Source organism: Grampus griseus (assembly GCF_964374135.1).
Source record: "Grampus griseus genome assembly, chromosome: 19".
NCBI classification, from domain to species: Eukaryota; Metazoa; Chordata; class Mammalia; order Artiodactyla; family Delphinidae; genus Grampus; species Grampus griseus.
The window spans coordinates 6,381,006-6,441,953 of NC_139013.1; the positions used below are offsets into that span (position 1 = coordinate 6,381,006).

The 60,948-nt window shown below is 57.5% G+C and overlaps 3 protein-coding genes across 12 annotated transcripts; all 3 read left to right on the plus strand.

Moving 5' to 3' along the window:
- Positions 1-26,318: 26,318 nt before the first annotated feature.
- LRRC4B (leucine rich repeat containing 4B) lies at positions 26,319-47,329 on the plus strand (the record flags this gene model as incomplete). The annotated part of the gene is made up of 2 exons (XM_082676809.1): positions 26,319-26,615; positions 45,488-47,329. The coding sequence occupies 2 exons, from the start codon at positions 26,319-26,321 to the stop codon at positions 47,327-47,329; spliced, it is 2,139 nt and encodes a 712-aa protein (XP_082532935.1).
- Positions 47,330-50,963: 3,634 nt separating this feature from the next.
- Positions 50,964-53,289, plus strand: ASPDH (aspartate dehydrogenase domain containing). The gene is made up of 7 exons (XM_082676826.1): positions 50,964-51,094; positions 51,455-51,599; positions 51,858-51,942; positions 52,035-52,184; positions 52,267-52,487; positions 52,557-52,711; positions 53,125-53,289. The coding sequence occupies exons 1-7, from the start codon at positions 51,040-51,042 to the stop codon at positions 53,166-53,168; spliced, it is 855 nt and encodes a 284-aa protein (XP_082532952.1). The 5' UTR covers positions 50,964-51,039; the 3' UTR covers positions 53,169-53,289.
- A 358-nt stretch (positions 53,290-53,647) lies between these two features.
- JOSD2 (Josephin domain containing 2) lies at positions 53,648-57,674 on the plus strand. 10 transcript variants are annotated; one of them, XM_082676835.1, is made up of 5 exons: positions 53,648-53,784; positions 54,394-54,599; positions 56,038-56,163; positions 57,096-57,290; positions 57,393-57,674. In XM_082676835.1, the coding sequence occupies exons 1-5, from the start codon at positions 53,743-53,745 to the stop codon at positions 57,490-57,492; spliced, it is 669 nt and encodes a 222-aa protein (XP_082532961.1). In that variant the 5' UTR covers positions 53,648-53,742; the 3' UTR covers positions 57,493-57,674. The 10 variants fall into 10 exon arrangements, with proteins under 10 accessions (XP_082532961.1, XP_082532962.1, XP_082532957.1 ...); XM_082676836.1 differs by having other exon boundaries at positions 53,654-53,784; positions 54,394-54,553; XM_082676832.1 differs by having other exon boundaries at positions 53,656-53,826; positions 54,391-54,599.
- Positions 57,675-60,948: the final 3,274 nt, after the last annotated feature.

The window sequence follows — 60,948 nt, forward strand, 5'->3', positions numbered from 1 at the left end:
GACTCTCAACCACTGCGCCACCAGGGAAGTCCCACATATCCTCTATTAATTTTTAACATTTACGTTTTTGAATATGGCTTCTACAAATGATGCAATGATATACATCTTTGCGTGAATGTTTTTGTCTACGTCTCTGATTATTTCTTTAATATAAGTCCCTAGGAGTTGAATTACTAGGTGATTAACAAAACTTTGCAGCAAAAGCCAAAGTGATTTTTCACATTAACTGTTTTGTTTCATTCCTTTTGATAAAACCCAAGGGCATAGCCTTAAAACAACGTAGTGATTCTTTTCTTGCCGTCAAACGAGCAACAAATGTTTTAAGGTTCTGCTGAATGCTGGTGAGAGTGCAGCGAAACAGACATTCATGCCCATACACGGTATCAGAATGTAAGTTGCCACCACCCTTTTTGGAAAGCAATTTGGCAGTAGATGTCGGTGCAGGAAAAAATGTTCACGCTCTTACAGCCTGGGAATCCACCTGCAAGTCAAACAGAGACTCACATACAAAGAGGTTCATCATGATGTTATTTATAATGGTATTTTTTTAATGAAATTACCAGGGTACCCAGCTAGACGGGAACGGTTAACTCTGCTACATCCACTCGATAGAATATTACACAGCCATTTAAAATGACATTTTGAAGAATACATATTAGCATGGAAATGTAGGTGAGGTAATGTTCAGTGAACAAAAGCAGAATGTTCACATTCTATATGCAGTATGACTATAACTATGCTTTTAAAGACTAAGTGGAGGGGCTTCCCTGGTGGCGCAGTGGTTAAGAAGCCGCCTGCCAAGGCAGGGGACACGGGATGGATCCCTAGTCTGGGAAGATCCCACATGCCATGGAGCAGCTAAGCCCGAGAGCCACAACTACTGAGCCTGCGCTCTAGAGCCCGCGAGCCACAACTACTGAAGCCCGTGCGCCTAGAGCCCATGCTCCGCAATAAGAGAAGCCACCGCAATGAGAAGCCCGCGCACCGCAACGAACAGCAGCCCCCACTCACCACAACTAGAGGAAGCCCGCGCAGCAACAAAGACCCAGTGCAGCCAAAAATAAATAAATAAAATTTTTAAAAAATTTAAAAAAAGACTAAGTGGAAATGCACCAAACTGTTAAGGAGTGACTGGATTTAGGAGGTGAGAGTATGGACTTTTTTTCCTACTTCCCTCTGTTTTCCACCTGTGTTCTCATGCTCGTTGTGGCAGACAGAATAAAGATGCCCACGTCCTAATCCCTGGATGCATGTGGCAAAATGGACTTTGCAGATATGATGAAGGATCTTGAAAAGGAGAGGATATCCTGGATTATCAGTGGAGCCCAATGTGATCACAAGGGTCCCCATAAGAGGAAGCCGCAGGGTCAGAGAAGACAACGCGACAGCAGAAGCAGAGCTTGGGGCGTGGCCACAAGCCAAGGAATGCAGGTGCCTCTAGAACCTGGCAAGGGCTATGAAACAGACTCTCCCTTGGAGCCTCCAGAAGGGGCACACCTTGGCTCCAGCCCAGTGAGACTGATTTGGAACTTCTGGTCTCCAGAACTGTAAGAATAATTCTGTATCCTTTTTTTTTTTTTTTTTGCGGTACGCGGGCCAATCACTGCTGCGGCCTCTCCCATTGCGGAGCACAGGCTCCGGACACGCAGGCTCAGCGGCCATGGCTCACGGGCCCAGCCACTCCGCGGCATGTGGGATCTTCCCGGACTGGGGCACGAACCCGTGTCCCCTGCATCGGCAGGCGGACTCCCAACCACTGAGCCACCAGGGAAGCCCAAACCAGTATCTTTTAAGCCAGTAAGTTTGTGGTAGTTAGAGCAGCAACAGAAAATTAACACAATCATGAATTACTTTACTTTAAAAAGTAAACCTTTAAAAATATGTGTAATATACACAGAGAAAAACACTCAAATGATACGTGTCCAGCTCAGTAAGTTTCTGTAAGGTGCACTCGTCTGTGTACTCACAGCCAGATCAAGAAAGAGCACATCCCAGGCCCCCAGAAGTCCTCTCATGAGCCCATCCAGGCACCACCCTCCCTCAAATGGCACTCGCTCTCCTAACCTCAAACCCCATAGATTATTTTTGCCTCCTTGGTGGTTGGCTTCTTTTTTCGTTCGGTGTAATGTCTGTGAGACCCACGCATGCTGTTGCGTGTGGTCGTGGGTCATTTATTCTCCTCGCTGTGCGGGATGCCCTTCTGTGAATAGACCACCGTTTACTCAGCCATTCTATCGTCAACGTGCATCTAGATGGTTTTCAGGTTTTCAGCTGGTCTAAGCAGTGTCTCTGTGAAAGTCCTTATCCGTGTCTTCGGGTGAACACATGCATGTGTTTCTGGTGGATACAGACTAGGAGGCAGAGGGTGTGCAGACGTTCAGCTCTGGAGGATTCTGCCAACCTGTTTTCCAGAGTGGTTACACCAATCTGTGCTCCCTCCACTGGTGTGAAAGAGTTTGCCGCTTTTTCTGTTGGTTTCTCTGACCTTTTCTTATTGATTAGAAGGAAATTTTTTTTAGCATATTCTGCATAAGAATCTCTCCCCGTCTGTGGCTTGCCTTCTCATCTTCTTAATGGTGTCTTCTGATGAATAGAAGTTCTCCCCTATGCTTTCTTTTAAAAGCTGTATTGTTTTACCTCTTAGGTTTAGATATGTAACCCATGTAGAATTTATTTCTGTAAATTATAGGAGGTGAAGGCCAATGAATTCTTTCTATATATTTTTCCTAATTGAAGTATAGTTGATTTACAATGCTGTATTAGTTTCAGGTGTACAGCACAGTGATTCCGTTATATCTATCTATCTATCTATATTCTTTTTCAGATTCTTTTCCCTTATAGGTCAATACAAAATATTGAGTATGGTTCCCTGTGCTATACAGTAGGTCCTTGTTGGTTATCTATTTTATATCAATGAATTATTTTGAGGAACAATTTACACACAGTGAAAGGCACAGATATTAAGGTTACAATTCAGTGAGTTTTGACAAATCTATACACACGTAACCAACACCTCATTCAAGACAACAGAACATTTCCATCAATCCAGAAAGGTCCCTCGTTCCCCCTTCCAACTAATCCCCAACCCCAGAGGCAACTACTGCTTTGATTTCTATTACTTAAGGTTAATTTTGCCTTTTCTTGAACTTTGTACGAATAGAATCATATACTATGTACCCTTTTGCGTCTCTTTTTTTGGCTCCACCTAACGTCTATGATATTCATCCATGTTGTTGACTCTATCAATAGTTTATTCCCTTTATTCCTAAAGAGTATTCTAGCTTATGAATACACTACAATCGGTTTATCTGTTCCATTGGCGATAAAAGTTGGGCTTACTTCCGGTGAGCCATGGCCGCTGAGCCTGCGCGTCCGGAGCCTGTGCTCCGCAACGGGAGAGGCCACAGCAGTGAGAGGCCCACGTACCGCAAAAAAAATAAATAAATAAAATAACTTGGACAAGGAAGACCTCTTTGAGGAGATGATATGGAGGGAGCCAACCACGTGACTGTCTGGGAGGGGAGAAGAGTGTCCCAGGCAGAGCAGCTGGTAGGAAGGCCCTGAGATGGGAAGGTGCTCACTGCAGAGGAAGAAGCTGGAGTGCAGTGAGTGAAGGGGACCGCGGCAGGAGATGTCGCAGAGGCATCAGAGCCCAGACCACACAGGGCGCTAGAGGCCTCAGTAAGGAGTCCAGATTTAACTCAAAGCAGGGTGGAAAGTCTTCAGAGTATCAAACTGAGGGATACTATGATCTAATTTACATTTTAACAAGATCACTCTGGCCGCTGTATGGAGAATGGATGGCAGTGAGGCAGGAGTGTCAGCAGGCCAGTGAAGAGGCCTCCAGCCCAACGCGGGAGGGAGGGCGGTGGCTTTTGCTGCCACGGTGGCAGAAGAGATGGAAAGAAGGGACTATTTGCACGCAGGCTCTTTAGCGGTAGAGCCACAGGACGACTCAGTGCAAGGTGGTGCAATCTGCTAAGATAACGGAGCCTGGAAGCAAAACAGGTGGGCGTGGGACGGGCGTGCAGAGCCCTGTTCTGGACCTGCTGCATTTGAGAAATGGAGATGTCAGTGGTCCTTTGCGTGCGCGCAGGGAGAGTCAGGGCTGGTGACCCACACCGAGGAGTCATCAGCTGACTGTGGGTTTAAAGCCATCAACTGGGTGAGATCACTCAGAGAGAGAGCAAAGGGCACAAAGAGGGGCTGGCCTGCGCTGCTCTCCTCCCACATCCAGAGACCAGCAGAGGAGTCTGGTGGGGGAGGAGGAAATGGAGGGTTTGGAGTCACTAAAGCCAAGAGAAGAAGCGGTTTCAAAGAGGTACTGTGTCAAGTGCCGCTAAGTGAATGAGAAGGATGTGGGTGAAGAAGCAGCCCCTGGATTTGCAACATGGAGGTCGTTGGTGACCTTGACAAGGGCGGCTTAGTGTAGTGGGGGGCAGAAGCCCAGCCGTGTTGGAAGAGAGAATAGAACGGTAAGAAGTGGAGATAGTGAGTCTTTCCAGCTGTCTCAGAAGTTTTGCTGAAAAGAACAAACAATGAGGTGCAAGGAGATGTGTTCTCAAAGGAGGGAACTTCGGGGTGACTTTTTTTAAGATGAGAGTTACTAGGGCAATCTTTTTTTTTTTTTTTTTTTGAACTTCTGGCCGCACCTCCGGGCTTGTGGATCTTAATTCCCTGCACAGGGATCGAACCCACGGCCCCTGCAGGAGTCCTAACCACTGGACCTGCAGGGAAATCCTTTTTTTTTAGGGCAATCTTAAATGCTGATGCAGAGAGGCAGACAGTCTTTATGCAGGAAGGGGAAGGGGTTCATTGCCAGTGACAACTTTCCCTATTGTTACTTCTGTCAGTGGAATGCCCCTCTCCCAATTTTTTAATGAAAAAGAAATGTCAAATATACAGAAAATTGGGCTGCCCTGGTGGCACAGTGGTTGAGAATCTGCCTGCTAATGCAGAGGACACGGGTTCGAGCCCTGGTCTGGGAGGATCCCACATGCCTCGGAGCAACTAGGCCCGTGAGCCACAACTACTGAGCCTGCGCATCTGGAGCCTGTGCTCCGCAACAGGAGAGGCCGCGACAGTGAGAGGCCCGCGCACCGCGATGAAGAGTGGCCCCCGCTTGCCGCAACTAGAGAAAGCCCTCGCACAGAAACAGAGACCCAACACAGCCAAAAATAAATATAAATAAATAAAAATTAAAAAAATAAGAACCTGCTTATTAAAAAAAATAAATAAAATTCAAAAATATATATATATACAGAAAATTGAAAAACATTTTTGAATTAGCATTCATATACCCACCATTTAGATTCCATAATGGTTAACATTTCAAATGCTGAACTATTTGAAAGTAAGTTGCAGGTGTAAGTACTTCAGCCTGAATCTCCTAAGAATAAGAATACTCTCCTACATAACCACAATATCACATCGTTATCACACCAGAGAAAATTAACATTCATTCCTTAAGGTTTTCAAGATCGATGCCAAATTCACGTTTTCCCAGTTGCCCATAGACTGTCTTTCAAACCACGATCCATTGCAAGGTCTACGCAATTGCATTTGGTGGTTGTATCTCTTTAATCCCTTTTAATCTAGAGCAACTGCTCTACCCTTTTTTCCTCCCTCACGATACTGACTTTTTAAAGACACCAGGCCAATAACCCTGTCTAATGCTGCACATTCTGGATTTGTCTGATCGTTTCTTCATGGTGTCTTTTGACGTGTTCCTCTATCCTATTTTCTGTAAGATGGAAATTAAGTTTACTGCCTCAATAATTTTTTCATGGTGTTCCGAAGGCCCCAAAGGAATACCTAACTGTCCCATTTATTAAGTAGTTAGGTCCATGCAACTGAAGAAGTATTCATGTCCTAATGAGTTAGCACCAGTTGAAAAAGTAATGCACATAAATTGAAAGGGAAATATTTTATTTCATTCTAATTGCTCACTAATGGGATGGGTGCCCCTGTTGGGCACTGCACGACCTCTCAAACTTCAGAATCGGGGCTTCCCTGGTGGCGCAGTGGTTGGGAGTCCGCCTGCCGATGCATGGGACGCGGGTTCGTGCCCCAGTCCGGGAAGATCCCACATGCCGCGGAGCGGCTGGGCCCGTGAGCCATGGCCGCTGAGCCTGCGCGTCCGGAGCCTGTGCTCCGCGACGGGAGAGGCCACAGCAGTGAGAGGCCCGCGTACCGCAAAAAAAAAAAAAAACTTCAGAAACGGATTAGACACAACCACCTTCATTTCCAATTCCACAAAGATTTTCAGGGCAATGCTGGCTTTTAATCACAGAACTGCCAAAAACCCAGCTTCACAGAGATAAGTCATCTCAAAAAACGTAGCACAAATCTAATGTCGAAACTGTGAACTACTTCACACACACTCACACACACACACACACACACACACACACACACACACGTTACCAGCATGGCAGGCATTCTTTTTGGTGCTCCAGTTGTCCCAACTGCCGCCAATGGGAGCCCCTTCAAGCTGGCTACTGTGTCCTTTTGACCTGACCCCATTAGTATTTTGAACACTTTCTTGCCTTTTTGGCACAAAAGATGTCCCATGCTTACTTTGTAATTGCCCTACCCCCAAACCTGGAAGCAGCCACTTTTCCAAGAAGTCTGGTTCGTCTTAGGGGGAACGATATCTAGAAACCAAGACAGGGTGGTACCTGGTTTATTTCAGCCAAACTTTCAACCACTGATGGATATACATGGTTTGAGATTGTCCTGTCTGGTAAAGAACTAGAGTGTCATGCTCTGTGTCACTGACTGGTGCAGTTATCTGTTGCTGTACAGTAAATCACACCCAATACGTAGTGACTTAAAGCAGCAAAATCATTATGTTATCTCTTGAGGTCTCTGTGAGTCAGGAATGTGGGGAAGAGTCAGCTGGCAGCTCTGGCTCTAGAGTGGATACAGTGAGACTGTGGCCAGAGCTATAACAGAAGGGGAGCTGACGCAGCCGTGGGCTGGCCAGGAATTCTTCCCTCTTCAGGTAGCGTCAGGGCTTCTCTGTGTGGCCTCTCCCTGTGGGATACTTTGAGCTTCCTCCCAGCATGGTGGCCTCAGGGCCGTCAGTGCGCCTTTTAAGCCACCAAAGGCTCAAGAGCCACTTTCCAGCAAGTAAAGCAGAAGCCGCGTCTCTTTTATGACCTGGCCTTGGAAGTCAATGGCATCACTTCTGCCACACTCCATTGGTTGAAAAGGTCACAAAAGCCCTCCCAGTTTTTTTTTTTTTTTTTTGCGGTACGCGGGCCTCTCACTGCTGTGGCCTCTCCCGTCGCGGAGCACAGGCTCCGGACGCGCAGGCGCAGCGGCCATGGCTCACGGGCCCAGCCGCTCCGCGGCATGTGGGATCTTCCCGGACCGGGGCACGAACCCGTGTCCCCTGCATCGGCAGGCGGACTCTCAACCACTGCGCCACCAGGGAAGCCCCATTTGTTTTTCTGAAATAGTAAACGTACCTTCTGAGTCTCCATTACTATGGGGGGTAGGGTCCCCAGATCACTGCCATCCCTTCTTAGGTAATAAGGATTCTGGCCCATCATAGGCCATCATAGGCCCCAATCAGTGTTGAAAATGTGGATGAAAAATGGGGATCAGAGCTTAGGATGCTCAGGACTGCTGCTTGGGTTAAGCTTTAGGGCAAAGTTTAGGGGACAGATGGTCACGTGGGGCTTGGTTTTGTGTTTGCGCTAATCCGGGTGTCTTCCTCCCCCTTTCTACTCTCCCTGTGTCTTGCCCTGCTTCTGCCACACCTGTCTCATTTCCTCTGTCAAACAGGCCAAGCCTGTTGCCTTCCCCGGGCCTCTGCTGTCCATACTTCTTCTGCCTGGGGGCTCTTCCCTGCACACCCAGGCAGCTGCCTCCTTCTCTCATTTAGATCTCCGCTCAAAAGCCACTTGCTGTGGGAGGTCTCCGCATCCCCTCCAGCCTGCCTCCCTGCCCGCCCCTGTCTGCGTTGTGCTCTTTTGTTTCTCTGAAATAGGTTCAGACCAGACCAGGAAGCCTCAGGACTTGGTAACATGTGGAAATTCTTCTCTGCTTCCCTGCTCTGGCCTCTCCGCAGCAAGCCTCTGGAAACTAAGGGGTTAACGCTGGGCACTGCAGGGGCCTCCAGGATCCTGCTCTGCCCGGGCCCAGCAGCGCTCACATCCCTGAAAGTCCAGCTGAGGCTGGTTGTAAGGAATCAGTTCATGAAGCACTGGGCATGGCATCCGAGTCTGATCGAAGCAAGCACGTATGACAAGCTGGCCGCTATTACTATTACCGTTTTACCAGCACTGCCACGGACCTTGGGCCTGCGCTATGCTGTGCTCTGGGGTGCACGTATTCACACCTCCAATCTCCTAAACCAGATTTCTGTAGCGCCAAGGTGGGGACCCAGCGCTCCACAACCCACCTGTTGCTCCCAGGCCCTGGTCGCTCTCTTCTTCCTCAGTTTCCCCTCTCCGTAGTTCTTATGTCTCTGCATGAACCAGCCCCCACCCACAGCTGCTTCTTAGGCACCCAAATGTGACCCACTTTCCCTCCCCGCCTCCCAGCCCCTCTTTCCCCAGACTGGCTTCCACTTCGCCCCATTTCTGCCCGTGGGGATGAAGGGGACACACTTGCCCCTCCCAGGGCTCTCAGAAGAAGGGCAGATTGGCACTTTAGCTTTTCTCTCTCCTCCATATGCAAAGTTAGTAGCTGGACTTTTTGGGAGGAACAAAGAAGAGGCGAGATTCCTGCCTGGGAGGAAATTCAGTGCACTGGAAATGGGCTGCCTCTTTTCAGCCCCCTTCTGAGTTTCTTTGCCCCCGAATTCCCCATGCCCCCCCATCCCTGGCGGCTGAGCCTTTAGCGGTAGCAGACAGGGGAGGTGATGGGGCAGAGGGAGAGCAAGGTGACCTCTCCGAGACCCCTGCACCCAAGGTGCAATGTGGGCTTCACAGCTCTCTATGTATCTCCAGCACCTGGAGGAGGTGAGAGAACTCCGTGGGGGGAGGCTGTAGACCCCGTCCTCTGCCCTCTCCCACCCGCCTCCACCTGACAGGGCCGGGCCAGGGGCTCCTCGCCAGGGCCCAGCCTCTTCTCTAGCTCCTTCAAGACACCCCATCCAGAGCCTGGACTCTGCATTTGAATTCTGCTCTGGTTCCCCTGAGAGCTCAGCATCCTTATCTGGGAAATGGGTGCAAGGATCCTTCTGTCCGGCTGCTGAAAGGCGGGGCGGGGGTGGTGGTGATGAAGTGGGCACACAGTGAGGGTTCAAGACATTCCCTCCGTGCTCTCCCTCAGGCTCCTGCAGCCCACCTGTGCTCCACAGCTCTAGCTCCCAGGCTCCTTTCTCCCCTGGCCTGGATCTCCCCTCTCCCCCCACCCCCCTCTTGGTCTCCCTCCCTTCAGTCCTCTCATCTCTGTCCAGCTTTGTTTCTCCCCATCAGGCCAGCGCCTCCGCCCTGCTTCCTCCCTCTCCCCACATTCCCCCAAAGCCTCCCCGCCTTTCCTCCCGCCCTCTCCTACCTCTCCCCTCCCTCCTCCCTTCCCCCACTTCCCCGCTCCTGGGCCTTCTCCAGCCCCCTAAACATCTCTCTCCTTCCAGACCCTCTTTCCTGTCCTCTGCCTACTGCCTCCCTCTCCCCAGCTCGGCTTCCCCTCCATCCACCAGCTCTGGCCCTGCCTTCCCCTTCCCTCCGCATTCACCCCGCAAATATTTACCAAAGGTGTACTAGGAGTTTCTCCCCCCCGGCCTCCCATCCTGTCCGGGACGAGCTCGCCTCCCTCTCCCCTTCTTTCCACCCTTCCCCGCTCCTCCCTCGGTGCCTCCCTCTCCTGCTTCCCGCTCGGCCCTCCCTCCCGCTCTTTCCTTCCCTCTCTTCTCTTTCTCTCACTTTCTTCCCCTTCTTTCTCCCACCGCTTCACCCCTCCCCCACCCTCCCCCTCTCGTCCCTCCCCCTTCCCCTCCCTTCCCCATCCTCTCCCTTTGCCTCCCTCCCCTTCTTCCTCTCCTTCTCTCCTCTCCCCCCTCCGTTCCCTCCCGGGCAGCCTCCCCCCTCCCGGCGCCCTCCCTCCCCTCCCTCCCGCTCCCCCTCCATCATCAGTATTCCGCTCCCGTCTCTGCCGCTCTCGGCGGCTCTCGGTCGCTGCCGCACCGTCCGAGGCGGGGGCCGGGGCCGGGGCCGGGGCCTGGGGGGGTGGGGTGGGGGGAGAGCGGCGCCGGCGGCCCGACGAGGGAGGAAGGAAGGAAGGAAGGCTGGAAGGAAGGAAGCGAGGAAAGAAAGAAGGAAAGAAAGGAAGGCAAGAAGGAAGGCGGGCCGGCGGACGAGGGCGCCGGGCCGGGCGGCAGGCGGGCGGGCGAGCGAGGAGGCAGCGCGGCCCCCGAGCCCCACCGCTGCCGCTGCGGAAGCCCCCTCCCCATCCAGGACCGGGGAGGGGGGAGAACGCGAGAGACCCGGGCCCGGACGCAGCCCCGCCCCCCGCGCCTCCCCGCAGCGGGCCTCGCACCCCAAATCCCTGTGCCTCATTGGGGGGGCCTCCCCCCGCGGGCCGGGCATGCTGCCCCCCGGAAGGAGCCCCTTTCCTCGCTGTGAGTAGCCGCCGAAGGGCCCGGGCGGGGGCGGGAGGAGGAACCGCGGGGGGGGGAGCATTCTCTAATTAGGGGACCGTGGTCTTAGGCCTCCTCGGGGCTGGGGGGCCGGCGGCAGAGGACAGTGGGCGGGGCCTGATGGAGAGCAGCAGGCGGTGGGGGAGGTAGTCGGGTGGGGGTCCTCCGGGCCAGGCTAGTTCTGTGTTGGGGGCGGGGGTCGCCGCTGCCTAGGGACGGGGTGGGGGGGGGGAATGTGCGTCCGGCGGTCGTTGTGTATCCAGCTGTAGGGCTGAGGATGTAGGCTTGCGGGGCGGGGGGGGGAGGGGAGGTGGCTCGCTGGGTGTAGGTCTGGGCCCCTCTTTCTGGGGCGGGAGTTCGGGTTCTTCCCCCCCCATTGCCCCTCCCACCTTCCACACCGCCGCTGCTTGGGGTGGGGGGGCACGCCAGTGATGGGGAGGGGGGGAGAGGCGGGCACGGGGTTTCCTTGGTGACCGCGCCTGGCAGGAGCGGTTGCCCTGGCAACCGGGGAGAACCGGGGAGTTTGGGAAGTGAGAATGGGAAAAACGGAGGGGGTGACTGGGGAACGAGACAACCCTCTCCCCAATCTTCAGCCCCTCTCCCTCTTGGGTCCCCCAACCCCCTACTGATGGGCAACCAAACCCCTTCCCCTCCCTCTTCCCAAGACCCCTTTCCTTGACCCCATTCTGCTTCGGGGCCTTCTATCCTTGGCACGTGTCTCTCTGGGACCACTACCTGCCTCCCACCGTCCTTAGCCCTCTCCTCTTGGGGACCTCCCCTCCCCCATTTGCTGCCCTCCCAAGCCTTCCCACCCTCATACCTACTCTTCTAGGACCTTCTAACTGCACCTCATCTTCCCCTCAGGATCCCCTCATCCCCCATCTCTCCCCCTCACCCCCAGACATCCCCCCTTGACCCCCTCTCCAGGAGATCGCAACTTTGGCCTCTTTTTCCTCTAGCCCCCAGTCGCCACCTTGATTCCTCTCAGGACCCCTTATCACTTCCCCTCTCTGCTTAGGACCTTCACCTGGGCAGGGGCCGGTGGAGCTTCTCCCTAGCACCCCAGCCTCTTTCGCTACATCCTGCTCTGTCCGGGACCCCCTTCTGTGACCTCTCTTCACTTAGAGCCCCCCATCCCTGTCTCCTCACCTCATGGGATCCCCCAATCCCAGACCCCCCAGTCCTAGGGGCCTCCTGTCTGGAACCTCTCCTTCTCTTTCCCTCGGCTGTTTCCAACTCCCCGTCAGTCCTGGGGAGCCCGTGACCCAGGCTCTGTCCAGGGTCCCGCCCACATTTCCAAGCCCCCACCTCCCTGGGCTCTTCCTTCTCTCCGGCCAGGGGCCCAGCCAGTCTCTCTCCTGGACTCTGGGTCCTGATGCCCATGGTGCCCCCTCACCCACCCGGCCCGTCCTGTCTCTCTGCCACTCCCATCCTCCTCCCCCTCTCTCCCCGCCCCCACCCCTGCCGCTCCTCCGGAGCTCCGGCCCCTTCTCCCCGCCCTGCTCCTCGCAGCCTCAGGCCTTGCTTTCTGGAAGAGACTTTCTCAGGGTGAGGAAATCCCCTGGGGAGAGCCCAGATGGGAAAGGGGAGGGGGGAAGGGAGCCACAGGGCTGCCCCTCAGCCCCCTCCCCACGCCCTCCCCAGCTGGAAGCTGCAGTCGAGCCTCCGCAGCGCACCATTGCTATGCACCTCACATCCCAAGTCCCGGCCGCGCAGCCGCCAGACAGGAACTCGGGCTCCAGCGGCAGCTGGGGATAGCCAGAGTCGCTTCCCTCCCGGTCCAGGCAGCAGGCAGCATCCTCTCCCCGCTAGAACCTCCCCCCACCCCGCAGTGGCCAGGATCAGCCCCTCCCTCTTCCTGTCTCCTTGCTGCTTCTAACGTGCACCTCCTTTCCCTCCCCACCTTCCTCCCGCTCTTCCCTGGGTCTCCTCTAATCCTGGCACTTGAGTGTTCAAACACACACTCAGAAAGGAGGGACAGAGAGCGAAGCAGCCAAGAGGTAAGAGGGAGACATTCAGACAAGGCAGGGGAGGGTGGGAGAGAGGGGGACCCCACTCCCAAACAGACACACAGTTAGGGCGCACCACCAGGGAGCCAGACCTGCACGGAGTTACTCAAGTTCCAAAAGAAAGGAAAGTAGGGGAGGGAGGGGAACACACACCATCCTCACACACAGAGCAAGGGACCGGGCAAGGCAGAGACACAGGGAGCCGCAGACTCTGGAGCGTACGGGGAGAGACCCAGGGCGCAGGTGGGAAGGAGCCCGAGGGCACTCCAGCACCCGAGAGGTGCGGGGGGCGACCAGAGGCACAGCGCCCAACTTGCCAGAGAGAGTCAGCCATCACTGGAGGGCAGGAGGTAGCGTGTGAGGAAGACACAGAGGCACGTGTAGGCAGAGGTGCACACGTGCGTGGGCGCACACGCACAAACACACACACACAGAGTCATTCACTCGCAGCCAGAGACCCAGATGTGGAATCAGAGAGACCCAGTTACAAACTTGGCTTCAGAACCCAGAGTCAGAGAGAAAGACCTGGACACACAGAGACACACGCAGTCCCTCATACACAGAGACACGGAGGGAGAGACAAAGGCAGCACCTCCTGGAGAGATACCCTGTCAGGGAGGCCCTCACTCCTGGTCACCCTGTGCCCTCACACTCACAGAGACTCAAAGAGGTGTCATGGGGACATCGAGAGGCACGGAGGAGGCCCCAGAGCTCTGGAGATGCAGCCCCGCGTGTTGCTGGTACATTCTCACATCCCAGCGCGAGGGGTCTCCGTGTGTGCTGGACGGGCCCCGGCAGCCGCCCTGCATCCCTCCCAGAGTCAGTCAGAGGGCTCCGGCAGGATTAAGACGTCAGGTATCAGAGGGCCTTTGACACGTCTCGGGAAAATGGAGCCAGGGCCCAGCACGCACGCAGGCACGGGCACCGAGGCCAGGTGGAGAGAGGCAGGTATCCAGGCGAGGTGCTGTGGGGCATGGCCAGAGTGGGGGGGCGGGAGGGGAAGCGCTGAGTCCTCAGCCGCTTCCAGCACCCCGGCTCCTCTCCTCTCCCCCGCCATGGCTCACCTGTCTCCTCCGATAGGACGGTGCACCCTCTCATTATCACACCCTCCGCATCCTTCTTCCCTTCCCCGACCTCTCCGGCTGGGCATCTGTCCTAAGGTGTCACCTGGACCTCGTGTCTCTATCTCTGCACCTCCATCTCCCACCTCTCTCCCCTCGGCTAACCCTTCACCCCGCCCCCCAGCCCAGTGCCTTCCGGTCTTCCCTCCTCTGTCTACCCTTGCTTTCTTTTCCACTTCTTTCCGGCCGCACTCGCTCCCTGCACTTTCTTCTCCGTTTCTCTGTTGTCGCTCTCCCTCACCTCCAGCCATCTGTTTCTAGCCGCCCCTCTGTCTTCCTTCCTCTTCCTTTTTCCCTGCACTCGCCCTCCCCACAGCCCTGAGCACTTACACTGGTGTCCTGTGGACGGCGAGCGTTATTTCCCCCTACTGCTTTCAAAGTGTTTAATGTGTTGCCAACTTTTTGAAAAAACTTAGCAATTTCACATGAAAACTCATTCACATCACAAGAAAAAAATGTGTAACTTCGCGTGGTGATTTGTAAGTAGACTTCTTGTGATCGTTTTGCACACATTGAATTATTGTGTGTTACACCTAAAGCTAATATAATGTTATATTCAATTCTATCTCAAAACTCCAGATTCTCAGCTGCTTTTGCACAATTCTCCCCCTGGGGTAGCAGTGCCCTGTGCTCAGGTGCCCCAAGGACCAACCCTCCCTGCTCTGTTCTTACCTGCTTCGTCCATCTTCCTTACCTGCCCAGCACTAGAGTCAGCTGAGTTTTCCACCTCTGCTATTTTCTCTTCGGTTCCTCTCCAAGTGGTTCTTCCCACCTCTCCCACCCCATCCCCCGTCACTCTCTCCACACTCCTACCATTGACTTTCTTCCAGAATCGGAGCCCCTTTGCCAGGGGCTCTCTCTGCCTGCCCTTCCTGCCCCATCATTCTTCGGGGCAGTTTTGCCCCAGCTCTGGGCCTCCCTGGATCCAGGGCCTGCCTCCCTGCCACACCAAGGGCGGGAAGACTCTTAAGACCACCAGGCTGCAGAGCACACACGAGTGCTGTTGCAGCCCATCCTTGGTTGGCTGACAGCCAGGGTGGGCCCCAGACCCCACCCTTGTCCCCCGTGGGTCAGATTGCAGCCCACAGGCAGGGGTGGGTTTCCCTGTGTGTTGAAGGGAGGGCAGGTACACAGTTGAAAGTTCACCTGGTCCCAGTGCAGGTCTCAGAGGACAAGAGGCTATGTTCCGGGGGACGAGGGGCTTCACTTGGTCTCATCTCCGGGTCAGGGTGCAGATGACAGGGGTCCCCTTTGTGCCATGACAGTGCTCAACCCCACCAGCAGTTCCTCCACCATCACCCTTGTTGGGGTGTAGGGAGAATGTCTGTGCTTCCTCTCTGGCAGAGTGTAGGAAGTCTCCTCATCCGTGAGTTTAGGAACACTCCATCTTTGCTGGGGAGAAACCCCCTTTCCCTTCCCTTCCCAGTCCCTGAGAGTGGGGTGACTCTGCCGGAGAGGGGGTGGCAGGAGAGTAAAAAGAGTGCCAAGATGCCCCCTTGTTGCCTGGAAACCTACATGCAACTGTTGTCATGGCAGGTGGAGGGGAGGGGCTGCTTCTGAGGCCTGGGAGATGGGCTGGTAGGGCCCCTGCAGGCAGAAGTCCATCCCAGGGGGCGGCTGGGTCCTCAAGAGGGCTGCAGAGAGTGAGGACGCTGGGTCCTGGTGGGGGTGTTGAGAAGCCTGTGTATGACCCAGATGGCTAGCAGAGAGGGAGCGAGGTAGGGCTGGGGCAGCGACCCAGGCCACTCCCTTCCTGTCTCAGCTGTGTCCCCCTGGACCCCTCAGCCCACACTCCTGTCAGAGGGTTGAGCTTAGGCCCCAGAGCTCTTGTTCAAGCGCTGTGACAAAGGTCAGAAAACAGCGGCAGCCCCAGCTCTCCCAGAGGGGCAGCCCCAGGCGGTAAACGCGGAGATTTGCCGTCCACTTGCCTGGAACCCTCAAACACAGGGCCGGAGATAATGATGACAAGAGCTGACATTCATTAGCGCTTACCCTGGGCCAGGCTCTGTGCTGGTGATTCCATGTGGATTTGTTCTGTTCTCTCCTCACAGGAGTCCTGGGAGGGAGGCACGATCATCATCCTTATTTGACAAAAGGGGGAACTGATGCGGGAGAGATGAGGTCCCTTACCCGAGATCACCAAGGTAGAAGTGGCAGAGCTGGGACTGCAAACCTGGGCACTGGCCACTCTGCAGATTACCTCCCCCAGCTGAGATCACTGCTTTCCAAAGGGGGAAACAGAGAGGGCACCATGCTGGCCCATCAGCCCTCCGAGTGGAAATTAGGATCACTGATAATAACAATAATCAGATCGTTAAGAATAACAGATTCAGAAGATTAGAGTTTAAAAGAGATATCGGAGTTCTGGTAACTCACAGGCTCCTGGCCTCTCGATCTTGTTTATGCCCAGAGGGGAGAGGACATACCCAGGCCCATTCTCACGGCGGACTTTCCTTACCAGGGTGGGGGTGTCCAGTCCAGGTCCAGCTGGGTCTGGGGGGAACAAAGATCCTTCAGGTGATTCTGTGGGTCCCCCCCCAGTGATAAATGGGTGTTTCTGATCCAGCCAGAAACACTGGATTAACATGAGGGGGGGTGGGGGTGGAGTAAAAAGGAGGAAAAGATTTGTTCTTCTGACCCAGTGAGAATAAGTGATAACTGTTATTAATGATTTATTACTGACAACACTGTCACTGAGGTGTCCAGCACTGGACAGGTAATGACACCAAGCTAGGTGTCATTACCTTCACAGACAGAGCCTGGGGGGGGGGGGTCGGAGGGGGACACAGTGAGAAAGCGGCGGGTCAGAGTGTAAACCCAGGTCTCCCCGACACCCTTGCTCTTTCCACCTGTCCATCCTTCCTAAAGTGACAGTGTGACACTATCCAGGAGGAGGAGAATAGTCACAGTCATAGAAGAGCTGTATTGACCTTCTATGAGCCAGACACTGTGCTCAGCAGCGCCACAGATACGGGGACCACCGACTCCCCACCACCCGAGGAGGCCGATTAGCTCTTTTCCTCATTTTACAGATGAGCAAACTGAGGCCACGAGAGGCGATGTCCCCTTTCCAAGGCCCCATGTCTGATACGAGTGACGATCGAGGTTCTCACCCCGGTCTGCCTCCCCTCCCAGCACACCCCTAGACAGGGTGGGGGAGGGGAGGGTTCCTTACTCATCTGGAAATGGAACGTGGGAGCGGATTGCACACTTAGGGGACCCTTGACCCCTTGCTCCAGGACCAGCATCCCTGGGAAATGTGGGATCTCGGCCTGGTCCTGGATCCACCAGGTCAGAACCTGCACTTTCACAAAGCCCCCAGCTCAGCTCACCTGGATGTGCACCGATGTCTAAGGAACACTGATCCCGTCCAAGGAGTTTTCAGCTCTTGGTTACTTTTAGTAGAACCCCCCCTTTTTTAAAGAGTAGTAGTTCTGCACGCCCTGAGATGGAAAACAGATGGCAGCATTGCCCTTCCAGGGGACAGGGAGGGGAGCAGGGGGGCGGGAGGCCACAGTCAGGCTGGCTCACACTAGGGCCCTCCCCACCTGCAAACTCACCCCCATGCACCCCTGCGAGGCCTTGGCAATAACCGCTGTTTGGAGAACCGCCAGTACCAGGCTAGGTCCTAGCTCTCTCCCTGGGCGGATTCAATTCAGCGGCGGTGTGAGGCCGCCCCACCTCCCAGAGCCACACAGTACAGGGGCCCTGGGTGTTCAGCTTCCTTCCATCTCTTGGTTCCTGCCCGGGTCCGGGCGGTCATGGGTACAACGAGGACTCAGGACCTCGCCACGCCTCAGCATGCCCTTCCGTGAAGTGGGGCTGCTGTAGTCCTCCCCTGCGGGCCCAGGGCTGCCTCAGCAGAGGCCTGGCACAGAGCAGGCTTCACACGACAAAGGCAGAGCCAGCCTGGCTGTCGTGCCCTACTCTCAGTTGAGTTTGTTTCTCTCACTTTGATCTCCTTCCAAGTCCTTCCAGAATCCTGGGAGAGCCCTGCGAGGTTGTTGGGCAGAGCCTCCGAGCAGAGGAGCCCAAGCTCTGGGGACTCAGGACTGGTTCCAAGCGGGACGGAGGCTGAACCGGGAGGCACTGGGATGGCCATACCACGCTGTCCGTTACAGGAACCACTACGGCCACAGCCATGTGTGGCCATCGACATTTAGATTAGTTTAAAGAGGGGCTTCCCTGGCGGTCCAGTGGTTAAGACTCTGAGCTTCCACCGCAGGGGGCACGGGTCCGATCCCTGGTCGGGGAACTTAAGAATCTGCGTGCTGCAGGGCACAGCCAAAAAAAAAAAAATTCTCGATTAATTTAAAGTAAATCAGCAATTCAGCTCCTCACTCACACCACGTGGCAAGTGCTTGATGGCCACATATGCCGGCGGCCACCATACCCGACGGCGCGGATAGCACTTCAGTGGGGGACGGCGACCCACTCAAACACTGAACCGGTTCCACACCGGCTGGCAAACAGCTGCTGTTCTCCCCCCACCCCCTGCCTCCCCAGCCCTGTGTCATATGCTACCTGTTATCAATTCCCATTTCTCAGACGAAGAAACGGGGACGGCGAGCTCTGGTTCCCAGCAGAAAATCGGCAGCTGCCTGGGACCGGAGCGGGTTTGCTTCTGTCCCCGCTCGCCAGGCAGACTTCGCGTCCCAGCTCACGTTTGCCAGGCACTTGCTGACCAGACCATCTTCTGGGCCCCCTTTCCCCAGCCCCGGGCAGCGCTGACTGTCACTGATGTCCTGTTTTAAAGGAGGAAATGGGAGCCCAGAGAGGGGGAGGGCTTGGCCCAAGGTAACACAGCCAGCGACCGATAGCAACCAGGCTGCAGGTCCCTCCACCACCCGTAGCATCTGGGATGCTGGCATGAGCGGGTTCGCCACCTACAAGCAAAGACTGGACCGCTCCAATCTCCTCTCCCCAACCTTCTTCCCTGCCCTCTCCCCTTTCTTGGCTTTAAGAATGTGACCCCCAATCTATAAGAAGAACCTGGCCCCTCCCTCTGCCTCATCTCCAAGTTCTGCCACTGTTTGCAAATTGTCAGTATCTTTTCATTCTTTTCCTCCTCGCCACCCCTGTGGCCCCGGCCCCAGACTCATCCTCTCTCCCTGGACCTTTGGCCCAGCTCCTGCCCGGCCTCAGTCTCTCCCAAGAGTCCACTCAGAGGGAACTTTCCAACCCAGAGCTGACCCTGCCCCTCTCCTGTCACAGCCTCCCACCCTCAGCTCCCAGCACCCCCGCCTCTCAGTCCGCTGTGGAGCAGGACGTCTTTGTAACCGAGCTGGACTCTGCAGACCCCCGACCCCCATCTGCCTCTCTGGCCCCCAGGCCTTTACACACAGGGGTCCCTCTGCCTGACGCGCCCTTCACCCGCATGCCTCGCGCTGTTTTGCCATCACTTCCTCCCGCAGACGTTCCAGGGCCTCCACCCTGTGCTCACCCTCTCACTCGGCCTTTGTATGTCTCCCCTCCGGACCACTAACTCCCCAAAGACAAAGGCAGGTCTCCTCTGCCCCTGCGCCCCCGGCGCCGGCAGGGAATCCAGCGGTAGGGGGCGCTCGCTCGCTCCTTCATTCTGCGGGTATCGATGAGGCTCTGCAGGAGCCGGGCGCGTCCTAGGCACCCGGGATGCAGCCAGACAGACAAACTCCCTGCCTGGGGAGCTCACCTTCTAGTGGGGAGACAGGCAATGCGCAGGACCAGGCGTTATCCATCATATGATGTCGGGCCAGCTGATGAGAGGGTTGTGAAGGAAAGGAAGAGAAGTGTAAGGGACGGGCTGGGGGGCGGGGGGCAAAGAAACCCTCCCGGAGCGGGCACGGAACAGAGTCCGGCATGGAGACAGAGAGAGCAACGCAGACCCAAGGAGGACCGCTCCAGGCAGAGGGAACAGCAAGGGCAAAGGCCCTGAGGTGGGAACGTGCCTGGTGTGTGGGCGGAGACTCGGGGTGGTGGAGTCACCGGTAAATATTTGTTAAATGAACATATGAAAGACCAAATAAATGACCCGTCAGTGCTTCTCGGTCGGGAGTTGGGGGAAGACAGGAGAAGACAGCCCCCCTCACCAAGCAAGTCATCTCTCCGCAGCCCACCGCTGCCTCAGGAAGCTGGGGCAAGTCCTGAGCTGAGCCCCCAACTCTGTCTCCTCCGCAGCAGCTATGAGGGGCCTGAGCCACCCTTTTCCCAGGGTGATTCTATCTCAAAAGTTAGCGGACTGTCGATTCTCGGGGCTTTGGGGTTGCTTTTATTTTAAAAGCATTCAGGACACGGACAGGCTCAGAGGGACACACGTGTGAAGTTGTTTCATCCATCCCTGAAGCCTGTGCTGCCTGTACCCTGCCCCTCTTCCCCCCACCTTAACAGCTCCCGGCCATGCCCGTATGACAGACATCCAGGGAGAGAAGTGTTCATCTCTCCCTGGCTTTGATGTCTCTCCGCCCTCCTGGCTCCAGGCTCCACTTCCGCCCCAGTCCCTCACAGTTGGGAAGTTCTTCTTTAGATCTAACCTCCATCCCTCTTGCTGCGATGGCAGTCAATTTCCTATCTTTTCTCTCACCTCCTGAACTTCCCCCAGAAAAAACTGAGTACGCCTGACTGGAATGTTCCCTGCCTCTCTTTTCTCCTCACCCCGCCTCTCCTGGGCCCCTGAGTCTCCGATCTGCCATCTGCCTGAATCCTCTCAGGCACGATGCCCGAGATCTCTCAGGACTTGGGGAGGACGGCGAAGCTGGCGGGGCCTCGGCCCGTCGCCTCGAGTGCCTGGCCCTCCGTGCCTCCGCCTTCCCCTGGATCTGGGCTCGCTTTCTAGCTTCCTCTGTTCCCCCTTAACGCCTCTCTCCCTCTCCCTTGCCACCTCCCAGGGCTCGCGTTGGTCTCTGTCTCTGTTTCTCTCTCGTGCTGTGTCTCTGCCCCTTTCTGCCTTTCACACCTCTTCTCTCTGGGGCCTCTTGCATCTCTGTGTCTGCATCGGTCCCTTGCACCAGGTGGGGGTGGAGGACCCTCACGTTGAGGCTTCTCCCAGGGCCCTGGGGTGAGCGAGGCAGTGGGGTGACCTGGCCCAGGGCTGGGCCTTGGGTTCCAATCCCAGCTGCCCTGTATCCAGGCTGTGTGACCATCGGCCAGTACCTTCAGCCCTCAGGATCTGCTTCTCCATCTGGAAAACGGACACAGGGACAAAGCCTTCTTCCTAGGGCCGCAGGAAGAAGCCAGCATCTGGAGACGAGGGCACGGCTAAGCATGGCCCTAGGCCCATAGCGAGTGCTCAACAGAGATTCCCGTCACTATCAGGGGCGGACCATGGCCAATGAGGGTGGCAGAAGGCAGGTCACAGTTCAACAGGCCCCCAGGAGACCTCCAAGGGAACTGTCCCTGCTATCACGACAAGCTAGAGCGTCTCTGGGGCCCCTCAGCTCTGGGAAGGCTGACCAGGGAGGGGCCGCTTCCCAGCGGCGTGTTTAGCCTTGAGCAAGCGACTTTGCCTCTCTGTGCCTCAGCTTCCCTGTCTGTGAAGTGGGGGTGAGAGCGGTCCCCTGTCAGGGCCAATGGGAGAACTACAGTTAATGCGAGTCAAACTCCCAGGACTCTGCCCTGTTGGTGCCGGGTGCACGGTGGACGTTACCATCACTGGTGGTGGGGTTATTCAAGGAGTTGGTATGAGTCAGGCATGTGCACAGCCCCTGGCTTTGAGAACATGCTCAGAAAAAGAGGGTTAGCCAGCACCCCTATTAGCTGTGCTGGAGGGGACTGTAACTGGGGCCAGGTGTCCCCTCGGCGCAAAGCCATATCCTGGAACGTAGCCCACACAGGTGGCATCTGAGGTGTGGCTCCCCTCAGGGCCTGCATTTAGTGGGGTGCACGCAGCTGCCCTGGGGACCTACGGTGTAGTACCTGGGACCCTGCCAGCCAGATGGCGGCATGCTGTGGGTGCAGAAATTGAGCTGAAGGCAGTGTGTTTGCAGCGGCGGCGTATGGAGGTGCTGAGTCTGCCAGGCTGGCCTCCTGGGACGGGAGGGGCCTCCTGGGATGGGAGGGGACCCTGGGGTCTGGACGTCTGTGGGATGAGCCCGAGATGTGCAGCTGGGTGAGTGTGTCCTGGGCTGGGTGTGCAGAGAGGGGCATGTGGCCAAGCAGGTGCGTCTCTGTGTGACTATAGGAGAGAAGGCGGGGAAACTGGGGGGGATCTAAATGATGGCGCTGATAACTAATGCTTCCGATGTTCACTGAGCACCTACCCTGTGCCAGGGAACCAAACTGTGCACAAAACAGACGCGGTCCCTGCCCTCGGGGAGCTTACACTCAAGTGTGTGGGCTTCTAAGAGGTCAGAGGGTAACAAATGCGATATAGACAAAGCAGAGAAGGTTCTGGTGTGGGGTAGGGGTGCTGTGAGATGCAAGGAGGCCTCACTGAAAAGACCTGAAGGAGGACAGGGACGCCTGAGGATGAGCGGTCCAGGCAGAGGGAAGAGCACGTGCAAAGGCCCTGAGGCAGGACCGTGCGCGCCATTCCGGAAACAGCGAAGAGGTCAGTGTGGCCTGAGGTGGGTGGGTGAACGGGGTTAGGAGCAGCCCATCCTGGGGAGAGGGGTCTGCTAAACCTCGGTGAAGTCTCTGCCCTCACACCCCGTGAGACAGGCTGTGAGAGCTGTTTAGTGGAGGAGGGGCAGGATCTGACTTGGATGCTGTCAGGACCCCTCCAGCTGCCTGTGAGAACCGTCTGGGAGGGAGAGCGAGAGTCAAAGTGGGGAGACAACTGAGGAGGCAACTGTGATCATCTAGGGGAGATGGTGGCGGGGGTGAGAAGTGGTCAGATCTGCATTTTTTTGTAAAGAGAGAGCCATTTACTGAGCCAGTCCCCGAGTGGCCCCGTGAGATAGATACTATTATTATCCCTGTTGCACAGCATTTTTCTGCAGCTCAGAAAAATGAAGTCACTGGCCTAAGGTCACACAGCAAACCAACAGCACATCCGGGACTGAAACCCAGGCCCCCTGGCACTTGGTCGATGTGCTCTGTTATCGCTGCTTGTCTTTGGGGGCCTGTGGATGTTGGGTTTGGAGGGTGGGGGTAGCGTTAGTCAGCATCTACACCGGTGTCCGCACACAGTAGGGACGCAGAAAATATTTGTTGGATGGATGGATGGATGGATGAAAACCGATGAACAGAATGAATGGAAGACGCTGCCCTGCCCATTTTGCAGAAGTGTATCGGGAGGCGGAGGGAGGCGGATAGCAGGATACGGCTGAGGTCCAGGGGAGAGGGCTGCATCTGGGGATGGGTTTCTTTGTGGCATGAACAGGGGTTGGCCCTCGGCTGAAGGACTGGGGTGATGGTGACGTGGGCCCAGGTTCGCTGGTGTATCAGGGGTGGAGGTTAGAGTGCCTGGTTGTGCGGTGTGGTGGGGGGCTTTGGGGGGCCCCCAGGGTCCTGGGGGAGTGCCTGCCTGCAGAGGAGCCCGCACTAGGTTGTCTGCACTCGGGCTGGGGGGCAGGTGCACGAGGCGGGGTGGGTCAGCGCTGGCCCAGCCTGGTTATGCGGCCGATGAGGTTGTGCCAGGAGGCCAGGCCTGGCACAGCCCAGACACCCCCACCCCCACCCCCTTCCCTGGGCAGCCCAGCCTTCAACCTTCCTCCCCGACTTCCCCGCCCTTCCCCGGCTGCCCAGAACCAATGGGTTAATTAGATAACAGAGCCTTTGATTAACGGGGGAGGGGGAGGCCTCCAGCGCTGAGAAGGGGGGCTGGAGGAGGAGGGAGGAAAGGCGCCCTCCCCGCTCAGGAGGCGAGAAAGGAGGGAGGGGTGGGGAGGGAGGGAGCTGAGGCACAGCTTGGCTCTGCACTGCCGTGTGACTAGAAATTGTAATCGCGGAGAGAGAGAGACAGACAGAGCCCGGCCGAGGGAGACGGAGACGGACAGACGGACAGACAGACAGAGAATCCGACCGAGACGGGCTCCCCGACCTACCTGCGAGAGGGTGATGGGGACGGAGACAGAGTGAGGAGGAGATGGAGAAGGAGTGGGGGGCCTGGTGGTCCCAAGGCTGGCGAGACAGTGAGGGGGGCCTGAGGGGGGGCGGGGCGCAGAGGCAGAGGGGCAGGGAGAGAGCAGGGGGCTGAGGCCGGCGGAGGTGGGGGAGAGTGGAGGTAGAGGGTAAGAGACTGGAGGAGGCGAGCAGGGAGGGCGGGAGACAGTTGCTGCAGTGGCCTAGACGGGCCTGCGGGGGGCGGGGTGGGAAGGGCGACAGGCGAGGAGGGGGGGGCGCGGGGAGACCCCAAAAGCCCCTGCGCCCCCCCCAGCACAACCTCGACGGGAAGCCCTGGAGAACTGGGGAGGCAGAGCCCCCGGCGGCTGGAGGCATGTGGAGGGGGGGACCTGGGGCGCAGGGAGAGGCCCAGCGGAAGCCGAGCCACTGGGGTGAGTGTCGCTCTGTGTGGGGGGAGACAAGGATGGAGATGGCGGAGGGCGACGAGGGAGGGGAGGGAGGCCCAGGCTCTGCAGAAGCCATCCTGGGGGAGGGGGGGCAGTGGTGCGGGCTGGCAGCAAGCGAGATGGGGACCGAGGCGGAGGTAGAGACACAGCGGCGGCGGGTCTGGACCTGCGGTGGGCGCTGCGGGCTCCCACCGCCCGAGCGGCATCCCGGTCTGGGGGTTCCCCGGCCTCGAAGGCTGGCCCCCTTGGACTGCGCCGGCGCTTGGCTCCGAGGGTGTGGGCTGGCTTATCACCAGTGTCTTGAGGTGGGAACAGGACGGGGACAGAGCGTAGCGCTCCTTGTCACTCAGGGATATGCAAAGACCCCACCGCCCTCACAGACCGCATAGATGGAGGCGCTCACAGCCCCCAGCCCTCCAGGCAGAAAACTGAGTCTGGAGTGTAGACACAGGACCAACCCTCCCCCTATCCCACCCCCATCTCTCTCTCTCTGTCTCTGTGTCTCCGTCTAGCTGTTGCTCTTCCCCTCACACATGCGTTCAGACACACAGACATGCGCACATGTCTTTTTATCTGAGTTAAAATGATGTTGGAAACCGCGGGAGGGAGCGTGTGTGTGTGTGCGCGTGCGTGTGCGGGGCGGTGGGGAGGCCCGGCGGCCCTGTGTCCGCGGGTCTGGGAGTGCGAGGGCGCGCTCCTGTCACCGCTGTTGCTGTGCGTGTTTGTGCAGACGGCTCCTCTGTCCCCCTGTTCGCCCCACTCGTGGGGAACTCTTGGGTCGGCCGTGTTGGAGCAGAGCTCGCGGGCGTGGGCGCGTTTGTGTGCGCTCGAGGCGGAGACGCTGCGTGGAAGGGTTAGGGTTGGGGAGCCCGAGGGGTAAAGCCAGGACCGCAAACCCCTTCTGTCGCTACCCAGCCAGCTCCGTGCTCCTCAGCGGCCTCATCTGTCAACTGGGCATCCTAACAGCTTCCTCCTGTGGCTCCCAGGAAGCTTAAACAAGCGTGTGCAGGTCTGGCGCAGAGAAGGGGCACACTCGCAATTCCGGAGCCATTATTATTGTTGTTTTCATTGTTACTGTCATGACTAGCCCATCCCCCTCTCCGTCTCTGGTCCTGTGGAAACGCGGGTGGGAGGACCTGACCCCCACGCTGCCCACTCCCGTCCCAGAGCTCAGGCTCAGGCTCTCCGGCCCCCCAGCCCCTTCTCCAGCACCACCCTGCGTGTAGCAGCCGCTGGCACGGACCCACCAGCTGCCATCGTGGCCTCGAGCACCTGCCACCCTCGACCTCCTCCTCCCCCGTTATCGTCTCCGGTGTCCTCCCTCCGCAGCTGCCTCACCTGCCCACACCCGGCCCCTCCCCCCTTGCCTTGTCTGGCACCTTCTCCTTCAAATCCCCCGTTTGAGTCGAACTCAGATCCCTCCAGCCGCTGCCGCCGCTGCCACTGCTTCAAGGCGCATGGACCGCGGGTGATGGCAGGGAGTCTGGCTTGCTGGGAAACTTGGCCTCTACAAACACTCCCTGAAGGGAGAAGTGATGGGGGGGGGGGGCGTCCAGGAGGCTGGTCCCCTCCCAAAAGTGCATGCAGGTGGAGAGGGGACTCGGGCGGCTGCTGGGACGGGAGCCAGATCCTCATTGCGACTTCCCGGCGTGGCTTTTCACCTCTTCTCTGTCACTTACGTCTTGTCTGTCTTGTCTCTCACTCCATCTCGACCTATTTATGTCCCTTTTTGAAATCATGCAAAGAACCAAGTTTTTTATCTGGCCGACGTCTCCACTTGCCGGCCAAGCGCCCCTGGGTGAGCCCTTCCTCTCCCCCAGACTCAGTTTTCTGTTCTGCGAAATGGGCATAAAGTCTTCCCAGCACAGAGAGGGTGAGATGAGTGTAGGGTGCACAGGACCAGCCCTCCTCTCTGCCCGCCTCGTCCTGCCCTGCTGGGCCCTCATCATCAGGGGTGGCCTCTCCCTCCACAGGGCGTCTGCAGGAGTCTTGCCCCCTTGGGTCCTGAGCCTGGGCAGGGAGGTGATGGTGGTGGCAGCAGAAGCAGAGAGCGGCCTGGATGTCGGGGAGGAGCTGGGCCACTCGGGGGGTCCCCGTCCCTCACTGAGCCTCTCCCTCTCTCTCCCTGACAGCCCCCCGGCGCCCAGGCGGAGCATGAACATTGAGGATGGCGCGCGCCCGCGGCTCCCCGTGCCCCCCACTGCCGCCCAGTAGGATGTCCTGGCCCCATGGGGCCCTGCTCTTCCTCTGGCTCTTCTCCCCACCCCTGGGGGCCGGCGGGGGCGGCGTGGCCGTGACATCTGCCGCCGCAGGGGGCTCCCCGCCGGCCACCTCCTGCCCCGCGGCCTGCTCCTGCAGCAACCAGGCCAGCCGGGTGATCTGCACAAGGAGGGAGCTGGCCGAGGTCCCGGCCAGCATCCCCGTCAACACGCGGTACCTGAACCTGCAGGAGAATGGCATCCAGGTGAGCCCGGGGGGGTGGGGGAGGGGCGCAGGGGGTGGCCAGTCCCACCTCCCTGAGCTGGCAGAGCCTCCTGGGCGTCCCCACCAGCTCTTCACGCCCGCACTCTGGGCACTTATGAGATGCTGTTTGCATCCTAGTCATTGAGCCGAGGCTGTCTGGGTTTTCTCGGCACAAGGCTCCCTGTGTCTGTACCAGCACACGGGGCCCCAGGGCAGGACCATCTGCCCTCCTCCCACAGCACGGCACAGGTGAGCCCTCAGCCTGGCCCCGGAGCCACAGGTCGTGCTGGGGGCGACCCTTCCCTGAGGCCCCTGTGCCACCTGCACCACCGCACCTGCCGCGTGGCGTTGGCCACACGTGATGCATGACTCTGCCCCTCAGTTTCTTCATCCGGAAAATGGCGATGATATGATCTCTGCCCCAAGGGGCTGGTGTGAGGGCTGATGGGTGTCACACTTGTCAAGGATTTAGAATCGCTCTGGCCCCGGGCGAGCGCTCATATGCTGTGTGGTACGGGGATCACATCCCCACTCGCCGGAGTCGGTGTGAGAGCCCTGTGCTCCCCAGTACCTGGCTGGCACTCGGACGGGGCAGCTGCCATCCGATAATAATTGTCATTAAGTTGGGCCGTGGGCTGCCCTGGTGGCGCCGTGGTTGAGAGTCCGCCTGCCGATGCAGGGGACGCGGGTTCGTGCCCCGGTCCGGGAAGATCCCACATGCCGCGGAGCGGCTGGACCCGTGAGCCATGGCCACTGAGCCTGCGCGTCCGGAGCCTGTGCTCCGCAACGGGAGAGGCCACAGCAGTGAGAGGCCCGCGTACCGCAAAAAAAAAAAAAAAGATGGGCCGTAAGTGATGCTTTGGGGGCAGAACTGTGCTATTTTGAAGCAGGGTCTCCCCCGCTCTGCTTTATTGACGCTGGGGCTGGATCACCCTCAGTGGGGTAGGGGTGCGGGCATCCTGTGCACTGTAGGATGTGGGGCAGCTTCCCCGGCCACTAGAGGCCAGTAGCATCCCGCCCCCCAGTTCCAAATGTGTCTCCAGATGTTGCCAGATATTCCCTGGGGAGGGAGGGAATTTCCCCACCCCCACCCCCGGTTGAGAAACACTGGGTTTTTTTTTTTTGAGCCTGGGCCACCACAGTGCAAGCGCTAACCGCTGGACCACCAGGGAATTCCCCTGACCTCCATGTCTTTAAAGCTGCAGCCAGCAACCCCTCCTCCTGCAGCCACCACCCTCTTCCCCCATCCAGTTCCGTCCCCCACGGCCCTCAGCATTTAACACAATGCCCGTTTACTTCTAGACAGAGGCCTGGAGTGTGAGATCAGGGAGGGCGCGTGTGGCTGTCAGTTTTACTCACTGATGTGTCCCGAGTGCCTAGACTACGGCCTCCCACGTGTAAGACAACCAAGAGACGCTGAACAGACCAAAGCGCTAAGGGGGAGGACAGAGATGCTGGGGCGCTTGGGGCCCGGAGAGGAAGATGCTGAGGGGAGGTTTGCCTGCGGGACCCCAGGACCCAAGAGAGGCGTATTCAGGCAGAGGGATCGTCTGAGCAGCCCCTCAGGGCTGGGAGGGGGACTGGTTATCACAGAAGAGGCTGGACTTCATTCCACAGAGTCCAGGGGGGCTCTGGAGGGCTTTAGGCAGAGGGCACCATCGGGCTTGTGTGGTGGCCCCTGGGAGGATGGGTTGAGTGTATGCCGTTAGGAGGTGGCGGAGCTGTGGCACCGGTGTCGCTTGGTCGCTGTCACATGTCAGCCAGTGCCCTGCCCTGGACTGGGGCGCGGGCACCTAGTGCAGTGCCGGCCACTGAGCAGCTGTTGGTGGGACTGAATTGTTCCATGAGCCCCCCCAAAGGGAAAACGGCCCAGTTCCTCCAAAGGGATGCTGCTGGTGGTGTGAACTCAGCGGTTGCTCCTCGCAGACGCGATCCCTGATGCTCTAACCTCCCCCCTTCCGGCTCCCATTTCCCGGTTATCCCAGCCTGGCGTGCCATCCTGTTTTTTGGTGGACCGCCTCTTCCCTTCTAGAATGTAAGCCACTCAGGGGCAGGGAAGGGCTTTGCCCAGAGCTGGTCCTAGCAGCATCTGTGGACTGTCACATGAATACACAAAGGATGCATGGAGCACCGGCAGCAAGGGGGCAGGTGTATGGTGAGAATGAAGGGAGGGTGTCGCCCCCTAAAGGGAGGCATGGACAGAGCAGCTGAGACTGCAGCTTGATGTGTGTGAGGCTGACTCAAACCCCACGAGCAGAAAAGGTAGCCTCTAGGTGGAGGCAGCTGGTGAGGTGGGCCTGGAGCCCAGGGACGCAGTCCTGCAGGGGCAGGGGTGTGGTGATGTGACGCAACTCCAGCTTCAGCGGTCCTTGCCCCACGGCCACCCAGGAAGGGACAGCCTTGCCCTTGGCATTGACCCCCTAAGAGGTCCCCTCTCTGCCCCCACAGAGGGGGGCTCTGGTCCCCAGGCTGTCCAGGACAGTCAGATGGGGGCCCTGATCCCTTCTTCTTCCCCAGGGTCAGACCAGGATGTGCAGTGGGGGAGGGCAAGTTTAGCTCGGAGCCCTCTTCTCTCCTGGTTCTATGGGCTGGGATAGGAGAGGCCTGCATGGGGACAGGGGATTGACCAAATGCCTTTAAAACAGTGGTTCTCTGGGAATTCCGTGGTGGTCCAGTGGTTAGGATCCGGTGCTCTCACTGCCAGGGGCCCGGGTTCAATCCCTGGTCGGGGAAGTAAGATCCCGCATGCTCCTCGGATCCGCCAAAAAAAAAAACAAAAAAGACACGGATATCAGGGTGGCCTCATGGAGAAGCTGACATCTGAACAAATGTTTGGAGGGGGTGACGGTGGGAGCCTTGTGGGGCATTCCAGGCAGGGGGCAGCAGGTGCAAAGGCCCTGGGGTAGAGCCTGCCTGTGTAGGAGGAAAAGCCATGAACCTGGCATGGCTGGAGCGGGGTGAACTATGGGGAGAGGGCGGGGGGTGAGGACAGAGATGGGACAAAGGGGCCTCGGGGTCACGGTGAGGACTTGGGCTCTTCTCTGCATGAGCCAGGAGCCAGGGGAGGCTTTGAGCAGAGGACAGACGGGCTCTGACTTGGGTCTCTCTCTGGCCAAGGTGTGGGGACTGTAGGGGCAAGGGCGATGGCAGAGAGGCCTGTTCGGAGGCTGGTGCAGAGTTCACGAGAAAGAGAGACTGGCGGCCCCAAGTTGGCCCAGACTGGTTGCAGTGGAGGTGTGGGGAGCAGACAGATTCTGGGTCTGTTTTTTGGTGGTGTTTTTTGTTTGTTTGGTTGGTTGGTTGGTTTTTTGGCTGCGTTGGGTCTTTGTTGCCGTGCACGGGCTTTCTCTAGTTGCGACAAGGGGTGGCTACTCTTCATTGCGGTGAGCGGGCTTCTCTTGTGGAGCACGGGCTCTAAGCATGCGGGCTTCAGTAGTTGTGGCATGCAGGCTCAGTAGTTGTGGTGCCCAGGCTTAGTTGCTCCGCGGCATGTAGGATCTTCCCTGACCATGGCTCGAATCTGTTTCTCCTGCACTGGCAGGCGGATTCTTAACCACTGCAACACGAGGGAAGACCCTGGGTCTGTTTTGAAGGTGGAGACCGCAGGATTTTCCAGCAAAGTGGATATGGGAAAAGGAGAGAGGATGACTCTGTAGGTCTGAGTGGACCCCTTGGTTGGACCTGTCTGCTCGTGTGTCTCTCACCCCATCTCCCGGGCCACTGGTCTCCAAACGATGTGACCCACGTCCCTGTCAGAATATACATAGATGAATTTTATTACTAAAGTCATGCAAATGTCTACAGCATCCATGGATCGTGTATATGATAAAACTTGCACAAAAATGGCCACGTTAAAGGATGGGAAGCATGTCTTGAAATCCTAACGCTTTCGTTTCTCACCCCTGGGGATTCTTGTAGCCCCCTGCTCTGGAGACCTCCGACCCCACCCCACCCCCAGACTGCACATTCCCTGAGGCCAGGGAATGTCCAGTCTGCAAAAGTGAACGATTCAAAATGTTCAATGGAATCTTCCTCCCTCAGTGGACACCTCGCAGATGGCGGGAGGAGTGGGGCCGCCATTAGAGGGGTTTTACCAAATAATTTTTTTTTTTTTTTTGCGTTACGCGCGCCTCTCACTGTTGTGGCCTCTCCCGTTGCGGGGCACAGGCTCCGGACGCGCAGGCTCCGCGGCCATGGCTCACGGGCCCAGCCGCTCCGCGGCACGTGGGATCCTCCCAGACCGGGGCACGAACCCTTGTCCCCTGCATCAGCAGGCGGACTCTCAACCACCGCGCCACCAGGGAAGCCCCCAAATGACTTTTTAATTATCCAGATAAGAAATGAAAAACCTCAACCCTGGCCCCACTGCCTAGATACACATAACTACTGTTTACATTTTGTTTTAAAGCCTTCCTGGTTCTTTTCTGTGCCTATGTAAATGTGGTTTTAACTGATTTATTATAGAATGAATACAAACTAATTTAGAAAAACTAGAAAAGATACCTAAGTAAGAACACAGGGACAAAAGCCAAGTGTAATCCGACAACCACAGGTAACTCCCATTAACATCTGGTGTCTTTTTATTCAGAAACTCTGCAGGCACACCTCTGTGTGCACGACAGGGTTGGGTCTCTAAATGGATATTTTGGGTTTTTTAAAAAAAAAAAAAGAAAAAACGGAATCACCGCATTTCTTACTGGCTGGCAACTGGCTTTTGGCACCTAGGAGTTCAACCATGCATATCTTTCTCCCTGATTCTGATACTTGTCTATTACGTGGATTTTAATGACTGCATTGGATTCCGATGCGTGAGCGTCCAGTTAATTAACTAGTCCCATCTTATTTCCAGTGTTTTATTTTATTTTATAAATTTGTTTATTTATTTTTGGGTCTTCGTTGCTGCTCATGGGCTTTCTCTAGTTGCGGGGAGCGGGGGCTACTCTTCGTTGCGGTGCACAGGCTTCTCATTGCGGTGGCTTCTCTTGTTGAGGAGCACAGGCTCTAGGGGTATGGGTTTCAGTAGTTGTGTCACGCAGGCTCAGTAGTTGTGGCTCGCGGGCTTGAGAGCACAGGCGCACGTTGTGGCACACGGGCTTAGCTGCTCCGTGGCATGTGGGATCTTCCCGGACCAGGGCTCGAACCCGTGTCCCCTGCATTGGCAGGCGGATTCTTAACCACTGCGCCACCCAGTGTTTTCACTGATGCAAACAACACTGCAGTGAACATCCTCAGTTCTTGTTCTTTGTACTATTCTGGATGCTGCCCTTGGGGTAAATTCCTAGAAGAGGGATCATGGAGTCGGAGGCTGTGACCCCCCCAAGGTGCACATACACGAGGCCCGGCACCAAAGCTCTGTAGAGGTGGCCTGAGTTGTGGAGATTCGAGTGTCCACGGTCACCTGCTTGTCATCTGGCTCCTGCCCAGATGGTCACTTCCATGAGGGCAGGGACTTTGCCCTGCTCCCTGTGTCATCCGCAGCACTAGACCAGAGTCTGGCGCACAGTAGGTGATCAGCAGTTATTTGAGAATGGAAGGCCAGCCCCAGGGGACCTGGCAGAGACCGGGGGAGCCTCTGTGAGCGGGAGCAGGGGGTGAATCCTGCAGTGCCCGCCCTGAGAACTGGGGCAGCCCTGAGGTTCCCATCACCTGTTCCCACTCACCCCTGGCCTGCGGTCCAGCGAGGGCGAGGACCACGCAGGGAGCACAGGGACTCCAAGCACACGTGGCCACGGGGACAGGGGCTGAGCCTACAGAGATGCCTTCTAGGCAAAGCCCTGGGGACTAGCCTTCCCTCTGCCCTGTAGCCCTGTTGCCACTCAAGCCGGGCACCTGCCACCACCGGGCGGGCCCAGGGACACCTCTGTTTCCCTGTGCACTTGGGTCCACATAGACGCTGTGCCGCTGGGCTGGCCTCAGCCAGCTCCCCCCTCCTCAGGCAGGCAGGGGTCCTCCCTGGGCCCCCTTCCTCGGTCACAGGTCACAGCCTCCTCTCCTTGCCCCTACTCTGCTCCCCTCCCCTCCCCCAGAGCCAACCACCCTCATGTGTTTACTCTGGATCTTTCTGCCTGTGTGAGTTCTTGCAAAATGCTTAGTGTTGCTTTGTGTGCAGGTGTTTTTAATTTATGTAAATGAAGGTGCGTTCTAGATGGCTTTCTTTGTCCGCCGTTTTCACTTGGCCTGGGTTGTGAAGAGCCGTCCACGTCGCCCTGTGTGTGCGTGTGTGTGCTCGGGTGCTTTAACTGCTGCAGAATTTCCTTGATGGGCGTCCCCCCCCCCTCCCTGCCCCACCCACCCCCAGGAAGCCTCGAGCTGCTCCTACCACAAAGCCTCCTTTAGGAACCCTTGGGGGGCTGCGGCATGATAATGTGTTTGGAATGTACACCGGGGGCATTGCTGGGTCAGAAGACAGGATGTACTTAACCTCACAAAGTATGCTGACCCACCCAGGCCTTTAGGGGGCTGCCCTGGTCCCTCCAGGGGTCTACCATGAGGTCCTGTGGGCAAGGCGCGTGGAGTCACTTGACAAGGAAATAGGCTTCCATCCTAAGAAAGAGATCAGCCCATCCTGAGATCCTCAGAGGTGCCCAGAGAGTCGTGTTGAATGCTGGATGGCACTACAGTCAAAACGTAGAAGCCGTCTCAGTTCCTGACGACTGGGGCACCGGTTCAGTGAATCACTGCACATCCTTACGACAGATTCTCATGCAGCGATTCAAAATGGAGTTTCGAAGACAATTGAAGGACACAGGGGAATGCTTAGAAGGTCATGCTGAGCTTTTCAAAGGATGCAAGGAGTATGTCCAATGTGTCTCTAAAATTTAATTTAAAACAAAATTCAGGGACCGCCCAGACACTTTCACAGTGCCTTTTTTTTTTCCCTTGGCCGCGCCGCCAGGCTTGCGGGATCTTAGCTCCCCGACCAGGGATTGAACCCCGGGCCCAAGGCAGTGAACGCACCAAGTCTTGACCACTGGAACGCCAAGGAATTCCCTTAATTTCTTCTTTATGTTTTCTTTATTCCCTAAATTTTCTTCGGTGAGGGCATTTAATACTTTTTGTAATCAGGAAAAATTAAACGTAAAAATAACAAGTACAAAATGTTACACAAGCCGAAGAAAAAGGTCTACACTGGGATTTGCTCACCTTCCCCCGGAGGAGGGAGGCGAAACTACAGTTTGTGGAGGATTTGCCCTGACTCGTTTGTTTCCTGGATGGTGGGATTGTTCCCACTTGACGGATGTGGAAACAGAGGCGCAGGTGGCTTGTTCACCTGCTTGTCCAAGGTCACCCAGGTGGCAGTGAGCCCGGTGGCTTGCCCCGGGCCCCAGAAGCCACCGTGGAGAAGCAAGGCCCCGCCAGCCAGCGTTCCGCTTTAGGAAAGTCGATCTGTTGCAAAGAAGAACCCACCGTAGTGCGTGACCAAGGCAGACACCAGAAATGGCTTTTCAGTTACATGCTAGTTTGCGATTTTCCGGGTGGCCGATCCCACCGGCATCAGGAAATACAGGGAGTTTTTGACCAGATGGACTTTTCCCAGCCAGAGCCCTTGAAGGAAGGGAATGGGGGACCGAGGGGTGCGGCATTGTCCTCTCCTGCAGGCCCTTGGGACACTCGGGTCACCTGCGCAGGAAGGAGCAGCCAGCCTCCGGGGCCACACCCAGGCCCCCCAGGACGGGATGCCTAATTCAACCTTTCCAGCTTCCGTCCCGACTCTGGTTTCCTCCTTCCTTCCCCTGGAAGCACCCCCAGAACCCTGGATCATCCCGTCGCCCCCTCTGGCACTCGTTTCCACACCTGTCAAATGGGACTGCAGATGCCTTGTCTGTTTCTTCCTGACTTATTTTTATTATCACGTGTAAGACACACATACGAACACGGACGGGAATGTCCAGCTCAAAAGGTCATCAGAAACAGAAGGGCCACGTCAGTGCCACCAGGGCAAGAAATAGAATATAAAGACCCCTGAAGCCCCTCATTTCCTCCCCCTTCTCCCCAGGACTCCCCGGAGTCCTCCAGGCGCCTACACTCCTGCACGTCCGGCTTCCTCGGCTCAGCACAGCTGCCGAGACGCATCCTTGGTGTTTCCTGTGCTGTGGCTTTTCCCCTTTTCCTTTTGTATCCTTGGATCCCATTCTATCTGATGCAGATACCCCAATTCCTGTACGCATTCCTATTGATGGGCATTTAGATCGTCTCCAGTCTGGGGCTCTCACTCTGCCTGGTTTTAGATTTAGTTTCTTCGAGCCGGAGGAGACGTGGGTGGAGCCCCTCCCCCATTTATTCCGTGAGAGTGGCCTGCCTGCCTCGGGCTGGGGCAGAAGGTGGGGCGTAGCACCAAGGCTGCCTCAGACTTTGTTGGCGAGCGACTCAGGAAAGGGGGATACACGCTTCCTGCCTCACACCTCACGGGGCAAGTCTGATGCCAGAGAGCTGGTCCGCTTCTTTGAACAGCAGACCCTGAGGTGTCCCCTCGGGTACCTACCCTGATGAAGGAAGTGTCCTTCAGGACGCAGCCCCACTCCTCCCTCCTCCAGCCTCCTGCATCCCGGGCATCACACTGGCCCTTTCCACTCCCTCCTAGCTCAGCACCTTCACACATGGTGTTTCCTCTTTCTGGAATACTCTTCCAGTTTCCCAATCACCTAGGTAACACCAGCACTTAAGATTGTAAGGAACCGTTGGGGTTTGAATCACAACTCCTCAAGAACATTATGGAACTCATCGGGGCCTCAGTTTTGTCATCAGTAAAATGGGGATAACAGTCCTTCCATCTTAGGGCCACCAAGAAATTCCATGTCTTTAACCTTTGGACCAGCATGTAATGAGAACCACTGCATGCCAGGTGGTCTTGGGGGCCCTGGGGACTCAGTGGTCTCAGCAGCTCAGATGAGGGAAGAGGGGCTGGCGAGCGGTCAGCTCCTGAGAGGTCCAGCTAGTGTTGATAGCGAGCCATCATCAGGGTCGGTCACTGTCATCTTTCTTGAGTCAGAGAAATGTCTTGGCCTCAGAGGCACCTTCTCTGAGCCCCCGTTCCAGTCAGGCCCACGGGTCCCTCTGGTGCCCAAATCTGTTGGTCACACTTGTGGTTGCCGCTGGCCCCAGCACTCAGCACAGAGCCTGATGGACTGTAGGTCCCCAAATACAACTGTTAAGTTAATGCATCAGAGAATGGCTTGCCGTCTTGCCGAGCCATGTGGCCTCTGAACCTCACCACAGGCCCAGATCTCACCCCCACTTCTCAGTTGGGCAGACTGAGGGCCTCAGAGGTGGAAAGTGGAAGACGATTCATGCAGACCCAGCACTGCTCCAAGCCCTTCCCACGGCGACCCTGTGAGCAGGGCCTGTTCTTATCCCCACTGTACAGATGAGGAAAGTGAGGTGCAGGAGTAAGACTCTGGTGCAAGAGGCCACAGTCAGTGGAATTGGGACTTAGCCCAGGCAGGCAGGCTGCAAGACTGGATTTCTTCAGCACCATTCCTTTGATCTGTATTTCTGTTTTTGTGCCAGTACCATACTGTTTTGATTACTATAGCTTTGTAGTATAGTCTGAAGTCAGGGCGTCTGATTCCTCCAGCTCCGATTTTCTTTCTCAGGGTCACTTTGGGTATTCAGGGTCATTTGTGTTCCATACGAATTTTTAAATTTTTTGTTCTAGTTCTGTGGAAAATGCCATTGGTAATTTGATAGGAATTGCATCGAATCTGTAGATTGCCTTGGGTTCTTCAGTGCCATTCCTGATGCTTCCTAATTCGTAGCTACTGGGCTCTCCACCCTGGCAAACTGATGACAGATCTGTAATCGAGTCCTGACTCCATCTCCGGAGTCCCTGCTCTGGCCTGACCTTGCCCATCAGGACACTCCCCCAAGCTTCCTCCCGGCCACCTGGCCACAGTCTGTTCCCCAACCCTCAGCCAGAGTCATCACGTCATTCCTGGGCTTTAAAATGGCCCATGTTCCCCCAAGGGAAGACCCTTCTTAAACTGGGTGTCCCAGCCGCACCTTACTCAGGGACGCCCCCTGCTGGGCTCAGACACCCTTCCCTCCCTTGGAAAAACACGCTGTCCCTGAATAGATAAAAGTCACTTTCTGTGCTTGCCCACACCGGGCACAGGTGTGATCCCCAAGATGCCACCATGAAGACTCCACCTGGAAAGAGGCTCCGACTGAGAGGAGGCTGAGACTCACGCGTCCCTCTCCCCACACTGCCGGTCCCTCCCGTGTCTGACCGGCCCTGGCTGGTCCATCACCCAATTCACATACCTGATTCATTTATTAAGCACCTACTGTGTGCCAGGCACTGCTGTAGGCACAGTGAGCAGGACAGATTCACATCCCTGCCCTGGTGAAGCTGGGAGGAAACAGAGACAGTGCAGGAGGTGCACAGCACAATGCCAGTGTTTTTTTGTTTGTTTGTTTTGTTATTTATTTATTTATTTTTGGTTGCGTTGGGTCTTCGTTGCTGCGCGTGGGCTTTCTCTAGTTGCAGTGAGCAGGGGCTACTCTTTGTTGAGGTGCGCGGGCTTCTCATTGTGGTGGCTTCTCTTTTTGCGGAGCCCAGGCTCTAAGCGTGGAGGCTTCAGTAGTTGTGGCACGCGGGCTTAGTTGCTCCGCAGCATGTGGGATCTTCCCAGACCAGTGCTCGAACCCGTGTCCCCTGCATTGGCAGGCAGGTTCTTAACCGTTGCGCCACCAGGGAAGCCCCAATGCTGGTGTTCTGGGCTGTGCCACACGGCATGTGGGATCTTAGTTCCCCGACCAGGGATCAAACCCGTGCCCCCTGCAGTGGAAGCGTGGAGCCCTAACCACTGGACCGCCAGGGAATTCCAATGCCAGTGTGTTTTAGATGGAGATGAGCTGAGTGAAACAGTCAAGGAGGAGAGGGAGGTGCAAGTGGGGGAGGGGGCGTGCCTTGAGCCTGAGCCTAACCCCACTCCCCCCACCCACCATCTGAGGCAAAGCTGGGGTGCACTAGCGGCTGGCACCCCCCTCTGGTATAGAGCTCGCCCCTGCATTGTCTGCACGCAGGTTTACATACTATCTGGGCTCCTGGGTTGGGGGTTGAGGGCAACTTCTCCCCAATTCTAGGCTGCAGATCTTATAAGCCCCGCTGTATAGACGGGGAAGTGGCCCCAGGGGGTCTGAAATTTGCTCCAAGTCATAGAAGCAGTAAAGGGCAGAGTCTGGATAATAATGAACGGGCTCCGCAGCTCAAAAAACACACCAAAACCCACACACAGCCCAACCCTCTTGGTTTAGGTGGGTGCGCATGGTGGAGACCTGGTGTTTAGATTCAGGAGAAGCCGACTTTGAGTCCTAGTTCTGCTACTTTGGAGCTGTGAGACTGAAGGCAAATGACTTTACCTCAGTGAACCTCCATTCCCTCGGCTGTAAACCATCAAATATGAAGAAGGAAGGCAGGGACGTGTGGTTGATAATCTCCATGTGACAGGATTTCCACAAGGATTCAAGGAGATCATGACCTCAGAGTGTTTAGCACAGGGTCCAGTGAATACTAGGCACTTAACACATACTGGATCCCCCCTTTTGCCTTATTAGAAACCCGCCCTGCATGGCACTTTGTCAGAGTCAGAGATGGGATCCGCCTTGTATTGTTTGGAAGAAGAGGAGAGGAGTTGCTTGGCTTTGCTCTTTAGGTATGCATGCTAAATCTTAAGGCTAACCACTAAAAGGAGAGAAAATACATAAATCCTAAGATAGTAAATGGGGGAAATAGAATAAGAAACTCAATCTTTGCAAAAGGTCATAGGAAAGGGGAATGAATAGGCTGCAAAAAAAAAAAAATCAGGACAAATAGAAAGCATGAAAAAACATAGGAAGAATAACTCCAAATAGATTAGTCATTACAATAAATGTAAACAGACTAAACTTCCTGTCAAAAGACAGAGATTTTCAGACTGAATTAAAAACAAAATCCAGGGCTTCCCTGGTGGCGCAGTGGTTGAGAGTCCACCTGCCGATGCAGGGGACACGGGTTCATGCCCCGGTCTGGGAAGATCCCACATGCCACGGAGCGGCTGGGCCCGTGAGCCATGGCTGCTGAGCCTGCACATCCGGAGGCTGTTCTCCACAACGGGAGAGGCCACAGCAGTGAGAGGCCCGCGTACCACCAAAAAAAAAAAAAAAAAAAATCCAAGAGACATACCTAAAACATAAAGACAGAAAGGATGAAAGCAAAAATGATGGCAAACACTAACCTAAAGAAAGCTGGTGTGTCTTTAATAATATCAGACACATGGACTTTAAGGCAAAAAGAAGAATAAGTTGGAAACAGTACCAAAAACAGAACACTGGTGCTCTTTCAGCTCCCAAGTTCTGTCACTGAGGATTTCAACATTTTGGGTGCTGTCACCCAGGACGAAAGCCGTGCAGGCACATTGACTCACACAGTGGGTACTCTCCAAATATGAGCCTTGTCCATTCTGAAGTCCGCCATGAACTAGGCCTTGACCTGAGTGCAGGGAATGCAGAAATGACTCAGATGGAGTCTCTACTCATGAAGACTCGCAGCCTAGACAAGGAGACAGATGCACTGAACCAGCGTGAGAAGGGTCTGATAAGAGAATGCCTGTTTTGAGTCGGTGAACAGGAGGCCAAAGAGCCTCCCGGCAGAAAGCGATTGGAACATCCCAGAGAACTCGGGGGAAGATGGCATTCCAGGCAGAGGGCACAGCCTGTGCAAAGGCAGAGAGGCTGAGCAGAGCCTGGGGAGCGCATAGAACCCCACACATCTCCCTGTGGCTGGAGTCGAGGAGAGGCCAGTGGGGCAGGTCCTGCAGAGCCGCTGACACCAGGCTGAGGGTCATAGGGAGCCATGGGAGGGCTGTGAGCAGGGATTTGGTAGGGTCCGAACTGCATCTTAGACAATTCTGACAGCTGATGTAGAGGCAAGAGGCTGGGGAAGAAACTGGAAGCCCAGAGGCAGGACAGTTGTTAATGATCATTATCAGCTGCACCAACAATTTAAAAATATGTATTATTGCCTGCTTGCCATGTCCCAAGCATTCATTATCTTGTCCAAGCCTCACAATAACCCTGCAGGACCTGCGAGGAAAGTGGGCTCAGAGACGTTAGGACACTCAGCCAGGTTCACACAGCTGGTCAACAGCAAAGCCGAGATTCAGACCCAGCCCTGACTCCACCCCCCACCCACTAGGCTACTCCCCAGTCACCCTGCAGAGAGGAGGAGGGAGAAAAGACTGGAATCCTGTTAAAAATAAAGGGACTCACTATTTTAAGCAATCCTACAGCACATCCTCAATAAAACCAGACTTCCCTTCTCAGCAACACCCCCGTCCTGCTTATTCCCAAGTGCATCATTCAAGTGGCTGGTGGGGGGACCCCACCCGCTGTGGGAGTGCCCCTGCATCTCCCTTCACACACCCCCTTCTCATCGCAACTGGGACAAAGCACGTGGAGCAGCCGCAGCCTCGGGCTCTGCCAGGACGCACCTTATGGACATGGTGTGGTTTCAGTTGCTTTGTCCAGAGGATCAGGGAGACCTGGGCTGGACTCCCAGCTGCAGGCTTCCCACTTCCCCCGGGGAAGGTGAGCAGCCCTGCTGAGTCGCTTGACCTCACGGAGCCTCAGCTCCTGATCTCGGAAACGGGGCACGATGCTGGCCTGTGTGCTGCCCGGGTTCAAACCCCTCATCGAGTAATCTCGCTGAGTGGTTCCTTCTGTGAAAGTGAGCTAACAACACCTGCCCTGCAGGGCCGGTGGGGACAAGCTGAGCTGACGGATGGGGACACCCAGCCCAGAGCCTGGCATTCATCACTGCAGCAAGTGCCAAGCCTTGTGCTGAGCGAATCTCACCGATTACCTCGCATCCTCGAAACGGCTCTGCAGGGCTGACATTACAACGCCCTTCCACAGAGAATGGTCCTCCTCCATTTGCCCCTTCAGAACTCCTTTATCCCTGTTCAATAAATAAGCGATGGGCTTCCCTGGCGGCGCAGTGGTTGAGAGTCCGCCTGCCGATGCAGGGGACGCGGGTTCGTGCCCCAGTCCGGGAAGATCCCACATGCCGCGGAGCAACTAAGCCCTTGCACCACAACTACTGAGCCTGCGCTCTAGAGCCTGTGCTCCGCGGCAGGAGAGGCCACAACAGTGAGAGGCCCGCGTACCGCAAAAAATAAATAAATAAATAAGCATGGATGGATGAGTGTGAGACATTTGGGCTGGGTCCAAGGGAGTGAGCAGGGGTTTTCGAGGTGGATGAAAAGGGAAGGGAATTTTGAGCAGAGGAAAGAGTGTATGCAAAGGCGGAGTGCCTGTGAGATAGCGCCAAGAAGTTGATACTGGCTGAAATGCAGCCAGAGTGAGGGCTGCAAGTGAGGGGAGCCTACAGGCCAGGCCAAGCGGGGCTTCCAAGGCAGGCTGAATTTCCTTGGAGGGCACTGGGGAGCCACGGAGGGCTCTAGAGGAAAGCAGAGGCAGGGCCAGCTCTGGGTGTGGCAAGGCCCTGGAGATGAACTTGAGGGGAGAGACTGGAGGCCAGGCAGTTTGAGGCCTGAGCTGGACCGTGGGGACAGAGAAGATGAGACATTCAAAAGGATTAGAACCGGCAGGCTTGCTGGCTGACCAACCCTAACAAGGGGAGGCCGTGGACGATGCAGGGGCCTCTAGGCTGCAGGCCCGCTTTCGACTGGGAAGGCAGGCTGGAGGGGCCGCGCTGAGAACAGGGACCCCGGGAGGAGCGGGGGCAGGGTGGGGCATGCAGATGGGTTTGCTGGGAACTGGGGAGCCCCCGGAACTACATGTGACTCAGACCAGGCAAGGGGGCGACTCCAACACCTGGGCCAGCAATCCCTTTGTTCTCAATTTGTCCGTCCAAACCCTCAAGTCTGACCTTCAGACTTCATTCTCTCCCTAGCGATTAGTAATGACTGGATCATTACTTCATTCTCTCCCTAGCGATTAGTAATGCCTGGATCCTCTTATTATTATTACCACTATTATTATTATTAGAAACAGCAACTAGAGGCCTGCTTGGTGCTTTGCCAGCGTTTCCCGGGGCAGTGATAAAAGGCAGCCTGTGAGAAGGGTTCTCGGGTTATTATATTTGGGAAACTCAAGAGTCGAGCAAAGCAAAGGGGCCTGTTTGATCAGGAAAGCTTTTCGTTGTGCTGTTTAGAACCTCACGGGATGGACAGGCAGCAAGAGAACACGGTGGGAGGCGAGGGGCTGGGCTCTTCCCGGGGTCCCTCAGAGGAGGAAACCAAGGCTCCAGCGGCCCACGCAGCAGAGCTGCGGCTCCAGGGCCCGAGGGCTGTCAGGCCAAGGCTCTCCGGCGCCCCCTTCTTCTCACCGCACACAGGCACGGCCGCATGGGCCACACCGCCGGCGGGCTGCAGAGACCCCAGGCCAGCCCTCGTGATCCTCGTCCAGTTCTAAAGATTAGCCCGTGTTCGCTGCCAGAAATGAGAGGAGGCGGAAGCATGTTAAGGAAAATAAAAAACTGACCTTGTCGGGCTTCCCTGGTGGCGCAGTGGTTGGGAGTCCGCCTGCCGAGGCAGGGGACGCAGGTTCGTGCCCCAGTCCGGGAGGATCCCACATGCCGCGGAGCGGCTGGGCCCGTGAGCCATGGCCGCTGAGCCTGCGCGTCCGGAGCCTGTGCTCCACCGCGGGAGAGGCCACAACAGTGAGAGGCCCGCATATCGCAAAATAACAAAAACAAACAACAACAACAACAAAAACTGACCTTGGCAATTCCATCTCAACATCAGAAAGGAGGTGGAGCCCCGGGGAGGGATTCTAGGTGGCCACGGAAGTCAGGTTTTAGAAGCATACCCATGATATGGGAAAACGCTCACAATATACTGTTACTGAGGGGAAATGCAGGACCTGCTGCCGAGGGCGTGGACTGTGAAACACACATCGGACCCCCGAAGACTTAGTGTGAAAAGAGAGTAAAATATCTCATTTGTAAGTTTCCCTCTTGGTTACATGTTGAAATCATAATATTTTGGACCTATTGGGCTAATCAATTATTAAAATTGGTTTCATCTGTCTTGGTTTTTTTTTTAATGTAGCCTCTAGGAAATTTAAAATTAAACAGGTAGCTGGTGTCGTATTTCTGTTGGATCGCGCTGGCAGAAATGGTGGCTGTTATTATGATGATAACTGTACCAGGAATATTATTTTCCTTATGCTGGGTGCCTCCCAGGTAGAGTCTTTTCTTAAAGTTTTTACAGTGTTTTTCTACTTAAAAATAATTTTGCAGACTTCCCTGGCGGTCCAGTGGTTAAAGCTCTGCACTTCCACTTCAGGGGCACGGGTTCGACCCCTGGTCAGGAAACTAGGATCCCACATACCGCGCAGCACGGCCAAAAAAAAAAAGTAATTTTTGTTCATTAAAGAGAAAAATAACGAGTTAAAATTGCCCATAATCCTCATCCGCTGGAGTTCACCACTAAGAAGTGGTTAGGGCATTTCCTTGCAGTCTTTTCTCGGTGCATAGACGCAGATACCTAATTCCTCGGCTGCTTTTTTTAGTTCTACAAAGTGACAAGCACACAGTATGCTACCTAGAGTTCACCATTATCCCCTTAACATTATAATGCAAGTGTTTCCATGGCGTTAACTACTCTTCAGAAACGCTATCTGATGGCTGCATGGTCTTCTGTGACTCAGTGTACCTGGCTCAGTGATCAGTGGGGAGAATCTGGTAAGATTCTGCCTTCCGTGCCCAGCCCAACACTGCCCCTTCTGTGGTGCATCAGCCTCAGGCCTGAGAGGTGGCAGCCAAGTTCAGGGATTAAGAGCCGTGACTCTGGAGCCAGACAAGCTCGGTCCAATCCCAGATCTGCCATCCCCTCCTGTGCATCCCTGGGCAAGTCACTGCACCTCTCTGTGCCTCCATCTCCTCCCGCTTAGATGGAGATAATTCTTAATCCCTCATGTGAAACACTTGAGGCTAGTTGATTGGGCCCCTGATATTAGAAAGGTATTAATATACAGCATAGATTTTTACAGCACCCCCAGTTGATCTTATACCCCTTATCAAATCTGGGTATGTTTCTAGAGTGGAATCTTTGAATCGTCACATGAGTGGGATCAATAAAAGCTTTAAACAGCTTCACAGGACTTCTGATCAGGTTTGGTGCCAAAGTTATGAGAAATGTGGCTTTCAGAGCTCTGTGGATTTCAGAGTCGTGTGTATTGAAGAAGCACCTATCTCACAGGGCAGTTTGGAGGATTGAGTTGTCGGCTCTAAAGCACTTAGAACAGCGTCCGGCACCCAGGAAGTGCCCGATGCATCTTAGCTGCTGGTGTAACTATTTTTAATCTTTTTTTTTTTTTTTTGGCCATGCCACACGGCTTGTGGAATTTTAGTTCCCCAACCAGGGATCGAACCCAGGTCCTCCACAGGGTGGGCGCAAAGTCCTAACTACTGGACGGCCAGGGAGTTCCCTATTTTTAATCTTTTTGATTGAGGTGTAATTTACATAGAATAAAATGCCTCTCATGTGATGGGTACAGTTTGGGGAGTTTGATTTTCTTTTTAATATTTATTTATTTGGCCCCATCAGGTCTTAGTTGCGGCATGCGGGCTCTTCGTCGCGGCACGCGGGCTTCTCTCTAGCTGTAATGCGCCGTGGGCTTAGTTGGCGCGCGGGCTTATTTGCCCCACGGCATGTGGGATCTTATTTCCCCTACCGGGGATCGAATCCACATCCCCTGCATTGGAAGGTGGATTCTTAACCACTGGGCCGCCAGGGAAGTCCCCAGTCTGGGGAATTTTGACAGTTACACTCACCCTTGTAGGCACCACCCCAACTAGGGACATTCCTATCGGCCCGGAAAGTTCTCTCGTGCCCCTTCCCAGACTGGCCTCCCCCTGCCCCAACACACACACACACACACACACACACACACACACACACCTTTGTGGAATGGACAGGGTCCTACGGCATGTGCTCCTTGGCATCTGCCTGCTTTTGCTCAGCCTGACGCCCATGAGATCCATCCAAATCATTGTGTGGCAAGTTCATTCCTTGTCATTGCTGAGCCATAGTGTTCCATCCTACAGACACAGAGCGTGGGCCCTTCACCTGCTGCCGGACGCTGGGTCATTTCCGGCTTAGGCTGTAATGAACACAGATGCTGCAAGCACCCGTCACAGGCCTTTGGATGGATATCTGCTGTCATTTCTCTTGGGGAAATACTCGGGCGTAGAATGGCCGGGTCCTGTGTAACTAACTCTCTGTTTGACTTTATAAGAAACCATCAAACTGCTTTCCACAGTGAGCTCATGGTCTTACAGCAAAGGTGGAGAGACGGGGAGGCTCGGCACCCTCACCAGCACTCAAAACTCTGTGATCCAGACACAGAGAACAGACGCGTGGTTGCCAAGGGGGAGGGGGGAGGGGGGAGGGTTGGAGTGGGAGTTTGGGATTAGCAGATGCAAAGTATTATATATAGAAGGTATAAACAACAAGGTCTTACTGTGTAGCACAGAGAACTATATTCAATATCCTGTGATAAACCATCATGGAAAAGAATGTGAAAAAGAATGTGTATATATATTCTTTTTCATATATGAATATGTACATATATTTTCATATATGTACAACTGAATCACTTTGCTTTACATTAGAAATGAACATTAAATCAACTATACTTTAGGGACTCCCCTGGCGGTCCAGTGGTTAGGAGTCCGTGCTTCCACCACAGGGGATTCGGGTTCGATCCCTGGTTAGGGAACTAAGATCCTGCAAGCCACAGGGAGCATCCAATAAATAAATAAATAAATAAACTATACTTTAATAAAATAAAAAATTTTAAAAACCCTCTGTGGTCGACTCCGTTAGTATCAGTATCACTGATGGTGTCGCCCCTTCCCGACCCCAGGTGATCCGGACGGACACATTCAAACACCTGCGGCACCTGGAGATCCTGCAGCTGAGTAAGAACCTGGTGCGCAAGATCGAGGTGGGTGCCTTCAACGGGCTGCCCAGCCTCAACACCCTGGAGCTGTTCGACAACCGGCTGACGACAGTGCCCACGCAGGCCTTCGAGTACCTGTCCAAGCTGCGGGAGCTCTGGCTGCGGAACAACCCCATCGAGAGCATCCCGTCGTACGCCTTCAACCGCGTGCCCTCGCTGCGCCGCCTCGACCTGGGCGAGCTCAAGCGGCTGGAGTACATCTCCGAGGCAGCCTTCGAGGGCCTGGTGAACCTGCGCTACCTCAACCTGGGCATGTGCAACCTCAAGGACATCCCCAACCTGACGGCCCTGGTGCGCCTGGAGGAGCTGGAGCTGTCGGGCAACCGGCTGGACCTGATCCGCCCGGGCTCCTTCCAGGGCCTGACCAGCCTGCGCAAGCTGTGGCTGATGCACGCCCAGGTGGCCACCATCGAGCGCAACGCCTTCGACGACCTCAAGTCGCTGGAGGAGCTCAACCTGTCCCACAACAACCTGATGTCGCTGCCCCACGACCTCTTCACGCCCCTGCACCGCCTCGAGCGCGTCCACCTGAACCACAACCCCTGGCACTGCAACTGCGACGTGCTCTGGCTGAGCTGGTGGCTCAAGGAGACGGTGCCCAGCAACACGACGTGCTGCGCGCGCTGCCACGCGCCCGCCGGCCTCAAGGGGCGCTACATCGGCGAGCTGGACCAGTCGCACTTCACCTGCTACGCGCCCGTCATCGTGGAGCCGCCCACGGACCTCAACGTCACCGAGGGCATGGCCGCCGAGCTCAAGTGCCGCACGGGCACGTCCATGACCTCCGTCAACTGGCTGACGCCCAACGGCACCCTCATGACCCACGGCTCCTACCGCGTGCGCATCTCTGTCCTGCACGACGGCACGCTCAACTTCACCAACGTCACCGTGCAGGACACGGGCCAGTACACCTGCATGGTGACGAACTCGGCCGGCAACACCACCGCCTCGGCCACGCTCAACGTCTCGGCCGTGGACCCCGTGGCGGCTGGAGGCGCCGGGGGCGGCGGGGGCGGCCCCGGGGTCGGGGGCGGCGGCGGGGGCAGCGGCGGCTACACCTACTTCACCACGGTGACGGTGGAGACCCTGGAAACGCAGCCCGGGGAGGAGGCCCTGCAGCCGCGGGGGACCGAGAAGGAGCCGCCGGGGCCCACGACGGACGGCGTTTGGGGCGGGGGCCGGCCGGGGGAGGCGGCCGGCCCGGCCTCGTCGTCCACCACGGCGCCCGCCCCGCGCTCCTCGCGCCCCACGGAGAAGGCGTTCACGGTGCCCATAACGGACGTGACGGAGAACGCCCTCAAGGACCTGGACGACGTCATGAAGACCACCAAGATCATCATCGGCTGCTTCGTGGCCATCACGTTCATGGCCGCCGTGATGCTCGTGGCCTTCTACAAGCTGCGCAAGCAGCACCAGCTCCACAAGCACCACGGGCCCACGCGCACAGTGGAGATCATCAACGTGGAGGACGAGCTGCCCGCCGCCTCCGCCGTGTCCGTGGCCGCCGCCGCCGCTGTGGCCGGCGGGGGCGGCGTGGGCGGGGACAGCCACCTGGCCCTGCCCGCCCTGGAGCGCGACCACATCAACCACCACCACTACGTGGCGGCCGCCTTCAAGGCGCACTACAGCAGCAACCCCAGTGGCGGGAGCTGCGGGGGCAAGGGTCCGCCCGGCCTCAACTCCATCCACGAACCTCTGCTCTTCAAGAGCGGTTCCAAGGAGAACGTGCAAGAGACGCAGATCTGAAGCCTCCGGCCCGCCGGGCAGGGGGGCACCCCCGGGGCGGGGGCCGGACCGGGACCCTGCCCCCAGCCCCAGCCCCGCACAGGGGAGGTCGGGGCAGGCAGCTCGGAGCCCCACCCGCGTCCGCACCCCAGGGCATCTCGCCCCAGCGAGGACAGTGCGGGGCTCCGGGAATGGAACCCCCGGGGTTCCGGCCTCGCCCCCCTCCCCGGTCGCGGGAGGGGACGCAGGACGGGAGTGGCCGGAACCCTCCGCTTTTCCTCCTCGCTCTCCCGACCAACTGCTCCCGGCCCTCCGCCTTCCGGGGGAGAGAGGAGCTTTTTTCAGGGGTGTCCTCTCCCCTCACGCCCAACAGCCCTCCTTTTACGATTCAGTTTTTGCAGTTTGACGCCTGTCCCCACCCCACCCCCAGCCCCGCCCTCTAAACTGAAGAGACAGCCACGTGGTCAGAGCCTCCCGAGCCCCTGGCCCTGCCCTGGGGGAGTCCATTCCCGGCCCCTGGTCCCCATTGGCCGGGGGCGGGGCGGCCTCAGCCCGCCCCCCACCGTTGCCCCCAGCCCTCTCCTGCCCCACAGACTCTTTTGATACTGAAGGGAGGTTTGCGTCAACGACTACCTGCTCTGTAATTACTTTAAAAAAAAAAAAACACGGAAAAAGTAAAAAAAAAAAAAAATTTTTTTTTTTTTGGTTATGAAAGCATGGAGGAGAGAGAAAAGAAAGGGAACATGGGTGGGCAGTAGAATGAGAAGATGGAAAACTCCAGGCCCCATCTGGAAGGTCAGTGGGAGAGCCGGCACCTCTGAGTGGTCTTAGGCCCCTACCCTTTCACCTCCGAGGCCCTAGAGAGGGGCTTGGTCACCCAGCACGCCTGGCATTTGTGTTTATTCTGCCTGCACCCCTTTTGAGGCATGTACTAAGGTCCTCTCCCCCAACCTCCCACCTCACAGCAGAAACCTAGGGGGCCTGGGGCTTCCCTGGTAGCGCGGTGGTTGAGGGTCCGCCTGCCGATGCAGGGGACACGGGTTCGTGCCCCGGTCCGGGAGGATCCCACGTGCCGCGGAGCGGCTGGGCCTGTGAGCCACGGCCGCTGGGCCTGCGCATCCGAAGCCTGTGCTCCGCAGCGGGAGAGGCCACAGCAGTGAGAGGCCGCATACCGCAAAAAAAAAAAAAGAAAGAAAAAAGAAAAGAAACCTAGGGGGCCTATCTCCTGGGGCTGCCCTTACAAGGTACCACAGACTGGGTGGCTCAGAACGACAGAAATTTAGTGTCTCAGTTCTAGAGTCCAAGGTCAAGGTGTGGGCAGGGCCGCGCTCCCTCTAGAACCTGTAGGGGAGGGTCCTTCTCTGCCTCTTCCAGCTTCTGGTCGCCTCAGATGTACCTTGACTGGTGGCAGTGTCACCCCAGTCTCCACAGGGCGTTCTCCCTTGTCTCCACAGCACCTTCCCTCTGTGCATGTGTGTCTCTGTGTCCAAATTTCCCCTCTTTATAAGTCATATTGGATTGGGAACCACCCTACTCCAGTACAACCTCATCCTGGTCATCTGCAAAGACCCTATTTCCAAATAAGGTCACATTCACAGGTCGTGGAGGTGAGGACGCAATTCATCCCATCTCAGAGCCAAACCAGAGGGGTCCCATTCAAGACACTGCCGCGCGGAGAAAGCGGGTCACGTCGAAGGGGGGGCGAGGAGTGAGCTGGGGGAGGGGTGCGCCAGCTGGGGCCAGCGGAGCAGGAGGGGCTGCACTTTTGTCTTGTTAACTCAGCAGCAGGAGGCAGAGCCCAGGCCCAGGAAGTGGAGGGGGGGCTACGCTGCAGCTCAGGAGGGCAGCTCACACGCAGAGCCCTCGGAGAGACAAAAGCCAGCGAGTGGGAGCAAATGCCAGCAAATGCCAGCGATCGGCTAGGCCACGGGGCAGGTGCTGGTACGGCTGGGGCAGCCCAAGGTACCAGCGTTGCCGCCTCCAGAGGGCCAGGTCCCCGCCCCAGGGCCGCCGCTTCGTGCTGTCTAGACAGACAGAGGCCAGTGGAAGCAGGATGAGGCACTGCTCTGGGCAGACACAGCTGCGGGCACACAGGGCTGGGCCTCCGGGAGCAGCTCTCGTCTCAGCCCCATCCTCCCCTCGGCCCAGACTGGCCCGCGTACAGGGCAGGCCTGGCGCAGGCGCAGGACGGCCAGGCCCTTTGGAGTCCACGACTGAAGGTGGAGCGGGCAGGAAGCCCCCACGACCCCACCGGGGCCCTGTGTCCTCTGAGAGGGCCTGGACCGGGTCCATGCGCCTGGCCCTGCGCCTCCTCCCTGCCTGTTTCTGCCCCACAGCATCTTATCTCCCCCCACCGCCCCCATCTGGAGCTCTTAAAGCAAATTCTTGCCTTATCACCCGTGGCAGCTGCCTCTGCAGCGACGTGTCTGGGGTCCCTGGCCCTATCTGTCTGGCTTGTCTGCTTGGGACTCTCCTCTAGTGCGACGCCTGGCTCCCCCTCGCTCCCGCTTTCATGCTCTCTTTCTCTCTCGTCCTCTTTCAGGGCCCCCAGATCCTGGTTGCCATGGTATCACTGCAGCGAGTACCAGGTGGTGGTGGGGGGCAGGGAGCCGACACTGCCGCAGTCTCCGCCATTTCCGATGCCAGGCACCCGCGAGGCACCGTGGCTGGGGCTCATTGGGGGGGGGGCACTCGGCGCCTCCACAGGCCTCGGAGGCTTCTCCTTGGCCATGGGAGGTGGGGAGAGCAGAGGGGTGGGCATGGGAGTGAGAATATAAGGGGGCGAAAGAGGGGTGGCTGGTGGCATCGTGGCCGGGGGAGGGGAGGATAAAAGGTGAGAAGTCAAGGTGAACAGAAGGATGATCAGGCTGGAGGGAGGGAGGTTCGAGGAGGGGCCGGGGGAAGGGACCCCTCCATGGGAGCTGGTGGGGTTGGGGGCCCACTGAGGCTAGGATGAGCCGAACTCCAGCTCCTGCAGTCTTGTGGGGAGAGGGTCATGACCAGGCCAGGCCTCCCTCGGACCTTGGGGGAGATGAGGGCCTGGCTGGAGACAGAATGGCAGCCAGCCCAGAGGAGTCAGGGGCGGCAGCTGGAGGGATGGAGATGCGGGAAAAGGTGGAGAGACAGCGATGGGAGTGAGAGAGATCTGAGATGGAGACAGAACCAAGGGAGGAAAACACTGGAGGAGGAATGCTGACAAACACGGGTGCCAAGGCACGGGGGGGGGGGCGGGGGGGGAGCGGCAGCAGGGTGGGGACTGGAAACACAGGAGCAAGGGGACAGACAGAGCCCAGAGTCCCCCGTCACCATCTCCTCTCTCTTGCTCCCAATCCTCTCTACCCCAACCCAAGCAGGATGCAGTTTCCATGACAACCTGGCCGGCCAGAAAGGGGGGCAGGGGACTGCAGAGGAAATTTTCCACATCAGCAGGAAGAGGATGTGATGCAGAGAAGGAATGGGCTGGATACATGGGGGGGGGCGCCACACAGGGCCCTGGAACCCCAAAACATCTCGCCCACTGCCTCCCAGGATTCTCATCCTGCCCCCAGGTGGCACCCCCCACACCCCCACCTCTGGGCCATAGCGGGGGAGGGGGAGGGTTCCAGAGAAGCTCAAGGGTCAAATGTCCAAAGTTCAGCCGCTGCCCAAACCTCGTGTGTGGGGTGAGGTGGGGGGATGGGAGGCAGCAAGAAGCTGCGGAGCTCAGACCGCAGGCCGCCAAATCCGCGGGCATGGCTCTCAACACGGTCCCGAGGAAGGTGGGGGTACTGGGCTACGGCCGCCTCGGTGAGTCCTTGACTGTCTGGGGCTTCTTCCCCAGGCCCCTTTCTAGAGCCCCAGAAGCCCCTGTCCTCCACAAACATACTTTTCTTCTGTGTCTTTATCTGTGGCTCGGCTGCCTCTGGCTGACTAAGTGTCTTCCACTCCTCACCGCGGGGCTCCAGCCCCCTCAGGATCTCCGTCCTCCCCTTTCCGAGTCTCTGCCCCCCACCTAAGTTTTTGTGTCCCCCGACTCTGGGTCAATGTACTCCCTCCCTCACCTCTGTCATTCCCTCTCCGGGCCTCTGTCCCCCTCTCTCCAGGTCTCTGTCCCCCTCTCTCTGGGTCTCTGTGCCCCTCTCTCTGAGTCTCTTTCCCTCTCCCCAGGACAGTCCCTGGTCTCCCACTTGCTGACTCAGGGACCAGAACTGGGCCTAGAACTTGTTTTTGTCTGGAATCGTGACCCAGGACGAATGGCGGGGAGTGTGCCCCCTACCCTTCAGCTCCAGAACCTTGCTGCCCTCGGGGAGAGGTCAGTGACCTCGCTGTGAGAGAATGGGACTCTCTGAAGCTCCTGTTCTGGCCTCCCTTAGGTGCTGTGTGCTCTCACGTGATTCCCTTACCCTCTCTGGACCTTGGTTCACCCAAATGTGAAATAGGACAAGCCTCTGTCTTATTTCCCTTCCCAGGCCAGGGCGAAGAGTGACAGGCCTCCATAGACTCTGGGAATCTGGGGAGGGGAGGTCTAATACCTCTTCAAGGTCCTCGCTGCCTCTCTCCCCTCTCTCAGGCACCCTGACCTTGTGGTGGAAGTGGCCCATCCCAAAATAATCCACGAATCTGGGGCAGAAATCCTGCGCTATGCCAATCTCCTGGTGAGCTCTGTGTCTTCTGCCTTGGCATCACCCCGCCCTAAAGTGGGATCCATCTCTTGACCTCAGCCCCTCCCTACCTTCATCTGCCCCAGGTGGGATCCCCCTCAGCCCTGGCTGACCAGGCCACAGAGCGGCAGCTCCTGGAGGCCTCGCATTGCTGGGGCCACGCTGTGTTCGTGGCCCGGGGGGCCCTCTGGGGCACTGAGGACATCGCCAGATTGGACGAAGCCGGGGGCCTCCAGGTGAGGGCCTGCTGGGCTCCCTGGGAACCGGAGGGGGCCAACAGAGACCCCCAGTCCCCCCGACTCTGGCTCTCACTTCCAGAGCCTCCGTGTCACCATGGCCACACACCCTGATGGCTTCCGGCTTGAGGGACCCCTGGCTACGGCGCACAGCACTGGGCCTCGCACTGTGCTCTATGAAGGCCCTGTCCGCAGGCTCTGCCCCCTTGCTCCCCGAAACTCCAACACCATGGCTGCTGCTGCCCTGGCCGCCCCCAGCCTGGGCTTCGACCGTGTGATCGGGGTGCTTGTGGCCGATTTCAGGTGAGCGAAGCTGAGCGGGGGTCTGGGCTGGGGCCAGGCCAGCCGGACTGACCACCCTGCTTGCCCCAGCCTCAAGGACATGCATGTGGTGGATGTGGAGCTGAGCGGACCCCCGGGCCCCAAAGGCCGAAGCTTTGCTGTGCACACCCACAGAGAGAACCCCAGCGAGCCAGGCGCTGTCACCGGTTCTGCCACCATCACCACCTTCTGGCGCAGCCTCCTGGGTGCGGCCACGCTCCTCCCCGGCGCTCCTCTCCCCAAGCCCTGGGCTCTTGTGCTCTGCAGAGCTTGGGTCTCAGGCTCTCTGAGTCTGCAGTTCTGATTCTGTCTCTATCGATTCATCTTTATTCCTGAGTCTCCTTAACCTTCTACTACACGACGCTGAATCTTTATAGATCTCTATCTCTGTCCAAGTCTCCTCTCTCTGAGCCTCTGTGTCCCCCTCTCTCTGGGCCTCTAGCATGTGAGTCTCTGTCTACCCCCCAGGTCTCCGTCCCTCTATCTCTGGAATTTGGTCCCTCTCTCTGGGTCTCAGTCCCTCCCTCTAGGTCTCCACCTTGGTCTGTCCCTTCTTCCAAGTGTCTGTCACTCCTTATCTCTCTGTCTCAGCCTTTCATTCCCCGTATCTCCTCCGCAGGCTGCTGCCACCTGCCCTCCAAGCCGGGGATCCATCTCTGCTAAGAAGCCTCCTCCTTCCCAAGAGGACATCCTCATCTCATTATTTACCTCCCACCGCCACCGTCCCGCTGCTGCCTCAGTATCCCCAGACCTCCCTCCTGTCTCAGTAAATATTGGAGACGCTTCTCCCTGCATAGTCTGGTGTCTGATCACTTGTTTCCCTTCTGTGACGTCACGCTTTGTCTTCACACTAGGCATGATGTCATCACAGGGAGCGGGCATACAGAGTAGCAACACCCCTGGAAGCTATCGCGAGAGCCTAGTCACTACATTTCCCATAATCCTTCAAGTAGCAGGGGGCGTGGAAGTGTGCGAAGGAGAGGGTCGCCTCAGGGCACATTTCCGGGACTCACCGCGGGGGCCGACGGAAGTTGTAGTCCCGCGTTCTCGGGGGCGACAGCGAACTTCCGGGCCACGCCGCCCGGGCGTTCCGTGCGGAGCAAGAGCTCTCGCGAGGGTCGCCGGGAGTCGTAGTCCGGATCGCGGGGGCCGCCGGGAGCTGTAGTTCGTCCCTCCTGCCCAGTCACCGCGGTGCTGCCCGCCCTGTTCTCGGAGGCCAGAGCTGCCGGCCAGGGGGATGCGGGAGCCCCCGGTTCGGGGGAACAGAGAGGCAGGCGGGGTGAGGGTCGTTGCCAGGCAACGGGCTAGCGCCACGGTTGGGGTACGGGTCGGGGAGAGGGCTCTGTTACTCGGTGTCCGGGGAGGGGGCCCTGTTGCCAGGTGACAGGAGGAGAGAACTCTGTTGGTTAGTGACAGGGGAGGGGAGTCTTCTGTTGCTAGGCGACCAGAAGAGACCCTGTTACCTAGAGACAGGGGAGGAGCCTTCCTCTATTGCTTCCTCTAAGTAACCTGAGGAGAGACTGGTTACCTAGTGGGGGGGGGGGGTCCTCTGCTGCTGGGTAACCAGAGAGGAAGCCTGTTACCTAGGGACAGGGGAGGGGGGTTCTCTGTTGCTAGGTGACCACCATAGGGGACCCTTTCACTTAGGGATGTGGCGGGGGTGGTCCTCTGTTGCTAAGTGAGCAGAAGAGAGAGCTTTTTTCCTAGAAATAGGGGATGGAGGTACTCTGTTGCCAGGAGAGCGCCAGGAAAGCAGTCAGTGGCCCGGTGGCCGCTCAGGCTGCCTGAGCCCCCACTCAATGACGGTGCCCCCAGGGCCTGCTGGCAGGTTCGGCTTCCTGATCCCAGGCCCCTGAGTACCTTTTCCCCCACCCTCACCCCCAAGCAGGAGCCGAGGACGGCATGTCCCAGGCCCCAGGAGCTCAGCCAAGCCCGCCCTCCGTTTACCACGAACGGCAACGCCTGGAGCTCTGTGCCGTCCACGCCCTCAACAACGTCCTGCAGCAGCAGCTCTTCAGCCAGGAGGCTGCCGATGAGATCTGCAAGAGGTGACCATCACCCGCCCCAACCCCTGGAGAAGCAGGGCTCACAGAGGTGGGGCAACCCACCTGGGTCTCAGAGCAAGGCAGGGGCAGAGCCCCGGGGCTTTCTGCTGCCCCATCCCCTGCCTGGGCTGGACTCTGGGACTCAGAGATTGAGAGTGCCTCCTGCGCCTGTTCACCCCTCTCTCCTCAGCCCCAGAACAGGCCACATCCTTTTATGTGGGCCCTCATCCCCCACTCTCCTCTGGCCTCCCAGCTTCCGGTTTATCTCGTTCAGTCCAGGCTACATAGAGCTCCCGCGATGACCCTGCCCCTCCCCTGCTCTCAGTGCTCCCATGGCTCCCCAGCACCCCGGCAGAAGTCCCAAGCTCTGCAGTCTGATAACCAAAACCCTGTGTGCTGTGATCCCCACCCGTCTCTGTCGCTTCATATCTCACTGCTCCCCTCCAAGCAAACTCCTCTCCAGTCCCTGAAGGAGCCCCGCCACGGTGCCTCTGGGCCTTTGCACAGGCTATTCTTTCTGCCAGGCACAGCTTTCTCCTCTCGGCAGCCTGGAATGTTCCTCCTCACTACTCAAGATTTCAAACATCACTCCTTTGTTATCTCTCTGCCAGATCCCCTCCTCTCTGTCCCCACAGCTCTGGCCCCATCATCTCCTAGACCCTTTCTCCCCATCTCTTGCTCACAGCCCTCCCGTGCCCGTGCCCCTGCCCCGGCATCCTCAGGCAAAGTCCCAGCCCCTCAGACTGATTATTTTAGAATGTATTCATCTCCTCTGTCGTTCCAAACAGGGATCAATCAACTCTTCCATGGCAAAGCCATGCTGGAGACCCAGAGATGAGTCCGCTATGAGCCCTGCGCTGAGGGAAGCCAGGGAAACAGATACACAGAAAAAGAATACACAGCTTTCCCCTCTCCGACCCCTCCCCCTGCCCTGCCCACCAAAGGCCCAGAGACAGAACAAAGGTGCCATTGTCCAGAGGAAGCAGAGCCCAGAGAGACAAGTGGTGGTGGGGTGGGCCTCCTGGGCTTGGGGACAGCTGGACGAAAGGCTGGGGGTAGCAGCACAGGAGATGTGGTTGGGGACAGGTGGCTGCAACGGGTGGGATGGGCCTGAAGCCAGGAGGCCAGCAGGGGACAGGTCTGCAAGGCCAGGCTGAAGGGCTGGGGCTCTCTCCTGGGGTGACGGGGGTGCCAGGAAGGGCTGGGAGCAGGGGCAGGGCCGAGGCAATGCTGGGTGTAGAAAGAGCCCCCAGGAGGGGGAGGATTGGAAGCTGGGGGAGGGACAGGGCACACATCCTTGAGGCCAGGGCAGAGAGGGTACGGGGACAGGAGCAGGGCTTGGGGCTGATGAGTCAGGGGATTGGAGAGAGGGAAGAGTCCCAAGGCTGGGTGACTCACGGACCCTGGGACTCTTTGGCTTTGTGGGGGAGGGGGAGGCCTTTCCAGGGAACCCCCAACTCAGGAGGCCCTGACCACCTCCCAACCAGGTTGGCCCCAGACTCCCGGCTGAACCCCCATCGCAGCCTCCTGGGCACCGGCAACTATGACGTCAACGTGATCATGGCCGCCCTGCAGGGGCAGGGCCTGGCCGCCGTGTGGTGGGATAGAAGGAGGTGCGACCGAAAGCACTGTGTCCTGTGTGCTGAGCTTGGCACAGTGGGTGCGGTGTGACGGTGGTCAGTGTGGGACAAAGCAGGAGGAGGGGATGGGCGGAAGGTTTGCATGGGTGGGTCATGGACGGCTGGCAGGCCGAGGGCTTGGGAGGTGGTAGAGGGATGACTCGATGGTCAGTGGGGTAGGTTGATGGTAGCTGGCTGAGTAAATGCATGGTGAGCGGGCGGCTGGATGTGCTGGGGAGGTGGTTGGCTGATGGGACGATGGGACTGGTTGGGTGGCTGAGTGGCTGAGTGAATAAAGGATGAACAGCTGGTGGGCAGTGGTTACCAGATAGGCGGTCGGGTAGACGAACGGATCAACGGATGGATGCGTGGACGGAAAGGATGAATGAAGAGTTGGGTGGACGGTGGGGAAGCCGCTGGGCTGCTGGCTGGCTGCTGGTTGATTGAATCAGTGGGTGGATGTGACGGGGTGAAGCGTTGATGGGCTGGATGGTGGGTGATTGTTAGATGGCTGGGAGGCCTGGATGGGTGAGTGGGTGGGCAGGTGCTGTATAATGGATGGATAATGGGTAGAATCAGCAGTAGATGCGTCAGGAGCGGATGGGGAGTGGGGTGGGTGGTGGAGTTGTTGGGCGCTTGGATGGATGGAGGTAGGTGCATAAGGGACGGGTAATGGATGGACAGGCAGATGGTGGATGGTGAAGGGGGAGTTGCCGGGTGGGGGGTGGCTGACTGGGAGGTCTGGGTGGGGAGGGGGAGCAGGTGAGTAGAAGGAAGCAAGGGGTGGGTCGGTGGAAGAGAGTCCCTGGGTGGCTCGCGCAGCCACCGCTGCCACCAGCCTGGGCCCCCCACACCCGGTAACGCCGGGCTGGCGGGCGCCTGCGGAGGCCGGGCCCTGACCGTGGCATCCCTGCCCCGCCATGCAGGCCCCTGTCCCAGCTGGCGCTGCCCCGGGTGCTGGGGCTGATCCTGAACCTGCCCTCGCCCGTGTCCCTGGGGCTGCTCTCCCTGCCGCTGCGCCGGCGGCACTGGGTGGCCCTGCGCCAGGTGGACGGCGTCTACTACAACCTGGACTCCAAGCTGCGGGCGCCCGAGGTCCTGGGCAACGAAGATGGTGTCAGGTGAGGAGAGGGGGTGACTCCAGGGCTGGGCGCCAGACGCCCCTCCCCGGGGGGCACCCCCAGGCACCCCCCAGGCCTCAGTCTCCCTGTTTCTCTGCCCAGGGCCTTCCTGGCAGCCGCGCTGGCTCAGGGCCTGTGCGAGGTGCTGCTGGTGGTGACCAAGGAGGTGGAGGAGAAGGGCTCCTGGCTGCGGACAGACTGACCCCGAGGAGGAGGGGACCACGGCCGCCCACGGGCGTGGCCCCCGCGCATCCACATCCAGTTCCCAGCGCCGGGGGAAGGGCCAGGCCCCGCACCTCCTGGACCCAGCGGAGGTCCCAGCCCCTTCCTCGCAACGCCCCCGCCACATGCCACTGCTGCCTCAATAAACCAGATGGATGATTTGCTCCCAGCCTGGCCTGAGTCTCACTGGGGGCCCCTTTCCTTCAGTTACGCTGGTTTATCAGAGAGACCCAGGCAGGCCTGGCCAGGATCCGAGCTCTCTGCCACCTCCCGGCTTGGTCACTCATCTCTCGGGCCTCAGTTTCCTCATGGGGGTGGGCCCAGGGGAAAACAATGCAAATGCCTGCCCTCTCGAGGCACCTGGGAGAGACCAGGAGTGAACAGAGAGACGCAGTCCAGGGTGTTTAGGGAGATAAGCCCCAAGGAGAAGGAGAGGGTTTACTTCTTGACTCCCAACTCATCTACCAACTGCAGTCATGGCCCCAAAAGATGTCCAGATCCTCATCCCCGGAACCTGCGAATATGTTCAGGTGCGTGGCAAAGGGGAACGGGAACGAAGGTTGCTAATCCGCTGACCTTAAAATCGGGAAATTATCCTGCATTGTCTGAGTCGGCCCGATGTAATCCCGAGGGCCCTTAAACGTGAAGCGAGCACGGGACTTCCCTGGTGGTCCAGTGGCTAAGACTCCACTCCTCCACGGCAGGGGGCATGGGTTCAATCCCTGGTCAATACCACATGCACGGCGGTGCAGCCAAAAAAAAAGTGAAGGAGGTAGGAGAGGAGAATCTCAGACATGACTAAGGAAGCAGCATCAAAGAGATGCTACACGGAGGGGGGCGCTTTGAGACAAGAGGGGTCATGGGCCAGGAAACGCAGGCAGCCTCTAGGAGGTGAAATACACAAGGAAACGGATTCTCCCCCCGGCCCCCAGAAGGAACCAGCCCTGCCCACACCTTGACTCTAACCCAGTGAGACTCATTTTGGACTTCCAACCTCCAGAAATGTAAGAGAATCAATGTGTGTTGTTATAAGCCACTACGTTTGCTAGAGTAGCCAGGGAAAGGAACACCGGGAAAAGGAACACCAGGGAAAGGAACACCAGGAAAAGGAACACCAGGAAAAGGGACACCAGGAAAAGGAACACCAGGAAAAGGGACACAGCGTAGAATTCCTCAGGGCAGTGGAAGGTGTTGCTGAGGAGGCGTTTGAGCAAAGACTGGAAGAAGGGGAGGGAGAGAGGCAGGCACGGAGAGGTCTGCAGGAGAAGCATTCCAGGCAGAGAACAGGCAGTGCAAAGGTCCTGAGGCATGCTGGTGTGGCTGGAACTGAGGGAGCGAGGGAGAGAAAGGGTGGAGAGGTGACGGAGGGGGAAGATGGTGGCCAGTGGGACTTGAGCAGAGGAAGGACAGACTCCCACTGGGTGTCCTCCCCACAGTCTCCCCTGAGCAGCCCCCATCCTGTCCTGTACCCTTCCCCCAGGGCCCCCTGTCCCTCCAGGTCTGGCCTGTGCAGCTGGATGCTTGCCCTCCTCAGCTCTCGGGCTGGGAGGAAGACACAAGCGGATGGATGTAAAGACCCCCAGTCCCAGTGGTGGGGTGTTTTAACAGGGGTCCCATGGGACAAGGTGGGGGGCCACAGGAAGATGAGGGGTCCTGGGGGAGCTGGCTGAGGGGCGTTCTCCAGGGAGCCAGTGGGAAGGGAGGGAGGGCCCATTCCAGAATTAGAAACAGCCCAGATTGAGACCTGGAATGTTGAGGGAGATGATTTCTCCAGTAGCTATTTGAGGAGGTGATAAAGAGATAAGGGTGGATCCTGGCAGGTCCACAGCCCACAGGGCCTCCAAGAGCAGCTGAGGGGCTGGACCTGGTCCAGGGCAATGGGTAGGGCTGTGAGCAGGGGGGCAGGTCGGTCCTGAGTGCAGAAAGACCCTCTGGGGCCACGTGGGGGAAGGCTGGAGGCTGGGAGGCCCAGGAGGAGGCTGAGGGTCCCAGTGGGAGACACGTGGGGGAAGGCTGGAGGCTGGGAGGCCCGGGAGGAGGCTGAGGGTCCCAGTGGGAGAGGACGAGTCAGGGCCTGAGTTCAGGACCCTGGGGGCAGAGTGGAGGTGACAAGAGGATCAGGGCAGGCTCTGGGGGTGGGAGACGGGCAGGGAAGGAGGACCCGGTGTCTGGCCCTGGGGGACAGATGGGACCGAGGGAGGAGGAGTGGTTGTGGGGGACATGCTGAGCTCAGGGGGGTGTAAGGAGTGTGACAGGCCAGGTGACATCAGGGGACGAGGACCAGGGTCAGGGACCCAGGAGATGGTTTTAGGGGTCATGGGCCTAAAACTGTGAGGGAGGAACATGGGCAAAAGAGGGGGCCCCCACTAGGTGGCGGGCAGATATGGGGGACCTGGAGGCACAGGCAGGGCCCCGCTGGGGGCGTCTCCCCGGGCCCGCCTCAGGCTGTGCTCCACACAGACAGTAAATTCTGAGAGGGACACAGGAAAGAAGGCGGCGGGAGCAGGCGCCGGCAGGACACGCTGACCCGTGGTGATGGGGGCACTGGTTCCCAAGACCTCAGAGGTCAAAGGGCAACTTGTAAAGTAAAAAGTCAAGCAGCACGTGAGGGGAAACTGCTGGGGTCCCGGGACACTCCAGCTCAGGGGTGCCCCCAACACCCGCCTAGTCTCTGACTCCCTCTGTCCCTCCCTTTGGGTCCCTCTCTTGGGCTCTCTTTCTGGGTGTTTCTGTCTCTCCGTGTCGCTCTCAGCTTCTGGGGCCCCCTCCTGCCCCCTGTGCCTGTCGCCTGTCCCATCTGGTCCCAGACAGCCTGGCGGGGCTTCCTGAGTGTTTCTATTCCTGGGCCTGAGTGACCTCCCCAGGTGCCTTCTCAGTGGCGGCCTAATATGGTCAGAGCGGGAGCCCAGAGGGCAAGAGTGGGACCTGGGCAGGGGGCGTGGGGGTCCCTGCAGCCTCCCTCCTCCTGCTCCCAGCTCCCCCCCAGGCGCTAACGCCTCCTGCTCTGCAGGCTGGGCCAGCGCATGGATTGAGCGCTTACTGTTTGCCCCTTATGGTGGGTGCAGACGGGCCCATGCAGCCTTGAAAGCCCCCACCTGCTGGGGCCACCCCACTTCGCACAAGCCTGAGTCAGGCTGTCCCTTGTCCCAGGGTGCCCAGCCAGGCTGGTCCCAGAGCATCGGTTGGCGGGGGCTCCTGGGGATCCCCAGTTTCCCTTTGGGGGCGCCCCACGCAGGCCCCCAGGGGCGTCTCTGTGCCGGCCTGGTTGCAGGAGGGAAGGAGGGGGTCAGGTCACGCGGAAGGTGCAGGGGGAGGTGACAGCTGTCCCGTGCCCCCGGGTGCTGACAGCTGAGGCCCAATTTAGCTCTTGGACGGAGCCCGGGGCTAGCCAGATAAGGCAGTGAGGGGTGCAGCCCCGCCCCCAGGGCACCCCTTA

Excerpts from the sequence above, each read along its gene's own strand:
- ASPDH (XM_082676826.1), top strand. The coding sequence starts at position 51,040 with ATGGCTCTCAACACGGTCCCGAGGAAGGTGGGGGTACTGGGCTACGGC. Across the intron at positions 51,095-51,454 it reads ACTGGGCTACGGCCGCCTCG|GACAGTCCCTGGTCTCCCAC; the intron begins GTGAGTCCTTGA and ends CCCTCTCCCCAG. Across the intron at positions 52,185-52,266 it reads ACGAAGCCGGGGGCCTCCAG|AGCCTCCGTGTCACCATGGC; the intron begins GTGAGGGCCTGC and ends TCTCACTTCCAG.
- JOSD2 (XM_082676830.1), top strand. The coding sequence starts at position 55,655 with ATGGGCCTGAAGCCAGGAGGCCAGCAGGGGACAGGTCTGCAAGGCCAG. Across the intron at positions 56,164-57,095 it reads GTGTGGTGGGATAGAAGGAG|GCCCCTGTCCCAGCTGGCGC; the intron begins GTGCGACCGAAA and ends CCCGCCATGCAG. Across the intron at positions 57,291-57,392 it reads GGCAACGAAGATGGTGTCAG|GGCCTTCCTGGCAGCCGCGC; the intron begins GTGAGGAGAGGG and ends TTCTCTGCCCAG.